This window comes from Salvia splendens, chromosome 22 (assembly GCF_004379255.2).
Source record: "Salvia splendens isolate huo1 chromosome 22, SspV2, whole genome shotgun sequence".
NCBI lineage: Eukaryota > Viridiplantae > Streptophyta > Magnoliopsida > Lamiales > Lamiaceae > Salvia > Salvia splendens.
Window position 1 is genome coordinate 14,102,962 of NC_056053.1, and position 60,948 is coordinate 14,163,909.

The 60,948-nt window shown below is 42.3% G+C and overlaps 3 protein-coding genes across 5 annotated transcripts; 2 read left to right on the forward strand and 1 right to left on the reverse strand.

The window, feature by feature from the left end:
• The first annotated feature begins 31,592 nt into the window (after positions 1-31,592).
• On the forward strand, positions 31,593-34,824 carry LOC121787295 (G-type lectin S-receptor-like serine/threonine-protein kinase At4g27290). Of its 2 annotated transcripts, none has more exons than XM_042185980.1 (7): positions 31,593-32,998; positions 33,068-33,205; positions 33,324-33,445; positions 33,527-33,737; positions 33,852-34,089; positions 34,156-34,266; positions 34,383-34,574. In XM_042185980.1, the coding sequence occupies exons 1-7, from the start codon at positions 31,705-31,707 to the stop codon at positions 34,420-34,422; spliced, it is 2,154 nt and encodes a 717-aa protein (XP_042041914.1). In that variant the 5' UTR covers positions 31,593-31,704; the 3' UTR covers positions 34,423-34,574. The 2 variants fall into 2 exon arrangements, with proteins under 2 accessions (XP_042041914.1, XP_042041913.1); XM_042185979.1 differs by having other exon boundaries at positions 31,595-32,998; positions 34,156-34,306; positions 34,383-34,824.
• A 231-nt stretch (positions 34,825-35,055) lies between these two features.
• LOC121787298 lies at positions 35,056-36,074 on the forward strand. 2 transcript variants are annotated; one of them, XM_042185981.1, is made up of 2 exons: positions 35,056-35,477; positions 35,562-36,074. In XM_042185981.1, the coding sequence occupies exons 1-2, from the start codon at positions 35,158-35,160 to the stop codon at positions 35,929-35,931; spliced, it is 690 nt and encodes a 229-aa protein (XP_042041915.1). In that variant the 5' UTR covers positions 35,056-35,157; the 3' UTR covers positions 35,932-36,074. The 2 variants fall into 2 exon arrangements, with proteins under 2 accessions (XP_042041915.1, XP_042041916.1); XM_042185982.1 differs by having other exon boundaries at positions 35,056-35,335.
• A 6,066-nt stretch (positions 36,075-42,140) lies between these two features.
• On the reverse strand, positions 42,141-43,397 carry LOC121786759 (uncharacterized mitochondrial protein AtMg00810-like). The gene has a single exon (XM_042185384.1). The coding sequence runs from the start codon at positions 43,395-43,397 to the stop codon at positions 42,141-42,143; it is 1,257 nt and encodes a 418-aa protein (XP_042041318.1).
• Between the last annotated feature and the right edge of the window lie 17,551 nt (positions 43,398-60,948).

The following is a 60,948-nucleotide window of genomic DNA, read 5'->3' on the forward strand; positions in this document are numbered from 1 at the left end:
ATTGACAAAGGCATGAGATTAATAGAAGCTCCAAGATCACACATTGCATGCTCGACTTTCACATCTCCTATAGTTATAGGCAAAGTGAACATACCTGGATCGGCCCTCTTGGGCGGTAGCTTCTCCTGCACAATTGCAGACGCGATCCCTTCTACAATGATCTTCCCATCATCCTGGACTTTCCCGGCTATGAATTCCTTAATGAATTTCCCAAGTGGGGGTAGCTTCACGGCTTGGAGGAATGGTATGGTGACATCCAATTTCCCAAAAATCGACAAGTAGTCCACTTGGTTTTCCTTCATTCTTTTTGTAACATAGCGGAAAGGGAATGGTTTCTCCCCCTTTTTCTCCTCTACCGGTCCCTCAGCAACCTTCTTGGAATCTTCCTTGAGCAAATTCTGGGTCTGAGCCTCCGTTCTGGATTCTACCTCTTGATGGGGTTCCTTCCTGACCAGTATGTTCTCGGGTTCACATCCTCCACATGGCATTTCCCCCAAGAAAAATGGGTCCTGTATCCGAGGCATGGATCTCTTAAGCTCTTCCACTGAGATGGTGTCGCCCCCTATCTTCATTCCACTCGGCTCTCAACTTGGTTGTTTCGGTCGAGGTCCATCATAAGTAGTTCCTGACCTCAATGTAACCTTACTCACATTCGCCTTTTCGGGTATTTGGACTGTAGATGGGAGTTTCCCTGCATTTCCTCTTATTTCACCCATCGAACTGGCTAGTTGGGCCAACTGCCTATTCATCATATCCATGTTCGCTTTATGTTCCTTCTGGGCATTTTGCATCCCCTGCACTACTTCGTTGTGGGATTGCAACTCGCCCTTGATACCTTGCTGTGACGCGAGCAATTCTCCCATCATGTCCTCCATGGACCTCCTTGACCTGTTAGGGATTTGTGACTGATTTGGGCCTTGGTGCTGGTTATACTGGGAACTTTGGTTGGGCTGGAAATTTAGGAAGTTTTGTTGGTTCTGGTTAGGTGGGTATTGGTTATACTGGCCAGGAGGGTTATACTGGTCTTGGTGATATTGATTCTGATTTTGGTTCTGATGGTGTTGGGGTGCTTGATTCGGCTGATTTTGGTAATTTTGGAAGTTTCTCTGGTGGGGTGGTACATAAACAGGGTTTTGGTTTTGTGGGTGTTGGTTTTGGGATTGTTGGTTCCTTCCTGACCAGTTGAACTGGTGGTCCGGGTTTACTGGTCCACGGTTGGGGTTTTAGTTCGGGTGGGGGTTATATTGGTTCTGACCTTGACCTTGGTTTTGATTTTGGTTCCAATCTCCCCATCGAAAATTTGGGTGATCCATCCATGGTGCATCCCGTTGTCTCCCTTGGATCCAGTGCCCACTAGAACTGTAGTACCCGACAGCATTGACTTGCTCCATATTGACCAAGTCGTTTGGCTGATCATAGCTCGGTCCTTGGTTTCCCTGTTCTGCACCTTTGTAGTTCCCAACTGGGGAAGTCGGCGGTGTATTCTTCTCGATTGCGCTCAGGAGTGACTTCTTCAGCTCATCCATCTTCAAATCCATCTTCTGTTTAAGCTTCTGCTCCTGGGCAGTAGACGAGGCACTTGCAACCCTTTCTCGGTTGTATCCATCCCTTGAATGGTCATACTCCTTCTTCGCACTCAGTAGCTTCCTTAGGACCCTCTTTGCTTCGCTGACCCGTAGCTGCGTGAAGCTTCCTCCCGACGATGAATTGGCCAGGTCTTTGGTTGTTATGTTCATCCCCTCATAGACGGTATGATGTATCTCAATGTCCGCCATACGATGATTGGGACATGCATCTAAAAGGCCCATATACCTCGCCCAATAATCGCTCAAGGGTTCATCGTACCCTTGCTTCACACTAGTTATTTCCGTCTTCAGCGCGCTCATCTTGGATGACGGGAAAAACTCGCCTAGGAATACTGACTTGAAATCGGCCCAACTCTCAATGGAGTCGGGGGGCAGGCGCATGAACCAGGTGTTTGCCGAGCTGCTTCTCATAAACTAAAATAAAAAGAAAGAGAAAAAGTTATCCACAATATATACACCAAAGTATCACGCACAATAGCTACTAATAACGCCATCCATCCCTCGCAACGGCGCCATTTGAAAGAGCAGGTTTGTGCAGGTGTCGTTTCAAGCAAAGGGTGTATCCTACTGATCAGTATGGAAGTCCCTGCTAAACCTGAACCTGGTATCAATAATTCCCCAAACCTCTTCTACTGGGTAGTATAGTGAAGGTAGGGGTCGAATCCCACAGAGATGAATGCGTTTTGAGAATTGTGGTGATATTCTGGAAAGGTTTGGTTAGCTACCTCGCTTTGGGTTGAGACTTATCTAGACTGAAATTTAAGGTGGTACTCTACTGACTAGGAGGGGGGAAAGGTGTTGGACAGGCGGCTGTGTACGTGGAAAGTGGGGAACATGGTTTTCAGGAAGTATATGGAAAGTACTAGTTTACTATAAAAGGTTAAACAGAATATTAGAGGAAAAGAGGTAGTTAGGTGACTAGACTGACAGATCTGTAGGGAACCAGCTGAAAAGGTAGAAAAAGTAAAGGACAAAAGCAAAAGTAACTAAAAAAGTAAAAGTGGTCCCAAACTTGGATGTGGATGTTATCTTCTTCAACATGAATAAACTCAGATCAACAATCTCAGATTTCATGAACGAGAAACACAGATTAACAAACTTCACAGCTCAGATCTACAATTAGAACTTTGAATCAAAAGATCGAACACTAAAACTGCAATTATGCTTACTGGTCAACATGCAGGGTGGCAGAAACCACGTAAACTGGGTTTTCACACTTAACTAATTCAGATCTAAAATCTAACAGCTATCTAGACTTGCAAACTCAGAGAGATTAAATAAAGTTAAAACATGCGATTCCACACTAGAAATTACCGTAACAGCTAGATCTAAGCTATCTAGGCAGAAAGAAGCTAAAACAAACATGAACCGATGCTGGAAAACAACTTCATAGCATTTAGAAAACGTTTGGATCACAACCAAGACTTCAAAATAAGCAAAATACTGGAAATGCGAAAGATCCAACGTAGAGAAAACAAACAAGATTAACTAGAAAGCAAATAAAGATTGTTTTTGCCACTCCGGGCGATGGAACTGCTAACTACGATCGTGCTGACTGGAACGAGAGAATGGAACTCCGGCGAACTGATGATCTTCAAGTGACCATGGCTGTGGCGAGGAACGAGAATTATGAAGGATAATGCTGAAGGAGGGATCTACCGAAGAGAAATTGCTAACTAAGCGTAGGAGTTAACTAACTAATTTCTCCTTTTCTGTCCAAGTGGCTTCCTTTTATAGGGAGGCCTCCCTTGATTTTTAGGGTAGACTTCAAACATGAAATGACTCTTTTGCCCCCTTGCTTGCGGCTGATCTTCCCAGCTATCCTTCTTCTCCATCTCGAGCCTTTTTGGCATGCATACTGGTCAAGATAACAACATCCTGACGCCCTTTTCGCCTGAAGTATCCGAAGCTTTGCCTACTGGCTAGAACACTTACTGGCTAGAACACTTCCCTGCACACTTTAGCAACTGTTTTTGCAGAATATATACCAATTATGCACATTATACTGACCAGTAACCAAGGCCTAGAATACGACTTATCATTCACCCAGAGGGAATCTTGGAAGACGTGATTGTTAAGATGAATAACTTTCTATACCCAGCTGATTTTTTTGTAATCAAGATGACGGAACCCGCAGCAAAGGAGTCGAGTGGAGTCCTATTAGGACGACCGTTCCTGTCCACGGCTAGCACGGTCATTGATGTCAGCCATGGAACGATGAAGCTGGGTTTTAATGGAGAACAGCTTACATTCGAAATTGATAAAGCTGTGAGGAAGCCACAGGATAGCGAGAGCATTCAATCAGTAGACGCCATCAGCCCTCAGAAATAAAAGTATCCGGAAAAGGAATCCTTCAAAGAACCACCCTCTTGTTCCACTGAAGATGAACAACTTAAGAGAGAAGCAGTTGAATGGATTGATACAACGATGACTGGGGAAACGGATGATCAAGCCATTGAAAGGGCAATTATGGAATTCTGCCAGCTGTCGCAGTCAGTCGAGTCAAGAGAGATTACCCAACTGAGAAGGGTTGAGAAACCAACTGACCAAGCCGCGCCCCATTGAGAAGAAAGCTGAGGAAGAATCCCTCACCTAAGGGGCAACTGTTACCCTTACCTGGATCGTCAGCTACCCTCAAGGACTTGTCCAACCAGACGTATCACAAGCCAGTCAAACCAAATCTGCAAGGACAGGAAGGACAACTTATAAATGAACTGAGGCCGAGTCAAGTGGAAAAAAGTAAACCTGATGGAGATTGACCCAGATCCGTGCACGCATTCCGCCATGTTAGAAAAAGAAGTGGCACCCCACCTTGATCGACAACGCAGGCTCGACCCCACTCTAAGGAAGGAAGAGTTCATAGTGGGGCGGAGAGAGTTACTCTTCCAGAGTCAACCCAAACTGATACCCAAAAAGTGAAATCCAAACTGGGTAGACCCTCAAACAATCATGGCAATGTGCACACAGGTGGCGAAACTCTCATACCCTACCAATCAGAAGAAGATCAGAGCCCTGTTGGGACGCGCCGGGGTCTATAGGAGATTCATCAAGGATTTCGCAAAGATAGCCCAACCTCTGACGAAGCTTTTTCAGAACGACGTGAAGATTGAATTCCTAAATGTCTGCAAGGCCGCGTTAACATTTCTGAAGGACTGATTTGTAAGTTCTCCGATTATACGCGCCCCCGACTGGAATCACCCCTTTGAGGTGACGTGCAATGCTAGTGACTATGCTGTGGGAGCAGTGTTATGTCAAAAAATCAAAGGAAAGAGTTACGTCATTTTCTATGCGTCAAAAACATTGAACCAAGCACAAAGGATCTACGATGTGACTGGAAAGGAGATGCTATCGGTAGTATGCGGTTTTGAGAAGTTCAGACCGCATCTGCTTAGGTCCAAGTTGTTTGACTGGGAAGCTGATCACCCGAGCCGAATTATACAAGAAGATAACGGTGAGGACATTCCGGACGAGCACCTGCACCCGATCAAAGCAACATCTAAAAAACAACGGAGAATTGATCGAGCCAAACAAGGAAGCAAGGGACAACACACGCGGAAAGAACCATGGTTTGCAGACAGGGCCGACTACTTGGTGGCAAGCGAGTTGCCCGGAATGGACGGAATGGAGGCAATTTGTAGTGGACGACAGTCCACTACTCATGCCTAACTCGTACAAGTGAACAGGTAAGAAGAGTGATCGGGTGTTCATGGGTAGTCTGCTTGGTCAAACAACAAATTCTGAATCTATTAAACTGATCAAGTGACATCCCAGGGAGAGCCGGTCAAATCCTTGTTAGTGTAAATAGTTTTTTGTATGTTGTTTCTATTTTTATTAGAAAATTAAAAGTCGAAAGTAGAGGAAGGAAATGATCAAGTAGAATTATGAGAATTTTCATCTGGACTTAATTGTCCACTTAATCAGTACAATTTATATTTAATTGGTGGTACAGTGATTGAGTTGATAAGGGCATGTGATGATAGGACGTATGCAATTAGTAGAAGAGGTGTCAGGCGGCGCAAACTGTCGCAATGAAGGGACGTCTTGGAGAGAAGGAGGAAGCGTATCAGAGAAGCTTTGCCACCTGGCATTCTGAAAAGGCGCGCCCGTATGCGCAGAGTCGCAAAGATCTCAAACAGGCAGGGATCTCAACAGTCGGAACTTCAGTATAAAAGGGGTCTCTCTGATCCCACTTTTCATCAACCGCTGCCAGAACATTTGTGCTGTCCTCATCTAATTCTATCCAAATTCAAATCATCTCCAAGGAATCATCAGAAAGAGATGCAGAACACTTAACTCAATACTTCCCCTTTTTTCTTTAGGAGTCGGTATCAACAGTGATAATCAGAGATTCTTGTCACCACCCAGCCCAGGAAACCCTAACCTTACCCCACCAACCACCAGAACCCCATTATTGCCTCCTAGATTCATCGGTCCACTCCAATGTGTAAACCTGGTTTACATAAGGCGTGTGGACTCCGTACTCAGAAGTTTTCCCACCGGCACTAACCCCGCGGAGGTTTACACCGCCCTCAAGGCTCGCCTAGGAATTTCTCGGTCTAAGGACCCCGCTTCGCCACCACCAGCAGAGGGTTCTCTGATTTCCCCCAGTGATCTCCTACTACGAAGGAGGGAAGCAGAATGGAACCTCTTTTCGACTGTGGAGGATGACTCTGCCCCGGGAAGGACGCGCCGCTGGACAATGGACCAACTGCTGAAGGAAGCTGAGGTTTTGAGGTGGCAGGTGGATATAAAAAAAGAGACAAGAGACCCAAGGGACCGGAGGATTCATAGAAGCAAGCAAGACTGTGGAGGTCAGTCAGGTGAGAGCAGAGGAAGAGAGCAAGAGGAAGGGGGAAGAAAGTATCATTCCTCCCCCCAAGAAGGGCCACCATACCAACCAAGGTATGGGGGTTTACTAAACACTGCCCAGCATGCTTCTCTGCGCAAAGGAGATAAAGGGAAAGATACCAAGGATGAGGAGCTCCGATGAACGCAATGTTAGGGTTTTGTATACTAGAAATCACCTTTCGAGTGATTGTATACTGTAAAACTCTAATGGTTATTTTTCAATAAATGCAACAGATTATTTTTGTCATAATGTTGTTATGTTTTACATTTAATGGTTGTTTATTGCATATTTAAATGTATAAGCAAACGTAACAAAGTCTAAGTCTTTCTTTTAGTAGACCGGTTGTGGGCGTCGTCCAATTTAAGGTAACACGGTCAATTCTAAACAAAGAAAAATAAGAATTTCACAACCTAGATAGGCCTAGACTACCTATCGCGAAAGGTTGCAATGTCAGTCCGATTATTTCTAAGCCTTATTGAAATAAGATGACGTTGGTGTGGTATAGCACTGAATGGATCTAACAGCAAGACGAGTCTTTATGCTATCTACTAAAAGACGAGGTCTTGATAATTAATTTCTTAATCAATGTACGTTAGCATTGAACATACGATATTGAGTATCCACTACTTTGACTTACCAAAGGTGCGGGTTTTTCGTAACCCAATGATCCAGGTATATTGGGTAGTGGTGATCATTATCTAGAGGTGCTAGGATTGCTATTATGTTGAAGCGAGGTTTTATTATTCGGAACCTAGCTAGTTGGAGTTTGATTACTCTATGAATAATAAATAAGAGTTTCTTGCTAAGTCCAGTCTTGGAATTCGAAATATGTTAATTAATTAAGTCTATAGCAGACATTAATTAATTAATGGATGTTTCCATCTTAAGCGCGGGAAATAAATCAAATACAATTAAAGGAAACCCGGAATACTTGTAATTTTGGATTTGGAAGGCAGTGCAAATTCTTCCTTAGATCCCTGACTGGACCCAATATGTGACTTATATAAATAGGAGAATAAAGGAGACAGAAAATACACCTTTTTCCACTCACAAATTTTCGTCCACTCCTTTGAGAAAGAGAAATCGAAAATTGCCTTCCTCCGTGAGCCGAGTTCTGTCTTCGTTATTCAAGTCCTAATACGTTGATGAGATTTGCCCATACAAATATCGGCGTATAGTCCGGGACACTAGTCAGAAGATCTGAGGTCTTGTATTGAAGATCTTCACGTGGAGACGGAGCGAGCCATCATCGATTCTTGATTGAATCAACGAGGTAAATTAGCTAATTCCGTAGTAAGCATGTTTTAGGGATTTTATATGCTAAAGCATGTTTTAATTCAAGTTATAAGCATGATACATGTGAAAATTGAGCGAATAGAATTTGTCTAAATAATCTGCTAAATAGATCAAATTCATGTGATCGGATCTTGAACGCACGCTTCCGCTGGCAGTGGTAGGGATGTCGAGACAGTGGAAGCCGGGAGCCGTGATCACGGGGCGATGCGCAGACGAGTGGGGGCTCGTGCGCGCCGCCAGCCGAGACAACACGTACCAGACGGAACCCGGGTCGAGGTCGACGTGGCGGTGACTGGCGCGGAGTGGTGGTTCGTCCGAGAACCACCGAGACACCGCGAGACACCAGGCCAACCCTAGGCGGAAGGCTTCTCGTGGCCGAGACGTGTGCGCCATAAGGGGCGACGTGTGCCGAGACGAGAGGAGAATCCAGGCTCGGGAGGGACGAGACGGGCGATAGCAACTGGCCGAGAGCAGCGCCGCCGTCGTGCGCGCTGCTGGCCGAGAGTCGCGGGACCCGACGAGCCACGACACCGAGACGGACTAAGCGGCTGGCCAAGAGCTGAGTCCCCTGTGCGCGTCTCGCTGGCTGAGAGCTGCCGAGACACCGACGCGCCGGTGGTCTAGCCAGGCGGCCGAGAGCATGTGCGCACTCGTGCGCTGCTGGCCGAGACGCTTCATGCGTCGTGATCCGACGACGAACTCGTCGGATTTTCGTCGTTCATCGTTCGTGCGAACCTCGTGCGATGAGATAACGATGAAGGATTATTTTAATGATTATTTAATTATTTTATTAAAAGATATCATTAAAATATTATTATTTAATGGAAATAAAATCTTTTTGGAAGTTTTGTCTAGATTTTAGGAATATTTTTATTTTTATCTATATCTATGGAAATAAATAATATTATTTTATTCCTAGATGATGTAGATGAGAATAATTTAATAGTTTCCTAATATTTATCTAGATTTAAGGAATATTTTTATTATTATCTATATCTATGGAAATAAATAATGATTATTTTATTCCTAGATGATATGGATGAGAATAATTTAATAGTTTCCTAAAATTTATATATCTAAGATCCTAATAAGGATAGATATGTATGAATACATTAAATAATAAAATATCTCTTCCTAATCTTGAACAAGGAAATAATTTGAATTTATTTTTCATGTCTTATTAAGGATAAAATAATTTTTTTTATTTTAGATATACCTTATAGTATACATGAATAAGAATAAAATTCTAGATCAACAATTTCCTACAGGAAGATAACAACATTAATCTAAAGATTTAATTATCCAGTAGATTAAATACCGACAGAATTTAATTAAGCCTTAAACTGCCTCAAGGCTAAGAATAATTAAACTAAAATCATAACCCAAAATATCTAAGCTATAATTACGAACTCAATGTTTGTATATGGTCTCCATCAATTGGTCTGCAATTTATGAAGCATTTTTCTAATATTATCGCCACCTGCTCTGTGGGGACAATAATCCTAAGAAAATAGCAAGTTCATGAGGGCGGACTTCTCAAATATAAATCGTATGAACTAGAATGTAGTTTCCAATATTATCGTCACCTGCTCTGTGGGGACAATAATCCTAAGAAACTGCGAGATTCAGAAGTTCACACATGATTTATGAGATAGCTTGATCTTGTTAGCAGCACATGAGCATTGTTATGGGAGTGTGTTGTAGAAATGAGACTCTGTAATGCTAAAGAGATGGGCTTGCTTAGGCAACATTAGGCGGCCATGCCACTCTGTGGTCTCTGGACTATTCGTCGGTGTTGTGACCAGTAAAATTGTAAGATTTTAATGCGTATTGACTTCCTCTGGAGGGTACAAAATTTTAATTTTACAGTTGTAAGATTTTGAAAAGTTTTATGGTCAATCTAATCAAACTTCTTACATAAGTTTATGACAATAGTAAAATACTCTGTTTTGCAGTGCAAATCAAATCGTCAATATGTCGTTTAATCCTCTTTCCGCAATTCTCAAAGAAAATAAACTCGAGGGCCAAAATTACATAGAATGGAAACAAAATTTGGACATCGTTCTCACAGCAGATGAGTACATCTTTGTGCTCACCACCCCGCGACCTCCAGTGCCGCCGGCTAACGCTGCGGCAGGAGTCAGAGATGCACACAGACGGTGGCATAAGGCGAATGAGATGGCTAAGTGCTACATGTTGGCTTCTATGTCTTCGGTACTCAAGCATCAGCATTCAGCCATGGAAACAGCCGCCGAGATTATGCAGAATCTCAAAAATCTTTTTGGTACTCAGAATCGAACGGCTAAATCGCAAGCCTTTCGGAGTATCATGTCGAAGACAATGAAGGAAGGCTCATCTGTGAGGGATCACGTCCTCGAGATGATGGGCCACCTCAACCAAATTGAGGTCTTGGGAGGGACCATCGATCCCAAGTCCCAGGTGACTATCATCCTTCAAAGTCTTCCCCCTAGCTTCCAACAGTTCAAGCTCAACTTCGAGATGAACAAAAGGAATTATACATTGGCAGAGCTGTTGACTGAACTTCAGTCGGCGGAGGACCTTATGGTCCAGGCTAAGGCGGCCATGATGATTTCGGCGCCTCGTTTCTCTGGCTTAAAGCCTAGCAAAGGAAAAAGGCAGGCACCGAACTCAGGACCGGCCAAGATAGCTAAGGGAAGAAAGAAGAAGAAGAGGGCTAACAAGAAGCCCACGGGGAAGTGTTTCAAGTGTGGAGAGAAGGGGCATTGGAAGCCAGACTGTCCTAACCGGGGCAAGGCTACAGGTCTGCACCAAGCTCTAGTAGTGGAGTCTTGTTTGACTTCGACATCAATCTGCACTTGGGTTATTGACACATGAGCCGCTGATCATATTTGTTTTGATCTTGACTTAATGCAAGTGACAAGACGGCTACATGATCGCGAGATCGAAGTCCAGCTGGGCGACGCTACCAAAGTGGCAGACGTTGGAGTGGGAGACATTTATTTGCGTTTTAGTAGTGATAGATTTTTTATTTTGAAGAATGTTTTGTTGATACCTTCTTTTAGAAGAAATTTAATTTCGGTTTCTAAATTGGTTTATGATGGATATTCTATTTCTTTTAATGACAATTGCGTTATTAAGAAAGATGGTTCTTATATCTGTCGTGGTATCATGGAAAACAATCTGTACACAATCACTTCTACACAGTTTAATAATCGCAAATCAGAACTCAATACAACATCAAAAATTTCAAAGAAACGAAAGGAACCTTCAAGTTCAATGAACGAAACGTACTTGTGGCACCTTAGACTTGGTCATGCCAATGAAAGGAGGATCCATTCTCTTGTTCAACAAGATCTTATCAAAGGTCTAGAGGAGGAACCTTTTCATAAGTGTGAGTCATGCTTAGAAGGCAAGATGACCAAGAGGCCTTTTAAGGCTAAGGGCAATAGGGCCAATGAAGTACTTGAGCTCGTTCATTCCAATGTATGTGGACCAATGTCTACTGAGGCAAGAGGTGGTTTCCGATACTTCATCACATTTATTGATGACTTCTCGAAAATTGGATATCTCTATTTGATGCGTCACAAGTCAGAGTCTTTTGACAAGTTTAAAGACTTTAAGACTCTTGTGGAGAAGTATCATGGAAAGAATATCAAATGCCTACGATCTGATCGTGGAGGCGAATACCTCAGTGCCGAATTTTTGGACTACTTATCGGAGTCGGGAATTGAATCCCAACTGACTGCGCCGGGCATGCCCCAGCAGAACGGCGTGGCTGAAAGAAGGAATAGGACCTTGTTAAACATGGTCCGTTCGATGATGAGTTTTGCACGGTTACCTATTTCGTTTTGGGGACATGCCTTGCTTTCTGCAAGTCACATTTTAGACAATTTACCATCAAAATCCGTACCTAAAACTCCATATGAGTTGTGGACTGGGCGTAAGCCCAATCTAGCACATCTCAAGGTTTGGGGTTGCCCGGCTCATGTATTGGAAAATGATCCAACTAAGCTAGGATCAAGGACGGAGGTGTGTTTGTTTATAGGGTACACCCTAGAGGGACGAAAGGCTATGAATTCTTTAGCCTCCGAGACAAGAAAGTCATTGTGAGTACTCACGCGACATTCTTAGAGGAAGACTATGTAATGAATCATAAACCCAACAGTGAAGTGGCTCTTGATGAGCTAACTTCTGTCACAAGTTCCATTAACCAAGAACAAGTACCAAGTGTACAAACAATTCTCGAAACTTCAACTTCTACTCAAAATATTGTAGTTCCGCGCCGCAGTGGGATGGTCTCGCTAGAGCCCGACAGATACATTGGTTTGGGAGAATCTATGGATCACTCCTCGGACAGCAATGTATTAGATCCCTGGAACTTTGCGGAGGCACAGGCAGATGTCGATCATTGCGAATGGGTGAAAGCAATGGATTCGGAACTACAATCTATGATAGACAAAGACGTCTACGATTTGTCCGTCCAACCCGAAGGTTGTACTGCCATTGGGAGCAAGTGGATATATAAATGTAAACGTGGAACCGATGGACGAGTTAAAGTCTTCAAAGCAAGACTAGTGGCCAAGGGGTATACCCAAAAGGAAGGCATCGATTATGATGAGACCTTCTCCCCAGTGGCCATGCTCAAATCGATCCGGATACTGTTGTCTATTGCAGCTTATATGGATTGGGATGTATGGCAGATGGATGTTAAGACTGCGTTTCTAAATGGCAGTCTTGAGGAGACCATCTACATGGAACAACCCGAAGGATATGCCATAAAAGGCAAAGAACACATGGTTTGGAAGCTTAAGAAGGCCATTTATGGCTTCAAGCAAGCATCTAGATCGTGGAACCAATGTTTCGATCAAACTATTTGCAAGTTTGGATTCGAAAAGTGCCCAAGTGAAAACTGCGTGTATAAGAAAGTTGATAAGGGAAATGTAGTGTTCTTAGTTTTATATGTAGATGACATTCTTCTAATTGGAAACAATAAAATGATGTTGTCATCAGTTCGAACATGGTTATCAAACCAGTTCGAGATGAAGGATATGGGAGACGCGGGACACATCCTCGGGATCAAGGTTCTTCGGAATCGAGAGAAGAAGATGTTGTGCTTATCCCAAGAATCTTACATCGAAACAGTACTTAGTCGTTTTAGCATGCAGGATGCCAAGAAAGGTTTCTTACCTTTTAGACATGGCATCCATTTATCTCAAGAGATGTGCCCTAAAACGCCGTCTGAGATACAGGAAATGGGAAGGATTCCATATGCTTCGGCAGTTGGAAGTCTCATGTATACTATGTTTTGTACTAGACCTGATATTTGCTTTGCTGTTGGCATGGTGGCAAGATATCAGTCGAATCCGGGCCAAGGACATTGGACTGCAGTAAAGAACATACTCAAGTACCTTAAACGGACTAAGGACTATGCTCTAGTTTACAATGCAGCCGAGCTCTGTCCTTTGGGATATACTAACTCAGTCTTTCAAGCTGATCAGGACACGAGAAAATCTACTTCAGGATATGTGTTCACCTTAGGAGGTGGAGCCGTAATTTGGAAGAGTGTGAAGCAGAAATGCATCGCGGACTCGACCATGGAAGCCGAGTATGTGGCCGCTTTGGAGGCTGTAAAAGAGGTTGTATGGTTCAAGAACTTCCTTATGGATTTTGGTGTGGTTTCGAATCTGCCCAAGATCATCACCATTTATTGTGACAATTCTGGTGCTGTGACAAACTCGAAAGAACCAAGAGCTCACAAAGCGAGCAAACACATAGAGCGGAAGTATCATATCATTAGAGATATAGTGCAGAGAGGAGACATAAAATTGGTCAAGATTGCGTCAGAGAACAACCTGGCAGATCCTTTTACAAAGGCTTTGACGGTGAAACAGTTCGACTGCCACGTTGAAGGGATGTGAGTTCAACTCATTCAAGATCTCAACTCGCTTTCAGTATAAGTGGGAGAAATTTAGATGTGTGCACTACCATTTTGTATACTCGAAAGCTGTTTTGAGTATAAGTGAGAGATTGTTAGGGTTTTGTATACTAGAAATCACCTTTCGAGTGATTGCATACTGTAAAACTCTAATGGTTATTTTCCAATAAATGCAACAGATTATTTTTGTCATAATGTTGTTATGTTTTACATTTAATGGTTGTTTATTGCATATTTAAATGTATAAGCAAACGTAACAAAGTCTAAGTCTTTGTTTTAGTAGACCGTTTGTAGGCGTCGTCTAATTTAAGGTAACACGGTCAGTTCTAAACAAAGAAAAATAAGAATTTCACAACCTAGATATGCCTAGACTACCTATCGCGAAAGGTTGCAATGTCAGTCCGATTATTTCTAAGCCTTATTGAAATAAGATGATGTTGGTGTGGTATAGCACTGAATGGATCTAACAGCAAGACGAGTCTTTATGCTATCTACTGAAAGACGAGGTCTTGATAATTAATTTCTTAATCAATGTACGTTAGCATTGAGCATACGATATTGAGTATCCACTACTTTGACTTACCAAAGGTGCGGATTTTTCGTAACCCAACGATCCAGGTATATTGGGTAGTGGTGATCATTATCTAGAGGTATTAGGATTGCTATTATGTTGAAACGTGCGCGAGGAGAGTCTCGTTTGATAACATCCACAAGAGGAGCTCGAAACAAGGTTTTATTATTCGGAACCTAGCTAGTTGGAGTTTAATTACTCTATGAATAATAAATAAGAGTTTCTTGCTAAGTCTACTCTTGGAGAATAAAATATGTTAATTAATTAAGTCCATAGCAGACAATAATTAATTAATGGATGTTTCTATCTTAAGCACGGGAAATAAATTCAACGCGAACAAAGGAAACCCGGAATACTTGTAATTTCGGATTTGGAAAGGCAGTGCAATATTACTTCTGTAGTGACTGCTTGTAATATTCCAATATAAGCTTATATTAAATTGTGGGTTCAATTTAATTAGTAAAAAGCTAATTGGGTGAGGCCTGATCCAAATTCTTCCTTAGATCCCTGACTGGGCCCAATATGTGACTTATATAAATAGGAGAGTAAATGAGACAGAAAATACACCTTTTTCCACTCACAAATTTTCGTCCACTCCTTTGAGAGAGAGAAATCGAAAATTGCCTTCCTCCGTGTGCTGAGTTCTGTCTTCGTTATTCAAGTCCTAATACGTTGGTGAGATTTTCCCACACAAATATCGACGTATAGTCCGGGACACCAGTCAGAAGATCTGAGGTCTTGTATTGAAGATCTTCACGTGGAGACGGAGCGAGCCATCATCGATTCTTGATTGAATCAACGAGGTAAATTGGCTAATTCCGTAGTAAGCATGTTTTAGGGATTTTATATGCTAAAGCATGTTTTAATTCTAGTTATGAGCATGATACATGTGAAAATTGCGCGAATAGAATTTGTCTAAATAATCTGCTAAATAGATCAAATTCATGTGATCGGATATTGAATGCACGCTTCCGCTGCCAACCCCTTCACGCAACCACCTTAGAGGCAATAAGGAAGTCATTGCCGGAGCCTAAGGAATCGGCACTTGTGGTTGCGGTTGTGGGTTTGGCGGCCGCTCTTCAGTCTGCGGTTGTATTTCTGAGGTTTCATCTCTGAGATTTGAAGAGGGTTTCACCGAGGCTTGTTTTCTGGCCATTTTCTTCTTTCCCATGGTTTGAGTTGGTGGTTTTTGGTGGTGGTGTGTGTGTTGTTTGGGAATAATGGTGGGTACTTTGGGTGAGAGAATACAGGTAAGGGTTTGTGAAGTGAAAGGGGAATGGGCGGTTGGGCTTTTAGAGTGGAATTGAGCAGTTGAGGGTTTTAACAGGCAATAGGCGGTTTCCAGGTCGTGCCGCTTCGGGTGGAAGACGGTTGAGAGCACTGCCTTCTGATTGGACGTCGCCTGTCCTGTCTTTGCACTCCGCGCCTTCCCAGTCGCTGCCCCTTCCTGCAAAGCTGCACCACACGCTAAATTCAAATTTCACCCTATCCTTTTCAAATCTCTCCCTTAACATTTTACCCCCATATTTTCTAAGTATGGAAATAAAGTGAAAAGGACACTTAAATATAATTTGGAATTTCACCGAATTGGTATTCTTCTGGTCAGTACGTACTCCAAATTAATATTTAAGGTCCGAAAATATTTTTTTGATTTTAATTTTCAATTGCATGCAGAAATTTAACTATTAACAACCAAGTATTTACAATATTTACATTTTACTCTAGGTAATTTGGAATTCTACTTGGCCAGCATATGCAAACTTTGCCAAAAAGAAAGCTAGCCCAGTGGAACTCCAAATTCCCATCCTACTGGTCATTACGCGACCTTAGTATGTGATTGTAGTGGAATCTCTTCCACTACACACATATCATTATTATCCCTAAACACCTTTAGCCTATGTCCATTTACGATAAAAGGTTCAGAGTTAGGAGTACTCCCTGAAATCTCCACCGCTCCATTAGAACGGAGTGCGGTTATGACATATGGTCCTGTCCACTTTGACTTGAGCTTCCCAGGCATTAGCTTCAATCTTGACTAGAAGAGTAGTACTTTCTGGCCAACATGGAGGTCTTTGGTCCTTAAATTTCTGTCGTGCCACAATCTAGTTCTCTCTTTATACCACATGGCATAATCCAACGACTCCAATCTAAGTTCCTCTAACTCCTGTAGCTGCAGCTTCTTTTCCTCCTCACATGCCTTAGCATCCATATTAACTTGTTGTACTGCCCAGTATGCTCGATGTTCGATCCCCACTGGTAAATGACACATCTTCCCAAAAACGATTATGTATGGGGACATTCCTACGGGGTATTTTGTAGGCTGTCCGGTACGCCCACAGAGCATCTTCTAACCTCACACTCCAGTCCTTCCTGGAAGGGTTGACTGTTTTTTTTCCAGAATGCTCTTTATCTCTCGGTTATAGATCTCCGCTTGATCGTTCGCTTGTGGGTGGTAGGGGCTAGATAATTTGTGGTGAACATCGTACTTTTTAATCAAGGCTTCGATAGTGCGGTTACAGAAGTGGGTTCCCTGATCGGATATGATGGCCCTTGGTAATTCGAAACAGCTGAAAATGTTACTCTTGAGAAACTTGGCCACCTCTTTCGCCTCACACGTGCTCGTGGCCTTGGCTTCTACCCACTTAGAGACGTAGTCAACTGCGACTAAAATATACAGGTTTCCATAGGGCGAGGGAAAAGGACCCATGAAGTCCATCCCCCATATGTCGAACAGCTCACAAACATAACTGGTACTTGTGGCATTTCGTCTCGTGCAGAGATACCACCGGTCAGTTGGCAACGTTCACAACTTCTACAGAATTCATAAGCATCTTTGTTGAGAGTTGGCCAGTAGAATCCACTGTCCAGAATCTTTCTTGCCGTTTTCTTGGGACCGAAGTATCCTCCACATGCCAAGGAGTGGCAATGTGTCAGTACGTCCCTCTGCTCCCTGTTAGGAACGCATCTTCTTATCACTTGTCCCAAAAGTAGTATTTTGACTCACTTCTGATCTTCATTCTTTAAGCCTTGGTGACGTTTAGCACTTCTGGAAGTTCTCCTGTCACTAGGTAGTTGGCTAGGTCCGCAAACCATGGCTCCTGCCCTACTTTTTCTTTCCCTTTTGCTGTTGTAACCTAGCCAGTGAGCTTCATTACCTCTTCCCAATCAATTTCTCTGACGGTAAAAATCACTTCATATAAGTGTTCCTTCGGGAATCGGTCGTGCACCTCCTCGTTGCTCCCATCTTGCACTATTCTGCTCAAGTGATCCACTACTTTATTCTCGACTCCTTTTTTGTCTTCCACCTCCCAATCGAATTCTTGTAGCAGGAGTACCCATCGGATCAGTCGGGGTTTTGATTCCTTCTTGGCAATCAGGTATTTAATGGCCGCATGGTCAGTATAGACAATGACCTTGGATCCTAACAAGTACTACCGGAACTTCTCGAATGAATACACCACGGCTAGCATCTCCTTCTCAGTGGTATCATAATTCCGTTGAGCTTGATTCAAGGTCTTGGATGCATAGAAAATCACGTACCTTTTTCCTTCGATTTTCTGACCCAGAACAGCTCCCACTGCATAGTTGCTGGCATCACACTTCACTTCGAAAAGATGATCCCAGTCAGGAGCCCGGATGATTGGTGCGGATATCAGCTTTTCTTTGAGAAGGTTGAAAGTGGCCTTGCACTGTTCATCAAAAATGAACTCTACCTCCTTAATAAATCGTCGATAAAACCCTGCATGCCCCAGAAATGGTCAGTAGGGAATGGCAGCTTGGATATGACGTCCACTCTGGCTTGATCTACCTGGATACCTCTCTCCGACACCACGTGTCCTAGGACGATCCCTTCCGTGACCATAAAATGACACTTTTCGAAATTCAAGACTAGGCTCTTTGCTTGACACTTCTCCAGGACTACGTCCAAGTGATGTAGGCATGAGTCGAAAGAGTCTCCATAGACCGTAAAGTCATTCATGAATATTTCTATACAATCCTCGATAAGATCGGAAAAATGCTCATCTGGCTTCATTGAAATGTACCCGGGGCGTTGCACAAACCGAAGAGCATGCGTCTATATGCGTAGATTCCGAATGGGCAGGTGAAGGTCGTTTTTTCCTGGTCTTCAGGGTCCACGTAGATTTGGAAATTTCCACTGTACCCATCTAAAAAACCAAAAGTACTTCTTCCCGACCAGTCGCTCCAACATCTGATCGATGAATGGCAGGGGAAAGTGGTCCTTCCTGGTTGCGGCGTTCAGTTTGCGGTAGTTTATGCACATCCACCAACCAGTGACTAGCCTTGTTGGTATCAGCTCATTCCTCTCATTTTGAACCACTTACCCCCTGACTTCTTGGGGACCATGTGAATGGGGCTGACCTACTCACTGTCAGGCACCGAATAGATAATTCCTAATGATAGCAATTTCAAAATTTCCTTCAATATCTCCTCCCGCATGTTAGGGTTCACCTTTCGCTGCGAGTCTCGATGTGCTTTCGCACCTTCTTCCAGCCTGATGTGGTGCATACAGACATCGAGGCTTATTCCCACCAAATCTGTAAGGCTCCATCCAATTGCTCTTTTTTTCTTGCTCAGCACAGTCAGTAGCCTTGCCTCTTGCCTCTTACTTCAGGTTTGCTGGCAGTTTCTTTAAATCAACCTGTGGGGGAAGTGTGTCTGCGGGTAGAAGGCTTTTTGCAGCATCCCCCTCTTTCTCTAATTCATCATCTGAGAATTCCTCTGTACTGGCTGGCAGTTGAGCCCCTCCGGCTCCAATAAATTCTGATTTCTGACAAAAGTCCTTAATTGCTCCCTCTATCTCTTCATCAGTCAACCCTTAGCTGCTGATCAGATTGCACCATGCAGCTGCTTCTACATCAGCCTGTCCATACACATCCAACGCTTGGAGTTTTTCCTGCAATAGCTCGGTCTCAAGAAAATCTTGGACTAGGGGGTCAATTACATCAACATAGCATAGATTTTCAGAATCGATAGGCTTCTTCATGGCCTCATTGATATCAAAAGTGAATTTCTCTCCATGAAAATCAATGCAAATTGTCCCCTCAGCCATGTCCACGATTGTCTTAGTTGTTCTAAAAAACGGTCTCCCTAACAATATACCGCTAGACTCTCTAGCTTCAGACTCACTCATCTTGATCACATAAAAGTCAGCAGGGTGAGTAAAATTATGCACTCTCACCAATACATTTTCCAACACGCCCTCAGGATTTATGCATGACCTATCATCCAGTTGGATTAACACTCTAGTGTTTGACAACTTTACTCCCTTCAACCGATTATAGATAGATAATGGCATAACATTTATAGATGCTCCCAGATCACACATCGCATGCTCGATATTTACATTTCCAATAGTTATGTGTAAGGTAAACATACCTGGGCGGTAGCTTCTCCTGCACAATTGCTGACGATATCCCTTCCACCATGATTTTTCCATCTTCCTGGGCCTTCTCGGCTATGAACTCCTTGATGAATTTCCCAAGCGGGGGTAGCTTCACGGCTTGGAGGAATGGTATGGTGACATCCAACTTCCCAAAAATGGACATGTAGTCCACTGGGTTCTCCTTCTTCCTCCTTGTCACGAAACGGTAAGGAAATGGTTTTTCCCTTTCGCCTCTTCTACCGGTTCTTCAACAGCCTTCCTGGAGTCTTTCTTTGGCACATTATGGGTTGGAGTCTCTGTGGTGAGTTCCGTTTCTTTAGGAGGGTCTTTACTAGGCTGTATGCCTTTGGTTTCATCTTTTTCCAATGGCGCTTCTTCCAAGAAAATGGATCCTGCATCTGAGGCAGAGGTCTGTTGAGCTCTCCCACCGAGACGATGTCGCTCAGTACCTTCGTTTTACTGGGCTCTCCACTGGGCTTCTTCGGTTGGGGTCCATCATAGGCAGTACCAGACCGCAATGTGACCGTGCTCACATTTGCCATTTCAGGTACATGGACTGTAGACGGGAGTTTCCCTGAATTCCACTTCAATTCACCCATTGAACTTGCCAGCTGGGCTAATTGTCTATTCATCATATCCATGTTCGCCTTATGCTCCTTCTGGGCATTCTGCATCCCCTGCACTACTTCATTATTGGACTGCAACTCACCCTTGATACTCTGCTGTGAAGCGAGCATTTCTCTCATCATGTCCTCCATAGATCTCTTTGATCTGTTAGGATATTGGAACTGATTTGGTCCTTGGTGCTGGTTATACTGGGGGTTTTGGTTGTGCTGGTAATTCTGGAAGTTTTGCTGGTTCTGGTTAGGTGGATATTGGTTATACTGGGCAGGAGGGTTGTATGGGTCTTGGTGATATTGATTCTGGTTTTGGAACTGGTTCTGGTTCTGCTGGTGTTGTGGACCTTGACTATGCTGATTCTGGTAATTTTGGTAGCTCCTCTAGTGGGGTGGTATATAAACAGAGTTTGAGTTTTGGCTCTGTGGGTTTTGGTTGTGGGGTTGTTGGTTCCTCCCTGACTAGTTGGATTGGTGGTCGGGGTTTGCTGGGCCACGGTTGGGATTTTGGTTCGGGTGGGGGTTGTACTGGTTCTGACCTTGACCTTGGTGTTGATTTTGGTTCCCATCTCCCCATCGAAAATTTGGATGGTCCCTCCATGGTGTGTCCCGTTGTCTCCCCGGAATCCAATTCCCACTGGAGTTATAATATCCTGCAGCATTTACTTGCTCCATATTGACCAAGTCATTCGGGTGATCTTAGGTTGGCCCTTGATTTCCCTACCAAGGCGGTGGCGTGTTCTTCTCGATCGCACTCAGGAGCGTCTTTTTCAGCTCTTCCATCTTCAAGTCCATCTTCTGCTCTATCTTCTGCTCCTGGTCAGTGGACGAAGCACTCGCAATCCTTTCTCTGCTGTATCCATCCCTCGAATTGTCTTACTCCTTCTTCGCGCTCAAAAGCTTCCCTAGGACCTTTTTCGCTTCACTGACCCTTAGTTGCGTGAAGCTCCCTCCTGACGATGAGATTGCCAGATCCTTTGTTGCCTTATTCATCCCCTCATAAAAGGTGTGATGTATCTCTATATCTGCCATGCGATGGTTCGGACACGCATCCAAAAGGCTCATATATTTTGCCCAATAATCGCTCAGGGGTTCATCGTACTCTTGCTTCACACTGGTTATCTCTCTCTTCAGCGCACTCGTCTTCGATGACGGAAAAAATTCGCCTAGGAAGGCTGACTTGAAATCGGCTCAACTCTCAATGGAGTTGGGTGGCAGGCGCATGAACCATGTGTTGGCCTCTCCCTTTAGGACGAACGACAAGGCCTTTAATCTGTAGTCATCCTCGGTTGCCCCCGTTGGCCTTCTCTGTGCCTTACAAATCTTACAGAACTCATGAAGGAACTCGTAGGGCCCTTCATAACTCTTCCCACAATACGTGGGTAGAATTGCGATAACATGGGGCTTCACATCACAGGCTGTCTGTCCCGGGGTGACAACTATGGCTTGCGGCGGTTCTCCGTCGGCATGCGCATTCATCGATCTGATCTCTGGGTCATCGTCTGCGTGGGCAGCCATCCTCCTTGGGTTACCTTCCAATTGAAGCACCGGTTCTGGTATTCTTCTTTCTATGGTGTCTTTCTCTTCGTCACTACTCGTGCCTAGGTCAGACATGGCTGTCGACAGGCCAGAACGAGTGGTCACGAGTATAGTCCCTCATTGGAGTATCTTCGGCTTCCAATGATCAGGAGCCGAACTGCTTCTCATAAACTGAAATAAAAAGAAAAGAGAAAAATTATGCACAATATATACACCAAAATATCACACACAATCACAGTTAATAACACCATCCATCCCCGGCAACGGCGCCGTTTGATATGCGTGCAGGTTCATGGTGTCGTGTCAAACAAGGGTGTATCCACCTGATCAGGATAGAATTCCCAGCCAACCTGAACCTGGTATCAATTAATTCCTCAACCCACTTCTACTGGCTAGTATAGTGGAGGTAAGGGTCGAATCCCACAGAGATGGATGCACTTTGGGTAATTGTGGTGATAATCTGGAGGGGTTTGGTTAGCTACCACGCTTGGGTTAAGATTCTACCTAGACAGGAATTAAAGGTGGTACTCTACTGACTGGGTGGTGTGAAAGTGATTGATATGTGGCTGTGTACGTGAGAGTGGGGGACACTGTGTTTCAGAGACATGTGGAAAGTAGATAGTTACTATAAAAGGCTAAACGGAATATCAGAGAATAAGTGGTGGGTTGGTGGCTGCACTATCAGGTCTGTAAGGTACCAGCAGAAAAGTAAAGGACAAAAGCAAAAGTAACTAAAAAGCAAAGTGGTCCTAAACTTGGATGTGGATGTTGTCTTCTCCAACAAATATGCACAAAATCAAACAAACTCAGATTCCATGGATAACAAATACAGATTAACAACTTCACAATTCAGATCCACAATGTAACACTCTAAAATTTGAAGATTAATCCAGTGAAAACAAGAATTACACTTACTGGGCGACATGCAAGGTGACAGAATTCACGTAAACTCAGATTTCATACTTAATCCCTTCGAAAACTAAATCTAAGCAACAAGTTTAAGTAACAATCTCAGATCGAGCAACTCCAAATGAAATCATGCTTTCAACACTTAGAAATTACTGTAACAACTAGATCTAAGCTACCTAGGCAGAATGAAACAGATTCACACGGAAAGAGAAGCATAAAAACAACTTCATTGCATAAAACGTTTGGATCCCAACAAAACACTTCAAAAGCTAACGAATGTCGAATATGCAACAGATCCAACGTAAGAAAACAGGTAACGATTAACTAGGAAAGTGAAATAAGATTGTTTTGCCACTCCGGGCGATGAAACTGCTACAACTACGAAATGAACTGGCTGGAAGGATGAAGGTGATTCTCCAGTGGACTGAGGTAGTTCAGGTGACCATGGCTGTGGCGAGGAATGAGAAGATTTGGATGATGCTGAAGGAACTTTACTACCGAGAGAGAAGATTCTAACTACGTGTAAATGTCGATCTTCATTCTCTCTCCAAGTGGCTTCCTTTTATAGGGAGGCCTGCCCTTGCTTTTTAGGGTAGACTCTCTGCGTGAAATGACTCTTTTGCCCTCGTTTGTGGTTGATCCTTCCCAGCAATCCTTCTTCTCCATCTCGAGCCTTTTTGGCATGTATCCGGGTCAGTATTGCTCCCTTCTGGCGCTCTTTTCACCTGAGTTATCCGAGCCCTCTCGTACTGACTTGGACCTTTTTCCTGCACACTTTAGCAACTGTTTTGCAGATATAATCCAATTACGCACGTTATACTGACCAGTAACCAAGGCCTAGAATGCGACTTATCAGTGGTGAAATGAGACATGAACTTGGAGTACCTAAAATATAAGTATAGTTGACCGCGCGAACCGTAGTTGTAAGTTGACAATTTATCTATCGCTTTCCCGAGCGAAGAAAACGAACGAGAAAAGGAAAGTGGGGCGAAATTCCTAGATTATCGAGATATGGGATGAGAGGATTGAGATAGAGGATGGAGGCCAATGGACAACGAAACTTTTCTATTCTTGGAATGACGCGAAACGTTGGAGCAAGCTTGATGTGTGAACTATTTTACTATTTCCTACGTTTTCCCTGAACGACAAGAACAAAAAGAATACGAGGAAGATTTCAAGAAGTGGAAGATAGCGAAGACAAAATGAAGTTTAAATGCAAAAGAGCGTGCAAGACATGGAGGGATGATGCGAAGTGCGCGATTTAATTTAATATAGTATAATCTCGCGTAATTTATTAAATGTGGCAGCGATGTGACTTTCAACTACAATGTTAATTAAATAATATGAGGAAGGTGCTTGGAAATTGGAAGACAAGATGATGGAGAAATTCTATATCCGAAGGACGTAAGCAAATTTCGAGACAAAATTTTTGTTAAGCTAGGTAGATTGTAACGCCCGCCCTTTTCCTTTCTTTTGGGGTATATTTTTTTTTCTTCATCAATATCTCCATCTTCCCTAAATTCTCTCTAACCACCAAATCTATCAATATCTATCAGTTTTGCCTATATATCCAATCAATCCCATAATCTTTCTACACATAAATTCAATACCAAGAAAAATCGGGAACTAAAATTTAGAGAAAGAACCGAGTTGGAGAAGAGATTTTTCTGCCGCCTAAGAAGGTAATCAACGATCAATTCCCAGCCTTGAATTCCTTGCATTCATTTAGGATAATTCTGAATCATCGTGATGTGTACAAAGTTTCAATCTTTAAGTTTAGCCTTTGTCTCAACTGAAAAATTTAATCATCCGAGAAACAAATCAAAATCGATTAGGAGAAATAGAATTAGAATGAAAAGAGGAAGGAAAACTTACCGTTGGAGTAGCGGCGTTGCCGACGGAAGAGCTGACCGCCCGAAGCAGCGGCGACGGAGAGACCGTGACAGCGGCAGTGGGCTGCTCGGCGACGGAGGGGTGTGAGGCGGCGCTGCGACGGAGGGGTGTGAGGAACAAGAGAGAATGTGCTTGCTGAAAATAGAGAGAGAGGGTAGTACAGTAGGGTCCAGATCCTGCAATTTACGGAGGAGACTATGATGGGAGCCGAGATTTGTGTTTTTGTGAAGTGAGAATTTGTAAAGTGAGAATTTGAGAGAGAGACTTTTGCTGGTTCAATTGGTGAAGAAGAAGGTTACGGCTGGGAGTATATTTTAGTTCATTTGTTTAATGGCTTGGGCCATTTAATTTACTTACAAATTTTAGGCCTCTAATTAAATCTTTTTTTTGTTTAATAGGCCTACGGGGCTTTTGTTTAGAAGTGACCCAGCTTAATTGTTTGAGTGGGTTGGCAGTATGGTGTATGGAGTTGAGTAGGGAGTGTGTACGTGTGTTTTGGTTGGGAGCATATGTACACTAATCTCTATTTCTTTATTTGGTTTATTTTATGCGATAGGTTGGAATATGTTAACCTCGGACAGTAGACAAAGAAGTAATTGAACCCACTATGTGCGAGAACTTAGAATTAGTTTTATGAAAACCATGGATAAAATAAACACGCGCACGTAGGATGCATGCATCGTCTTTAAATTAAGTGATTTTGCAAAGTCAAATTTTTAGCATATCATATTATTTCAAAAGGGTGAACTTTTGCACGTCGTTGTGGTTGAAGCAGAAAGTGATTGAGGAGTTAAGCGTTTGAGGTGGGCTTTCTAACAAAGTATTTTGTGGGCTTTCGAACTAAAGTTTTATTGTGGGATTTCTAACTAAGTATTTTGTGGGCTTTAGAACTAAAGTTTTACTGTAGGCTTTCGAACTAAAGTGTTTTCAAGAGCTTTCGTTTTAATATATCGGTTTGAGCATCATGTTATGTGTGATTGATTTATTATATTTATTCCAATGATGAGGTGAGATATGTGATCAAAGTGAATGTGTTGCTGCACATGTTAAATGTGTTGATTTATTGAGTGATATTATAAATTGCTTGGCATTGTTGATGTGATGTGAATTGATGCTCGACCTTGACAGAAAAGTGATTTATGTTTCAAATACGTTTTCGAGGAAAATAAGGTTTGCAAAGGGAATGTCATGCCATGTTTTTATTTTGAGAAATGCATATCTGTTTGTTTAGCAAGGGAGTTGTCCCTACTAGACCCATTGAAATCGAATTCGGGTCTGACTAGGGAGTGAGTCCCTACTCAGGCTAGTGTACAACAATGGGGATCGTGAGACGTCTTTTGGGTCGGCCGGTCTAGTGATTGAGTTTACGGCCACATTCTCATTTCACATTATGTTGTTGATGTTGATGAGATTGATGTTGATGTTGATGATTGCTTAGTGGGGAAAGAGTCCCTACTATGAGTTTAATTGAATACGGGTTTGTCTAGGGAGTGAGTCCATATTCAAGCTAGTGTACACAGAGGGGATCGTGCGCTATCTTTCGAGTTGGCCGGTCCAGTGATCGAGAATGTGGCCACGTTCTCATTTCACATATGAGGTTCAGATATGGTACGAGGAGAGAGTTAAATGGGCTGCGCGGCCTTACTTTTGAGCGAGAAAAATGTTTTGGTGACTTGGTCTTTTATAAAACCCCGAGTTCACTCTTAAATGCTGCCACAATATTTTATGAAAATTATTTTACCGTATGTTCACTGGGTACATCTGAAGGGGTTGGCAGCGGAAGCGTGCGTTCTAACGGATCACATAATTCTGATCTATTTTGCAGATTATTTAGATAAATTCTATTCGCGCAATTATCACATGTAACATGCTCATAACTTGAATTCTAAACACGTTTTAGTACAAATAATCCCTAAAACATGTGTACTACGGAGTTAGCCAATTTACCTCGTTGATTCACTTAAGAATCGAAGATGGCTTGCTTCTTCTCCACGTGAAGATCTTGAGAACTCGACCTCGGATCTTCTAACTGGTTTCCCGGACTGTAGACTAGTATTTGTGTGGGCAAATCTCACAAGTGTACTAGGACTTAAATAATGAAGACAGAAATCTGCTCACGGAAGGAGAGCAATTTTCGATCCTTTCTCAAAGATGAGGGGGACGAAAATTATGATGTGGAAAAAGTGTTATTTCTGTCTCCTTTATTTTCCTATTTATATTAAGTCACATATTGGGCCCAGTCAGGGATCTAAGGAAGAATTTAGACATGGCCTCACCCAATTAGCTTTTCACTAATTAAATTGAACTCATAATTTAATACAAGCTTATATTGGAATATTACAAGCAGCCACTACAGAAGTAATATTGCACTGCCTTTTAGTGTGTTACATTCATTTCCCGCGCTTACGATAGAAACATCCATTAATTAATCAATATCTGCTATAGACTTAATTAATTAACATATTTTAATCTCCAAGAGTGGACTTAGCAAGAAACTCTTATTTATTATTCATGGAGTAATCAAACTCCAACTAGCTAGGTTCCGAATAATAAAACCCTGTTTCGAGCTCCTCTTGTGGATGTTATCAAACGAGACTCTCATCGCGCACGATTCAACATAATAGCAATCCTAGCACTGCTAGATAATGATCACCACTACCCAATATACCTGGATCATTGGGTGACGAAAAACCCGCACCTTTGGTAAGTCAAAGTAGTAGATACTCAATATCGTATGCTCAAGGCTAACGTACATTGATTAAGAAATTAATTATCAAGACCTCGTCTTTCAGTAGATAGCATAAAGACTCGTCTTGCCGTTTAGATCCAATTCAGTTGTATACCATACCAACGTCATCTTATTTCAATAAGGCTTAGAAATAATCGGACTGACATTGCAACCTTTCACGATAGGTAGTCTAGGCCTATCTAGGTTGTGAAATTCTTATTTTTCTTTGTTCAGAACTGACTGTGTTACCTTAAATTGGACGCGGTCCACAACCGGTCTACTAAAACAAAGACTTAGACTTTGTTACGTTCGCTTATACATTTAAATATGCAATAAACATCCATTACATGTAAAACATAACAACATTATGACAAAAATACTTCCGCTGAGTAGTTGTCCTTCTTTCGAGTTCTTGTATCGCTAAGATAATATTCATTTTTGAGTTGTTGATTATTGAGATACTCTGATTTTATTCGAGCTATTCCCATTTGTTTCGAGGTATGGTCGAGTTGTGTTGTTTTCCCCCTTTCTTCTCCACTTCTTTAATCCTCCCCTGTCGCGATCAACTTTGTTTTTTATCCTTAGAAAATGCGGGCGTGACAGCAGATATTATATGAGCAGACTATTCACGGAGAATATGGCTGTTTATCTTGAAAGAAAAATCTAAAGCTTTCAAGAAATTCACATAGTGGTGTGTAGAAGTGGAGGCAGAAAAGGGAGTGTTTGAAGTGTTTTAGGACTGATAATGGTCTTGAATACTTGTCAAGGGAGTTTGATGAATATTGCAAATCCAAGGGCATTAAGAGGCATCAAACTGTGCCTATGAACCCTAAAAAAATGGGGTAGCAGAAAGAGCTAATAGGACCATTTTGGAGAGGATGAGATGTATGCTTTTAGTAGCTGGAATGGAGAAGAGATTCTGGGCAGAAGCACTGCAGTCAAACTTATTAATAATGACCTTCACCTAGCATTAATGGTGACACTCCTGACTTCAGGTGGTTTGGGAGTTATGGTGGATATTCTGAGCTAAGATCTTTGGGTGCGAAGCTTGTGCTCATGTAAGGCAAGGGAAATTGGAGGCTCGGGCATTGAAATGTATTATGTTGGGGTATCAGCCAGGAGTCAAGGGCTATAGGCTTTGGTGTATAGAGCCTGGAAATGCAAAAATTATTATCAGCAAAGATGTGATTTTCTGGGAGAAAGAGTTGCCATTCAAGAGAAAGGTAGACTATGAAGATGGAGTAAAATCCTCTTCTAAAATTGAGGTGGAGCCTGAGAATCTTGACCAACAACATTTTGATGAAGTATCTGTTCCGTCAGTGATAGGCCAAGCTTCTTAAAAGCCTGTTCCGGATGATCTAAAGGATTTTAAACTTGCTAGAGACAAGACAAGGAAAACAATAAAGCCACCAGTCAAGTATTCAGATGCAAAGTTTTTGAAATTGAGGTGGAGCCTGATAATCTTGACCAACAACATTTTGATGAAGTATCTGTTCCGTCAGTGATAGGCCAAGCTTCTTAAGAGCTTGTTCTAGATGATCTAAAGGATTATAAACTTGCTAGAGACAAGACAAGGAGAACAATAAAGCCACCAGTCAAGTATTCAGATGCAAAGTTTTTGTTCTATGCTTTACTTTGGCTATAGAGATTGAGTATTCAGAACCTTGTTCATATAATGAAGCTATGCAGAGTAAAGAATATGAGAAATGGATGCAAACTATGATTGAGGATATTGGTTCCTTACTAAAGAATGGAACTTGGGTTTTGGTGGAGAGGCTGGATGGAAGAAGAATTGTAAGTTGCAAGTGGATTTTGAAAAAGAAAATTGAAGCTGCTGAAAATGATAGAGTAAGATTCAAAGCCAGACTTGTGGCAAGGGGATTCACACAGGAGTAGGGTGTAGCTTTTGATGAAGTTTTTAGCCCTATGGTTAAGCATACATCAATATTGATGGCTATTGTAGCAAGAAGAGACTGGGAACTTGAGCAGACAGACGTTAAAATAGCCTTCTTACATGGTAATATCAAGGAGAATATTTACATGGTACAACCCAAGTGGTTTGTCAAACCAAAAGATAAGGGAAAAGTGTGTCTCTTGAAAAAGAGCATATATGGTTTGAAGCAAGCTAGTAGGCAATGGCATAGAAAGTTTGATGACCACATGATTAGAAGTGGCTTTGTAAGCTCAAAATATGATGAATGTGTGTATATCGGCTTACCTATTATTGTGACATGCTGCTAGCTAGGGCTTGTAAGTTGGATGTCCAGAAAGTGAAGGATGACCTTAGGGCTGTGTTTGAAATGAAAGATCTTGGGCCAGCAAAACGTATTCTGGGAATGACTATCATTAGAGATAGAAATGAAGGAGATTCAGCTAACTCAATCTGACTATGTGTCAAGAAAGCTCAAGAAGTTTGGGATGGACAATGTCAAGGAAGTTTCAGCTCCCATGGGCCAACACTACAGATTGTCAGTGGAACAAAGGCCAAAATGCAAGGTAGAGGAGGATGAGATGCAACAAATTCCTTTTGCTAGCATGATTGGGAACATTATGTGTGCTAAGATTAGCATCAGGCCAGGATATGGCTTTGTAACCAGTAGATTCATGTCAAACCATGGGAAGGAGCACTGGTCAGCTCTAAAATGGTTGATGAAATATACGAAGGGAGTCAGTGATATTGGAATTCTATTCAATGGTGGAAAGGAATTTACATATGATGCGTTGATGGGGGTCTGACTTTGATTTTGCAGTGAAGTAGACACAAGAAAGTCTCAATCCGGATATATCTTCACCCTTTATGGCTCTGTTGTAAGCTGGAAGAGTATCCTTCAAGCAGTAGTCGAGCTATATACAACAGAAGCCGAGTTTATGTCTCTAACTGCAGCGGTAAAGAGAGTTATGGCTAAGAGGAATTTTGGGAGATTTTGGTAGTTCAAGATACTGTTGCTATTGGCTGCGACAATAACAACGCCCTATGTCTAGCCAAGCACCAAGTATATCACAAGAGAAGTAAGCACATTGACGCACGCTTGCACTTCATTCGAGAAAAGATAGAAGAGGGCGTGGTGAAAGTATTCAAGGTGGACACAGCCGAGAATCCGGATGATATGTTGACACAGCCATTGCCAAGAAGCACGCTTGAGTTGTGTATGAAGCTTGTAGGTTTGTGCAAGATGGTGTGATTGGCGGCTGAGCAATGAAGGTGGAGATTTGAGAGGTGATAGCTCAGCTGGATCATGAGCTGAATCAAAGGAAGAAGAAAAAGAAAGCTCACTTCAGCTTCGTGCTTAAGTGGCCGTTAGATGAAGGATTAGTTTGGGCCTTTTAATCTGGGCCGTTGGGTTAAAACTAGCAGTTTGATCAGTTTAGGTTTAAATAGTTTGTTTGATCTGTTTTGAGTCAAATTTTCCCTTCTTCGGTTCATCGTAAAATTTCAGCTCAAATTCGATTCAATAATATTCCCCTCGTTCTCGCACTCGCAATTGTCTTTTCAATTCTAGCTCGCGCACACAGATCACATCCACTTCTAACAATTAACACTAACAACACAACACTTCCCAGCTTACCAGGTAATCGATTTATGAATTTAAACATTAGAAAAATACCTACAAACATCAGCAAATTTGTTCTTAATTGCGATTTATTATTAAAGCTTTTCATGCAAAATGTTACTCCCTTCGTCCCTTAAATTTTGTCACATTTTCCCATTTCCGTCCATTCCACAAAAATGGTCACATTTCATTTTTTACCATTTTTTTGTAGTGGACCACATATTCCATTAACCTATTACAACTCACATTTTATTATAAAATTAATATATAAAAGTAACTTACTCTCCACTAACTTTTTCAACTCAATTTCTTCCATTACGTGACAAAATTTAAAGGAAGAAGAAAGTATGGAATTTTGAAAACAAATTAAACTAGTTTTCCAATGTGTTTACCTATAATCTCAAGTCTCAACTCCTCCATATCTTAAATAATTATCGGAAAATAACTTCTGAAGCAGATCAATAATATATATTGGCTAGTTAGAAAATAGAAATAATCATATTGCTGAAAAGAAAGTACAGAGACTTAATGAAAGTAAAATAAGACATTCATATTCATTTCAACAAGAAAAAAAAAAGACATTAGATTCATTTCATCTTCTAGAGTTTGACTGATTGAATAATTTATTGCTGATCAGCAGAGGTCATTTACCGCCGTTGAAAAGGCCAAGTCGGTCACACTTATGTCACTATGAACATTGGAATCAAAGAAAACAAGCATGAAAAGTAAGAAATGGGAAAAGTAAATTGTTAACCAAATAGACTTTTCATTTCATTTCAATAAAATTTTCCATGATTTATGTACAATCATCCTTGGCCAGCTGCACATGTAATCCGATTCCAAGATGGCTCTCTGTTTTTTCAGTAGAATCCTCTGCTTCCTGCTTCACTCTGCCCCCTTTCTTAGTTTAACTGTTGGGGCAGTTTATGATCACATACTTTTCCCAAATCAAACACTTGTTATTGGGCAGACTCTGGTTTCTCAAAACCATGTTTTTGAAATGGGATTTTTCTCACCTGGGAAGTCCTCAAATAGATTCTTGGGAATATGGTACAAGAGCACACCAGATGTTGTAGCCTGGGTTGCAAATAGAAACCATCCCATCACTGCCCACCAAGCAGCATCTTTTATGATATCTGGAAATAGAAGTCTTGTTATAAGCAGTGCCAAAAGCATTATCTGGTCAGTGAATTCATCAAGGACATCAACAAACATAAATCCAGTTTTACAGCTGCTGGATTCTGGAAACTTGGTTCTTGTAGATAACATGGTGGAAGAAGGCTACCTATGGCAAAGTTTTGATTATCCAACTGATACCTGCTTGCAGGGGATGCAATTTACCGATGGTGCAGATTCGGGTGTGGAGAAATATTTGAGATCGTGGAGGAATGCCGACGACCCTTCTCCTGGAGATTACATATTGAGGATCGAAAACAAGGGCTTGCCTGACTTGGTAACGCTGAGAGGGACAACTAAGAGATATCGGCTGGGTAAATGGAACGGTTTATTTTTTGGCGGTGGTCCACGCTTTCCTAATGCCATGTACAATGTTCTTGTGGTTTTCAAACAAGATAGGATGATATCTGCAAAAGAGCTCGATGACAGCCCGGCTGTCACAAGAATAACTCTGGATCCATCTGGTACAATGACACGCCATACGCTCAATGCTCAGAGACACAAATGGAATCGTGCCTTTACAGTTCCTCAAGATACATGCGACGAATATGGTATATGTGGTCCTAATGGAATCTGCAAATCCAGAACTAACAGCCCAATTAGATGTCAGTGTTTCAAGGGATTTGCTCCTAAGTTTCAAAGTTACTGGGACCTTCAGGATTGGTCGGGTGGTTGCACTAGAATTAAGCCGTTGAATTGCTACGGTGGAGATGGATTTGTAAAGGTTGGAGGGGTGAAATATCCTGACATGTTGAGTTTTTGGTTGAACAGAAATATGAGCCTTAGTGAGTGTAAAGCTGAGTGCTTGAAAAACTGCAGTTGCACTGCGTATGCGAATCCATTCATTACTAATGGAGGAAGCGGCTGTTTGATGTGGTTCAATGAACTCATTGACACCAAGGAACTTTCTGCAGCAGATAGCAAGCAGAACATCTATATCCGCATGCCAGTTTCTGAACTAGGTATCATCACCATTTCTAACTCTTATTCCTATAGATGGAAATAATATTGGCTGCTGAATTTCTCTGTAGATTTGAGCACAGGTTTAGAGGATGAGAAGGAGAATAAAAGGCCTATGAAGTTAATACTGATATCAATGGCTTCTGGTGTTTTCATCTCGGCCTTTATCAATGGAGGCATACTTTTTATGGCAAGACTAAAGAGGCAAGGTAACAATTCATATTCTGCAGTGAACTTCTCTGAAAATATGATATAATCTGTTCATAATGCAAACCAATATTGGAGCTAAAAGTGAAGCACATTTATCTTTCCCACACTTTGTTGCAGTAAAAAGTAAAAATGAGGACCTAGAATTAACTGTCATCAAAATGGAGACTATTGTGCAAGCAACAAATAATTTCTCAACGGAAAACATGATTGGGGTTGGAGGATTTGGTCCTGTTTACAAGGTAATATACTAAATGAGAGTTTTGAAGTTAAACAAAAACACATGAATACTTTATTTGCCAACAAACAACTTGCATAAGCAGGGGAACATGCCATCTGGAGAAGAAATCGCTGTCAAAAGATTGTCAAGATCCTCACACCAAGGTCTTGAAGAGTTCAGAAATGAAGTTATGGTGATTGCAAAACTCCAACACAAAAACCTCGTCAAACTTTTAGGATGTTGCATTGAAGAAGACGAGAGGATGCTAATATACGAATACCTAGAGAATAAAAGCCTTGATCTTCTTGTTTTTGGTACTCAGATTTATCCTTTACTTGTTTATTTAAATGCCATAGCTGCATCCGACATGCATTATGACAAAGAGACTAACATATCCACTGTGGACATTGGTGTTCAATCATTCACAGATGATGGTCGGAAAACAGTTTTGACATGGCCTATGCGTTATGACATTATTATGGGGATTGCAAGGGGACTGCTATATCTCCATCATGATTCCAGATTAAAGATTATTCATAGGGATCTAAAAACGAGCAATATTTTACTGGACAGACATTTAACTCCGAAAATTTCAGATTTTGGGCTAGCCAGAATTTTCGAAGAGGATCAGGCTCTAGCTCGAACAAAAAGGGTTATAGGGACATTGTAAGTTTAGTTTATATAACTAAATATACTCCAATATTTCCTATGTTGATAAATAATATTATGCAGTGGATACATGGCTCCTGAGTATGCAATTGATGGGAAATACTCAGTGAAATCTGACATCTTTGGTCTTGGAGTGGTTTTGCTGGAGATTATTAGTGGAAAAAAGAACAGAGGGTATGAAGACACCAATCACAATGTTAACCTGTTGGGCCATGTATGCAAATACTACTTTGATTCCATTTTTATTCATATGTCAAAAAACTGAGGTTGTTATTATTGTGGTGTGGTAGGCATGGTTGCTTTGGAAAGAAAACAAGTGTTTGGAGTTGATGGATGGATGTTTGAGGAAGACATTTAGGGAGTGTGAAGTGAAGAGATGCATTCAAGTGGGGTTATTATGCGTTCAAAAATATGCGGATGATAGGCCTATCATGTCATTAGTAGTGTCAATGTTAGGATCTAATGCCGCAGTTTTGCCTGAACCAAAAGAGCCTGGATTTTTTATTCAAAGAAGTTCAAGCCCACCCGGAAGTTCTACATCACCAAGTTTTAAGTCAGAGAATACAATCACTATTACAGACTTGGAGGCCAGATGAGATCCCCAGTGTCTTCTGCTCTCTATCTATCTTTTTCTTTATCTATTTGAGTGGGGGAGAGATTTCTGGTGACTCAGAAATTTGCAATCTTTATTTTATGTATACATTTGTATATAAATGGGTAATGGATTCGTTATAATTAAGGGCGGACAACAAGAGGAGGCCTCAAGGGCTTAAGATCCACAATGGGCGGACGCCCGCCCTACTGACTGTCATATCAGCATTTCTTAGTCCTGTCTTTCCTTTTGTAGTCTAGTATCCACCCTATCTTTAAAACCTATTTTTATTTAATATTTAATGTTATTATTTTTGTATCTTTATTTTCAATTACTAAAATACCAAAATATATTATATGAAACACCACAAATTTAAATAAACACCTACATTACTTAATTTTTTTTTAAAAAAACTACATCTGATATTTTTGTGAAACATTACAGAAAGGTCCCAGTGGTAATTCCAAATCCTAATGATCCTCTCTCTCAAGAAGCGACATTGGCGTTGTACGAAAATCTACAAATTTGGGAGTGGGGGATATAGAACCCTCCGTCGTCATTTGACGACAAAGCATCTGGTAGAATGTGGCACTGCCACTATCCAAACCCAACTAAACTTCCCTTCCGGTGGCTCAGGTTCGTCTCACTCAGGTGCGCCTCTTTTTAAAATTGATACTAAAAATGTTTCTAATTCTTTTTTTAAATTTGATACTAAAAATGTTTCTAATTTTTTGAGTAGATGGGCTGCAATGAGCATTTTCCTTTTAATGTTTATGATGACAAAGGATATGAGGTTATTATGCAAAGTGCTTTTAACGTAGCGGTAAAAAAAAGTCTGAGTTCTGTTTCTGAATTTTTTTGTTTCTGCAACTTTAAGGGGAAATCAAAGGTTAGAGATGGCTGCGTATGCTTCGGTGGCTTCGCTTATAAATACCACGGAGCAGATCATGGATCATCCTCAACTTGCGACCTCATTCGACCCCAAGCAGATGGAATCGCTTCGTGAAATAGTTGATTTCCTGCTTGATTTCATGGAGAGTTGCACTTCCCACGGAAGCAGCGAAGCAGCACGAGATTTGGAGAGCCAAATTGCATCCGCAGCTCATGCTGCTGAAGATGTGATTGAATCTCATGTTGTTGATCAGATTCACGTCGGATCCAACCAAACTAGTTCGGATTCGCTACTGAATCTGCATAAAGTGATAGATGAGATGGATTATGTGAAGTTAAAGGTTCAAAAGGAGTGAAGAATTTTGAGGAATGTGCAACCAACATACCCTAAATGATACGGGTATATCTTCAGAAATATCTCTCATATCTCTATTATTATATTATCATATCTTTTCCATATCGTTATTATCTTGTTCACCAAGTTAGGTTATTCATATGAGTATTATAAATAGGACTATTGTTATTCTCATTATTCAATCAATGAAATCGTAATTCCTGTCTTTTATGTTTATTTAGTTTTTCCATTAAGAATTTCCGATTATCGACATAGCACGGTTTCTCTGCGACTTTCTTTATCTTTTTCACTTTATAAGGGTCACATATCTTCCATATCTCCCATATATTAGTAATTAATATCTTTACAGTATATATTTTGCTTAGTTGGTTAAGATTATATTAGATCTATTTATTTGAGGATTCCACATTATAAATATGTGGGAATATTTCATAATTGACAATCAAGAAATAAGATAATTTACGCAATTTACTTTCATTTTCTCAAAAAACCATATTTCTTACCTTGTGCGATCGACGGGCAAACGATTCCCGCGACCTCACGGAGGAGTTTATCAACAGTTAGGGAGATTATCCTTAACAAGTGGTGCTTTCATTGTGACCTCAATCTTGCATGACCAATCGGGCTGGAATTTGCGCAGAGCCGCTCGTCGGTTCGGCCGGTGGTGCCACCCACGGGCTGGATGCGTCATCGTCGTCGACCGGTGCATTGGATACGACGGCCTTGACCTTTGAGCACGTACTAGAGTCGCTGGCCCAAGTAGAAGCGCGGCTGGATGCATCTGAAAGGAGGAACTCCGTCGCGCCGCCACCGCCAAGGCCCGATCCAGAGCCTCCTTATTTTTATGCGGTGAGGGAGCGACCAGATCCGGCGCGACTTACGTCGCTGATGTCGGCGTCAACAGCAGTTGCAACTCAACAACAATTAGGGTTTACCGACCATGCATATCGCGGTCAACGCCGCTCAACCCTAACGGCGACTCAGCCGTGGGAGCGTGGCGGCCACAACGGTGACTGCAATCGCGGCAGACATCCTACCGCGTGGGATAATCCCGACCACAGACAGGAATTCAGCGCCGGGAGACACTCGACGGCATGGGGCAGCCCTTGGGGGCGACACGACGGTGGGGGTTACGCCGCGAATCGTGGAGGGAGCCGCACTGAGCCGATCATAACAACTTCCGCCAATGTCAGCGTGGGGGTGGAGTCGCATTCTTCAGCAACTTTGGTGTTGGATACTCCGGCGCTGGCGTTTGAGCATGTCCTAGCATCGTTGGCGAGGCAAGAGGCGAGGATTGATGCGTCGGAACGTCGTGCGGCCATCGCACAACCATCGCCGCGACCTGACCCCGATCCACCATACACGGATTGGCAGAGGGGAAGAGAGGCATAAGGGCGGCAGAGAGCAGTTTTGACGACAGCGTCGGCGATAGCGTCAATACCGTGATTAGGGTTTGGCGGCGATTCTTCAATTCATGGGCCGCAGCATGACTCTGAGGGATATGATGAAGAAACATTGTTAGATGACGACGAGGAAGTTGAGTCCATTGAGGAAGTGAAGAAGGTCGTCGCATCTCTCGAGGTTGCTCGAATAACATCTCACGATGTTGTGGAGAATTACTTGAGTGAAAATTGTGGTGCTTATCTATGTGCATTAGTTGGAAATAAAGTTGCACCGTCCTTTCCAATACATTTGAAGGAGATTACCTTTATCTGTGGGGATTTGCATGTTAGGGATCCTACACGTTTGAATCCTCGATCAACATCTCTCGACACCGTTGAGAGGTTGATCCCTCCGCGCAATGACACGTCATGTTTAAGCATTCTCTGAAGCGTGGACAAGCTTTTCGTTTTGGGATAGAATTTTGCCGACTACATTGGGTATCCTTTGTTGATTGTTGATGGAGTTGATGAAGGGAGACGTTCAGCTGTTCGTTGTGCGTTTCATCCAGGAGGAGACGTCTCTCAACAATTTTTGGCTTTCAACTCTAGTCGTTGCTTCGTCGTTTCCACCTTGAGGACAAGATGGATTTCAACCGTGGGGGAGTTCATACGGGACATATCTTCCATATCTCCCATATATTAGTAATTAATATCTTTACAGTATATTTTTCTTAGTTGGTTAAGATTAGATTAGATCTATTTATTTGAGGATTTCGCATTATAAATATGTGGGAATATTTCATAATTGACAATCAAGAAATAAGATAATTTACGCAATTTACTTTCCTCTTCTCAAAACACCCTAATTCTTATCGTGTGTGATCGACAGGCAAATGATTCCCGCGACCTCACGGAGGAGTTTATCAACAGTTAGGGAGATTATCCTTAACAATAAATCACTTGCTCCTACTTGGACAACAAACCCTCTCACCGATCCAAAGACAGATATGGTGGGAAATGACGAGGAGTTGCTTAAGCTCTTGGATGTGCTCACTATGCAAGATTCCAGCCGTCAGATCATCTCCATCGTAGGGATGGGGGGTCTGGCTAGAAATGCTTTTGAAAATCCTCTTATTGTTCAGCATTTTGACATTCGTGGTTGGGTTACAATCTCTCATAGCTATAGGGTTAGAGAACTTCTATTAGAACTTCTTTCATCCCTAGTGAATACATCAACCTTTGATGCATCTGATAAAGCAGCGCTGCTGTCCTATAGCCTGCCAATTGTACCCAGCAGAACACACTCAAGCACGAGGCAAAACACGATCAAGTATACTTATTTTCATTTCATTAGACAAGCAAATGGAATGAGGTCTAGTTTCATTAATAACGATTTCATTTATAAGAATTAGCATAGTGCACTCTACTCCTGATGAGTATAACCTTTTGCAGCGCTATTGCATGACCTCCAAGCAATCATCTGAGAGGGTTTGAACTCATCCCAAATAATCCTTAGGTTTATGATGTAGGTGCAAACATCCGATTGACCTTGAGTAAGAGACATAATCTGGTGCCGAAGATGATAAGATCTAGCCGAATCACATTGAGGAAACTGATCAAGAAGATCATTCCATGTATCATGCGTATCATCCAAATACATAGTGCTGGAACAGATCTGAGATGTAGAGTTTCTAGGCCATCAAACCACCATACTATTGCACCGGGCCAAGCCAAAAACAGAAGATCGGCTTCATCAGGCCGTGATAGAACACCATTGACAAAAGGAAACTTGTTTTTAGCTAAAACAACAGTGACAATAGATCTACTTCAGTTTATGCAGTTAGATCTGATCAAAAATTGAGAAACTTGAGAGACCAGATAAAGACCACGGTTACCAATAGGATGAATGCCCTCCAATGGATCAGGAACATTGCCATGACGATTGGTGAGGCGAGTCATTTAGAAAGAGAATAGAATAAAAGTCACAAAGAACGCGAACAGGAAGAAAGAGAATTAAATGCTAATATCATGTAAAAACTATTGAATATAAGATTTCTCTCTACAAAAATGGGAAATAAAGAGGACAAATAGAGGAGATTTGTGTACAAAAAAAATGTAAACTGCTTATTTGTACTAAGAGCAGGTGCATTTATGATATGATCCTATGTTGTAGGATCTTCCAATTATTTAGTTATCTTTAAATTCACTAAATCTTTCCATAGTTATCTTGTTCAATACAGCAACCTCTGATGCATCTGATATCGCTATTGAAATTGGTCATGAATCCAAAGATTGAGTAGGGCACAAATTATACCAATTTTTGTATGGTAGAAGATATCTAATTGTGTTTGATGATATATGGAGTGTCGAGTCTTGGGACAAATTGAAGTTTTTCTTTCCTGATAATGGTAATGGAAGCCGAATTGTTGTGACTACTAGGTTATGGAATGTAGCCACTCAGTTTAGTTCATCAAGTCTTAAGATGAATTTTCTAGATCAGGATAAGAGTTGGGATCTATTATGTAAAACTGCATTTCCTCAGGAAGACTGCCCCCTTGAACCAGAATATGTCGGGATGAAGATTGGGGAGAAATGCAAAGGACTTCCTCTGGCAATCTTTGTGATCAGGTAGGGCAAAAGAGAACTGGGAGAATGTCTTAAGAGACAAACTCAATTTTGAAGTCAGATGATGATAATGATCTTTGCTTGGATTTACTATCTTTGAGCTATACTCACTTTCCGGTCCATCTAAAACCATGTTTTCTTTATATGGGAATTTTAAAAGAGGATGAACGTATTGATGTATCCCAAGTCATTAAACTTTTTTGTAGCTGAGGGCTTTTTGAGACCAAACAAAACCCAAAACTCAGAGGAGATTGCACAGGATTACATAAAAGATCTCTTTGATAGAAATCTCATCTTAGTTTCAGAATGGAGATGGAATAAAACAGCTAAAGTATGATTAAGGGAAGTTGAGAAAGAAAAGTTACTACATGTTATGAGTTTGCACTATATTCTAGGAGGTATCGATGTGGAATGTGGTCGCCGTATTGTATTTCAAAGAAAAAACTTAAAGGACCCTCGAGTGTTTAACGCTTTACCATCAGCGCGTTCGTTAATAATCAACGGCGGCCCATTGCCTTCCAAATTTCATTTGGTGAAGGTGTTGACGAGAGTTGAAGGGTATCACCCGGAAACTATTTTTCAGCAAGTTACCTTACGGTACCTTGTTTACAAATCTTCTGGAGACTCAAGAGGGCTGCTTCTTTCCTCAGCATCCGTACTGTGGAATGTGCAAATACTGACCATCAATGTTGGCAATGGGGGAATGTCGGCACCACCTGAAATTTGGAACATAAGACAACTTGGGCATCTTGAGTTCAACAAACTTTTTCTTCCTGATCCTCCAACATTAGATCAGCAAGAAGACTCTGTTCTGCAAAACCTGCAGACACTCATGAATGTCGTGAACTTCTGCTTCAGTGAGGACGTCTGTAAAAGAATCCCCAACATCACAAAACTGCATATAAGCTATTATGATTTCTCAGAAGAGTGTCTCAGAATTGATCTTGGAACCCTCACTATGCTCCAATCACTGAAATGCTCTTTTGACAAAAAGATGGGAGATCTGGCGCTGGAACTCACATTTCCAAGCCGACTCCAGGAGTTGTCTTTAAGTGGTGGTTGTCTTCATTTCGACAATGTGACAGCGGTTGGGATGATGTTGCCTCATCTTCAAGTTGTGAATCTAGACTTGGTCACAGGGATAGAGTGGAACCTTGTCGAAGGAGCATTCCCTCGTCTCAAATCCTTGAGTATTTCCAATAGTGATTTGATCAACTGGACTGCTGACGACTCCCATTTCCCACTCTTGGAGAAGCTTGTCCTTACCAATTTGAGTGTATTGAATGAGATTACTTTGGGTTTTGGAGAGATCCCAACACTTGGAGCTCTTAATTTGAAGTTGTGTAATATTTGTGCTGCAATTTCATCAACCAAAATATTGGAGGAGCAGCTGAATTTGGGCAATGAGGAGATTGAAGTTCAAGTACACTTCCGGGATATGGAGACATTGTGTAGCTTCAGGGAAAAGGTGGACACAACACACTTCCCAAAACATAATTTTGATTGTGGTCAAGATCCTATTTATCAGCTTCATGACCAGATTGTCATTTCAATGCGGGGTCTGACTGCTGCTTTACGTTTTCTGAAAGCTTCTACGAACACGCGCCCTTCTTCTGGACCTTCGTACAGATGTTGAAAGCACTCTTGCTCTTTCTGTTGGAGCTGCACAAAGTGCCACTATGACACAAGGTTTCCATCGTTGAAGGTTTCAAGGCATTCAACTAGAAAATTAATGGTTTCACCACGTCTAGGAACAACTGATGTAATAATCCAAGAAATTCTTATTCAATTACTGTTGCACCAACATATTTAATTCTGTCTGTTTATCTTGTTTTGTACATGATCATGAGATATGACATTTCTTGTTATGTACACCTATTATGGAAGTAGAAAGTGTTGTTGAAAAGAAACTGCGGAAGCTATGAAAAAGAGGAGAGTAGACATGCTAGAAATGTATTTGGAGAAAGTTTTCAATTCTGCATTTTTCATTGATAGTAAACTTACAGCAAGACCCTATTACATATACTCCATATTGGAATGATCTAGAATCTCTCCTTAATCTCCATAGTACAAGACTAATCATACTTTATCAACATTAATCAAAACTAACTCCGCAAACTCTCTCTCTTCTTCATTCCATTGAGCAACACGTCTCTCCCAGTACGTTCGTGGTCCCGCATCTTAGTTGTTAGCATGGGTACAGTCACGAGCTGAGCTCGTGAGGTGTTGGCTCGTGTGAGATATCTTGTTGGGAGTTTTCGCTTGCTTTTCCTCGTGTATGAACATCTCCACTTTTTTCAAACAACAAGACTTGGTTGATCAAGACATCTCCTTCAACACGCTTGATCAAGTCATCGCGCTTGATTACCGGCTTGATCAAGTCATCGCGCTTGATCACCCATGACTTGATCAAGTCATCGCGCTTGATCACCCATGACTTGATCAAGTCATCGGCTTGGTTGATCAAGCTAATCTTAACTTGATCATTTCTGCAGCCACTTCTAACACGCCCCCTCAATCCGAGGGAGGCTAGAGAAACGAGTCCCAAACGTTCCCTCAGCTTCACAAAGGATTGATGACTCAGTGGCTTAGTGAAGATATCGGCTATTTGATCTTTAGTGGGTACATGCCTCAACTCCAGTTCATTGTTCAGCACCTTGTCTCGGACAAAGTGCATATCCAACTCTATATGCTTGGTTCTTGCATGGAGCACCGGGTTTGATGCCAAAGCAATGGCACTCAAGTTATCTACCCATATTACTGGAGCATCTCTTTTCTTGATCCTCAATTCATTGAGCAATGAAGTCAACCATGCTACTTCTGATGCAGCTTGAGCCAAACTTCTATACTCAGCTTCAGTGCTGGATCTTTCCACAACCGTTTGTTTCTTTACGCACCAAGATATCAAGTTCCTTCCATGATAAGCATGCACTCCAGTTGTTGATCTCCTGTCATCAACATCAGCTGCCCAGTCTGAGTCAGAGAAGGCTGAAATGTCTCCATTTGATATGTGAAGTTGAATCTCATAATCAAGAGTTCCAGATAGATATCTCAAGATTCTCTTCACAGCTCTCCAATGTGTATCTAATGGACTCTCCATATACTGAATGACTTTGTTAACAGCAAAATTAATATCTGGCCGAGTGATTGTTGTATATTGTAGTGCTCCAACTACACTTCTATAAAGCTTTGGATCAGAAATGGGATCACTAGTATACTTGCTCAACTCACAGTTGGTAACCATGGGAGTTGGACACCCTTTAGCTTCTGTTATGCTAGCTCTCTTTAAAAGATCTTTGATGTAGTTGGACTGAGATAGACGAAGGCCATTATCAGTAGTTTTAACAACTTCAACTCCCAAGAATAAGCTCACCTCCCCAAGATCTTTTAAAGAGAAATGGGAGTTCAACTGAGAGATGACTTGCTGAATAGAGGCAGGAACATTACCGGTAATTAACATGTCATCAACATAAATCAATAGGTAAATCACCTCTTCACCTTGCTGTCTGAAAAATATTGAAGCATCAGCTATGGACTAAGAGAAGCCAAGAGTAGAAGAGTAGAGTGAACAGTGAAGAACCATGCTCTGGAGGCCTGCTTCATACCATAAATAGCCTTATTTAGTTTGCAAACTAGATGAGGACCACCCTGCTCAAAACCCAGAGGCCGCTTCATGTAAATGTCCTCCTTCAAGTCACCATTTAAGAAAGCATTATTCACATCAAGGTGAGTGATATCCCACCCCAAAGAAACTGCTAAGCTCAGAATGATTCTTATAGTAGTGGGCTTTACAACCGGGCTAAAAGTTTCAGTGAAGTCAAAACCAGGCTGTTGAGAGAAGCCTTGAGCAACAAGCCTAGCTTTATGTCTAGCAATGGCTCCAGACAAGTGCAATTTGATCTTAAAAACCCAAGTACAACCAATAAGATTCTTGCCTGGTGGAAGAGCTGTTAAAATCCAAGTTTTGTTTTTAAGAAGAGCAACAAATTCATTCATCATAGGAGACTTCTAGACAGGGATAAGCAAGGCTTCTGTAGCAGACTTAGGTAAAAGAGAGGTAGAGGTGGTGACAGTGAAAACTCTAGGCTTGAATATACCAGATTTTGATCTGGTAGTCATTGAGTGAGTAGGCTGATCAGGAACTAAAGGAGGGAAGGAAGCAGAGTCAGGAAAAGGATGGTCAGGTACTAGAACATTTGGACTGTTAGAATCAGAATTTGCCTGGGAATTGGAAGAAGCTGAATTAGAAGCAGATGGTGCATTGGGAGGTAATGAAGAATGAGGGGAACTGGCGGCAGGGGAAGGGATCTGGTGAGGAATAGGAACATGCAGAGGATGAAATCATGGAGATTGATGAGATGAGGTAGTGAGATCAGTAACCTTAGGCTGAGCAATGGAAGAATGGTGAAAAGGAAAGACAAACTCATCAAAGATAATGTCTCTAGTTATGATGACTTTCCCATTTGGAAGGAGAGCTTTATAACCCTTGTAAGAAGGGTTATACCCTAGGAAGGTGCACTTGATGGACCTAAACTCTAGCTTATCTTTGTTATAAGGTCTAGTGAAAGGAAAACATAGACAGCCAAAGACTCTCAAAACAGAATAATCAGGTTTCTTGAGAAAAAGCTTTTCATAAGGAGATGAGTTCTTGATGGTTTTTGATGGCATAAGGTTAATCAAATGAACAGTCGTGGTGAAAGCATCATCCCAGAAATGTTGGGGCAATGAAGATTGAGCAGGTAAGGTCAGACCAGTTTCAACTATGTGCCTATGCTTTCTTTCAGCCAAGCCATTTTGTTATGGTATGTATGGACAAGAAACCCTGTGAATAATCCCACACTCCTTAAGAAAGGGTACTAAATCCTGAAACTCACCTCCCCAATCAGACTGTAGGACTTTAATTTTGGAGCTCAAAATATTTTCAACCATTGCTTTGAACTGCTTAAAGACTGCAGTAACATCACTTTTGTTTTTTAGTAGAAAAATCCAAGTGAACCTAGAGAAGTGATCAACAAATGAGACATAATAGGAGTACCCATTTCTAGACTTGATGGGAGATGGGCCCTAAAGGTCACTGTGAACAAGTTCAAGGGGAAAAAGAGTTTCTGAAATAGAATGAGAATATGGTAATCTGTGAGCCTCTGACACAGAACATGGAAAACAAAGTGAGGAATTTTTCATTTCATCATAGGGAATACTACAACTATTAAGAGTAAGCTTTACTACATCAAGAGTAGGATGTCCTAATATACTATGCCACAAGGACAAAATCTGGCTAGGAACATGGGAAGAGCTACTGCTAGATACAGAGTTAGCCAGGCTCAGTGAATGGACTGCTGGAAATCCTTGATTGGAAGGGAAGGTGGAGCTAGTGCTTATCTTGATTGGAGAATGATCAACTAGGAAATGATAAAGGCCTCTCTCAAGGGTTCCTTTGAGCACAATTTCCTTGGTGCTTAGATCCTTAACAAAACAGAAGTTTGGGTGAAATTCAAAAAACACAGAATTGTTTTGAGCAAACTTGGACACACTAAGCAGGTTTTTAGTAATGTTAGGAACATGCAGAAGGTTTTTGATATGAAGTTTCCTTGAAAAGCCAGATGAATGAAGTTCAAAAACAGATTCTCTAATATTTGCAATTTTAACAGCATTTCCATTACTAAGCAAGAGATTCTTACCACCGATGTATTCTGAGCTTATGTTCAGGTTGTTGAGATCATTTGACACATGGTGAGTGGCTCCTGAATCTGGATACCAGCTTGAGGAAGAGTTCGAGATATAACTGAACTCAGATGGAGCAGCAACTGAGAATGAGCTTGATGGAGATCTTGGCACTGATTGAACAAGATGAGCTGAGGGACTGGAGAATCCTTGTTGTTGTTGATGTGAAACATTCCCTCTGAAATGAGGCAGAGGTGGTATGTAGTTTTGTTCGAATCTATGCCAGCATTTTGTTGCAGTGTGCCCAGGTTTCTCACAAAGTTGGCATACTATTTTGTTGGCTCCTCTTCCAAAGCATCCACCACCACGGCCACCTCTTTGGTTTCTTCCTCCAAAACCTCTTCCAAAACCAGATTCAGGCCTGCTATTGTTAGAGTTTTGCAGATCTCTTCTCTGCCCTGACTGGTTGTGAACAAGATTGAGAGCAGGTTGTGATCCCTCTGAGCTTATTGAATGAGCTCTGGTTGTTTCCATTCTAGACTCAAAGCTGAGCAGAAAAGCACTCACATCACCAATATTCCATGGATCTGATCTAGAAGTAACTGCACAGACAGCTGGATCATAATCTTAGCCAAGACCTCCCATAATATGCAACACTTGTTCTGCTTCAGATATTCTGCATCCAACAGAACCAAGCAAATCAAAATAGCTTCTCATTTTAGCTAGATACTCAGTCATGGTTAGGCTATCCTTCTTCAGATTCTGCATTTGTTGCCTATATTGCATCACTTTTGCAGTTGATCTGCTTGCAAATTTCTTTTCTAGAGCACTCCAGATATCTCTCGCAGATCTAAGCCCAACCACCAAGCTCAAAGCATTTTCACATAGAGAGGACAAGAGCCATCCGGCTAACCTTCTATCTTGCCTCTGCCATGTCACAAAGGTGCTGGATTCTCCACCATTTCTTCTCTACTTTCATCTGGGATTTGCCTTTCAGGATGGTCAGATTCTCCAGTGAGAAAGGCTTCAAAGCCATAGTCATAAACCGCAACATCAACTTGTTGTTGCCACATGAGAAAATTTCCATCATTTAATTTAACTGAGATTGGAGGCAATTGAGAGAAAAGAGGTGACAGTGTTGCCAAGGGAATTCTTTCATTGACTTCTGCCATTTTCGGTAGTGAAGATTAAAAACAAAAAAACATGAGTAAGAGAGCCAGGATAAAAAGAATCCCGGTCTGATACCATGAAAAGAAGCTGTGGAAGCTACGAAGAAGAGGAAAGTAGACATGCTAGAAATGTATTTGGAGAAAGTTTTCAATTCCGCATTTTTCATTGATAGTAAACTTACAGCAAGACCCTATTACATATACTCCATATTAAAATGATCTAGAATCTCTCCTTAATCTCCATACTACAAGACTAATCATACTTTATCAACATTCATTAAAACTAACTCTACAAACTCTCTCTCTTCTTCATTCCATTGAGCAACACGTCTCTCCAAGTACGTTCGTGGTCCCGCATCTTAGCTGTGAGCATGTGTACAGTCACGAGCTGAGCTCGTGAGGTGTTGGCTCGTGCAATGACAGCTTGTTGGGAGTTGTAGCTTGCTTTTCCTCGTGTACGAACATCTCTAATTTTTTCAAGCAACAAGACTTGGTTGATCAGGCCATCTCCTTCAACAAGCTTGATCAAGTCATCGCGCTTGATTACCGGCTCGATCAAGTCATCACGCTTGATCACCGATGACTTGATCAAGTCATCGCGCTTGATCAACTCATCGGCTTGGTTGATCAAGCCAATCTTAACTTGATCATTTCTGCAGCCACTTCTAACAGTTGTAGCTAGACAAGAAGGTAAAGGAGTCATGGACAAGATGCTAGACTGAACTTGAAAATAAGAGGAGTTGAGGCCAGTAAGAATTTGCATAGTGCTATTGCATGAACACCAATGATAGAACCTGGTTCTATCGGGATTGAACACACACGTTTGTTATGAGAACAAAAGGAAGATAACCCTTAGTTGAGGTGCTAGGGGTGGCGTTCACGCCGAGAACGGAAATGGGAAGAACATTTAGTTTACTTTAGTTTATTTCTCAATGATAATTATGCTAAACAAATGACTAATTTATAGAATCTAAATTACTCAATAACTTAACTATAAAAAGATATGGGCTAAGGATTTGTGATTGATACACAAAATCCATAAACTTAGATAAGAGATATCTTGTGATATCGTTCGGATTTGGAAGGGTGTGAATCTAGGGTTGTTGCATCCTTGTTGGGCTGGGCTGCCCGAGATTGTTGTCGACAGGCTGATAGGGTATGCATGGTTGGAAGGACTCGAGTCCGAGTCCCTATCAACCAAGCAATGGGCTGAGAATATTTGAACTCATCCCAAACAATCCTTAGGTTTGTGAAATAGATGCTACCATCATCCAATCTACCTTGAGTAAGAGACATAATCTGATGCCAAAGATGATAAAGATCTAGCCTAATCACATTGAGGAAACTGCTGGGGTTTGGTGCCCCTTGCACAGCGGAAGTCATGCATTCACAAATAAATCATACATATGGATTTATTTGACCGATTATGGGATTAATTGATTTACATGTTAAACATTGAAATGCATACAAGAACGCACAAAAATCATGCTTAAGGAATTAAAATCCTAATTCATGATATTCTACGGTTTAGGATTACCGATCTGATTCTCCAAAGAATCGACGATTACTTGCGCCTTCTCCACGTGAAGATCTTTGTACTCAACCACGAATCTTCTAATCTGTATCCCAACTCAGATAATGACCTTTGGGTGGGCAAAGCTTGTCAGAATTGAAAAGGACTTCATTAGAAAGGAGACAGAATATCAGTTTTGTCAAAAACCGATTTTTTCGTCCACTCCCAGAGGGGAGAACGAAAATTAACTCTTAATTATCATTGAATCTCCTTTCTAATCTCCTTTTATATAGAGTTATGATGGGCCAGATTAGGGATCCATGGAGGTTGGACTTGGGCCAAACCTGTTGGACTTCTACTAATTAAATTGAGCCCCAATTTAATACAAGTCCAATAGAATATTATTATCATCCACTATAGTATAATAATATTGACTGCCAGTCCAATCCCAAATTACGAGTACTCCGGGCTTTACCTCTTTAATTTATTATTTCCCGTGTTTAAGATATAAATATCCATTAATTAATTTAAGTCTGCTATTTGACTTTAATTAATTACTATCTTTTTCCAAGAGTTGTCTAGTTCAAAATCTTTATTTATTATTCTGGAATAAATTCCAACCGGCCGGGTTTCTGAATAATAAAACCTTTTTCGATCACCTCTTGAGGATATTATCAAACTGGACTCACCCAGCACACGATTCATTGCAATAACAATACTAGCACCTCTAGACATTGATCACCACTACCCAAGATACCAGGATTCTTGGATTGCGAAAAATCCGCACCATTTGATAAATCAAAGTAGTGCATAATCAATATCGTATGCTCAATGTTATGTCAACAATGATTAAGAAATAACAATCACCGAGACCTCGTCTTTCAGTAAATAGCAAGAAAGACTTATCTCAACTGTTAGATCCTTCAGTGCTATACCACACCAGTGTCGTTTATTTCCTAAGGTAAGGAAACATGCGGACTGACACTGCAACCTTTCACGATAGGTAGCCAAAGCCTATCTAGGTTGTGAAATTCTATTTCTCATCTACAAAGAACTGACTACATCACCTTCTGTGAACGTCGTTCACGACCAGTCTACTATGTAGAAGAATTAGACTTGTTTGCTTCTTATACATTTAAATATTTGAGAAACATCTTATAAATGCACAAGCAAACACCAATGCGATAAAATTACTTCTTCTCTCCTTGGGTTAAAAGTGGATTGTAGAGTTTATTGTATACAAGCAATTCTATCCGTGCAACATGCTCGAAATATGCTTTTCAGTATACCAATCCTAACAGAAACTGGCCATGAAGATCATTCCATGTATCATGCACATCATCCAAATACATAACGCTAGAATAGATCAGAGGAGATGTAGAGTTACTTGGCCATGAAAGTGAAACCACCATACTATTGCATCGAGCCAAGCCAAAAACAGAAGATCGGCTTCATCAGGCCGTGACAAAACTCCATTCACAAAAGGCAACTTGTTTTTAGCTAAAAGAGCAGTGACAATAGATCTACTAGAGAAACCCGATCAAAACTTGAGAAACCAGCTAAAGACCAGGGTATCCAGTAAGATGAAGATAATAAGGACTTCTACTGTTCTCTAATGGAACAGGAACATTGCCATCATGATTGGTGCGACAAGAGAATAGAATAAAAGTAAACTGCTTATTTGGCTGATCAAGTGAACAAAGTGAATTTTTCATATTGTGACTAGCCGTTGAGTTTAAAAAAAAGGAACAGCTCAAGATAGAGCTGTAGTGAACTAACCGTTGCAAAGCGGTTGCAACTGATTTTTTACACAAGTAACAGCAAGGCTCCTTGAAGAGCTGATTCACACGTATATGGTGAATGAAGGGGTAGGAATCGGTTATAAAGGAGAGTGTGAGTGATGTTCAGAAACAAAAACTCATATAGTGAAAGAAGATAGGCTTCAATCGAGTTTTTGAGTGTGCTATTATTCTTGTGAGTTGAGTGATTATTGATTCTGATTACCAAGCTTGTGTGGTAACATTGTAGTTCATCTTGTGTTACGCATCAAATCAACAAAGAGTGTCATTGCTTCGCCCGTGGACGCAGGCTTCAATGAACAACAAAAATCTCATTGTTCTTGTGCTCCGTTTACTTACAATGTGGCGCCGTCTGTGGGAAATTGATCAAGCAAAAGTACAACGGCGATTTCAAGATTTGAGACTGAAAATTCTCAGGCAAGAACGACTTCGGGCTATGACGATTGAAAATGAAGGCATGTTAGAGCACAAGGGTTTGGCCGATGCATTGAAGGCAGACCAGAAATGGAAAGAGGAACTAACTGGTGCTAAAGAGAAGGCTAAGAAGGATGAATTCCTTGAAAGAGCTCATAGTGCAATTATTTTTAATCTTGGATATAAAGTGTTAGAGGAGGTCGCCTGAGAAACAACCGGCGCCGACATTTGGTCAAAATTTGAGTCATTATACATGACAAAGTCACTAGCAAATCATCTGTATATGAAGCAGAGATTGTACTCATTCAAAATTGTTGAAGAAAAAGGCATTGAAGAGCAGCTCGAAAAGTTCAACTGGCAATCAGTGATACACAAAACATGTGTGTCAAATTGGATAATGAAGATAAAACAATCATCTTGATGAATGCATTGCCAAGATCATTTGACCGATTAAAGGATGCAATGCTATACGAAAGAGAAACACCCATTTCAATGGAAGAAGTACAATCTACTCTCAAGTGCAAGGAGCTCCAGAACCAGGGCACCAAAGCCACATGTTCAATGGCACAAAGCCTGAATATCAAACCACACCAGTCTCGAAAGCAGATTCAAGCTGGGGAGAAGGAGACTAGGTCATGCCATTATCACAAAACTCCTGGCCACTTTAACAAAAATTGCTATTCCTGGAAGAGAAAGCAGTCTGAGGAAGACAGTGCGAAAAACACCACTGATTGTGTTGAGGAAATATAAATCCCGTAGGTGCTAAATGTCATGGGAATCACCAAGCACTATCCTACCATAATCTTGACTTCTAGTGTAATTTTAGCACCACTATTTGATCTCCTTTCGACCTTCAACGAAACCATTAATTCAAACATGAAAAAGATGAAAGAATAAAACTGGAAACTTGCAATAATACGTCGTCCATCAACACTATATCAGCAAGTACACAACTTTAACGAGGAATAATAAATGGAACAACACTTCACTCTTCATCTACAAACATGCGACAAGCCATAAATGCACACAACCAATGGAAATCACCAAACATTAGAACCATTAATTGCACAGTTCTACGGAAAATAGATTGGTTTTGCATAAAACAAATACTACCTTCGTGCCACAATAGGATTCACATTCGGTGTGGGCACGAATTTTAAAAATGTAAAGAATAGTGGGTTGGAAAAGTTATTGAAATATGTGGTCCATTTTTATCTTGGTTTTATAATAGAATGTGAGTGAAATAAGTTAGTCGAATGTGGGACCTACTTACCATTTATGGTAAAAGTAAAATGTGAATCCTATTGTGGGATGAACCTAGATGACAAAATGCGACTCTTATTATGGTGGGGGGCAGAGGGAGTAATACTACTTAATAAGAACTAGAGTTGGAATCAACTACAAAAGATAACGTTGTAAATTAAAGGAAGAGTTTAAGTCTAGAAAGCAAAATATAAAGAGCTAAGGGAAAGGTAAATTCTAAGTCTAAGCAATGCTCTCTTCTTTCTTGCATACAATTTCCCTTAAACACTTCCATGAGCAACCACATTCACACATACACACGTGGTGCACATGAGTATTAAGCGCCTTATTACCGTTGAGTCTGTAGCACAAACATGTTTGTTATGTCAGGCGTATGTTCTTAGATTGGCCAACTTCGTGGCATGGGCATATGGAACTAATTGATCATCTTCTTCAGCTTGCAGAATCCTTCAGTCAATCTTCTCTACTCCAACCGCTTCCCAATTATGTGCATCGTGAATTCTCCTCCAAACTCTACCAATTTATGCATCTACACATGCAAATTTTTCCCATTACAGTACAAAAATAATAAAAAAATCGATGACACAAATCAACCAATTACACACCGACATCGTTCATCTCCTTATGTAATGGCACTTTCGGATTGACGTCACAATCTTTCACGACATGTAGTCAAAGCCTATATAGGTTGTGAACTTCCTTTCTATTATGCAAGAGCCGACTTATTTTACATACTGTGAACGCCGTTCACAACTAATCTACTATGCAGAAGACTAGACTTATTTGCTTCTTATGTATTTAAATGCAAATTAAAACATCTTACAAATGCATAAGCAAAGCAAATTGCAATAATTATTCCATTTCATAAATATAATAAAAAATCAAAGTTATTATACTTATACAAGCATTCATGTTGGGACTGAGCTTAGTTGTTGTATTACTTTGCCATACTTTATATCTCAATATCCCTTATATCTCTATTATTTAGTCTATTATTATATTTCATATCTTTTCCATATATTGTATTCTTGTTCATTAAGTTAGGGCTAGTATTATAAATATGAGACATTGTTATTCTTTTCAATGAATTGAGAACTACAATTATCATTATTTTATTTTCATGCTTATATTTAAATTCTGTATTGTTCTACGGGTAAAGCTCTCGCGACTACCTTTTACATTCTTGGTCGAATAATGGTTGTCATCAACAGACTAGACAAGAAGTTTGACGAGTTTAACAAGAGGTTGGACGAGATTCACGAACGCATACCACGAATAGCCCTCTCATTGGCCGATTGCAGTTGCTATCCCACAGTCACCATACGGCCACCCACCATTAGTCGACGTGGGGTTTCATCCACCGCACGCTCAATCGCCTGACCCCCAAATTGGCAGCAGTCGTACTGGCCTTACAACTGGGGCGCGCACACAGACCTCACCCTCCGTACCTCTTTTCACTTTGCCTCAACCTCCACAAACAGACCCCCAATACCCCATCTACACCAAACTGGATCATCCCTTGGCTGCTGTTACGGAACTGGAATCCACGCCCACCGCAGCAACCCAATCCTGGACCACTGTCCGCACAACCGTTGTGGCAGCACTCAGAAGGCCCCTTGTATGAGCATCACATCGCCTCGTACAACGAGCAGCAACTCGTGCAGGCAAGCCAGCCAACCTGCTTGAAACTTGGCCCTCCCGACAGGCTCATGTATGCCACCGCGCAATACCACCACCAGGACAAAAACCAGTTGCCTTACGGCTATGGATCAGCCCCGGCTTATGAGCGAGAACCCTACCGACAACCATGTCAACCTACATGCTAGGATTCGCCTGGAGAACCCATTCAACACGGAATTTTGGCATAAGATTGGAAGCCCCCCGACCAGCTGGCCACTGCCACCACCGCCCACATAAGAGCCTGATCCTTACCGCCAGCCGCATTCGTCGCCGCCCGAACACCTGGTTTATTTTGGCCAGAGTTCTTAAGAGCAGCAGCAAGGTTCGGCCCCAGAATACCACTCATGGGTCCACCAGCAGCTACCACCACAGCCCGTGCTCGACAAACCGCCGCCACAGCAGCAATCGTTCTCCAGCTGGAGTCCGACGAACCACTGCTATCCGGCAGCGCCGCTGCCTGCTGATGTTGTCCCACATTTGAATCTGCAACATGTTTCTTTGGCATGTGAAACAATGACCAATCTTTTGTCAAACCAAGCTCCAGTTTTAACCATTACCATATCAATGCTAAGCTCTTGTTTTTTATCATTTGCTCCGGTTTCAGTTGAGACGAGGCAGAATGTTAAGGGTGAAGTTCCCTTAACACGATAAACGGTAGTCGCGGGAGCTTTGCCCGTCGATCAAACCAAGATTTAGGATTGCAAAAGAAAGTAAAACATGATAAAAGGAAAATAAGATAATTTGATATTTCTTGAATGATCGAAAGGAATAACAAAGTCCCTATTTATAAAGCTAAATACCCTAACTTAGGGAATAAGAATCTAATTATATGGGAAAGATATGCAAATCAATAAATAATAGGGTAGAGGGAATATTCATAGAGATATGTTCGTATCACCTACCCCACGGTTGAAATCCACCTTGTCCTCAAGGTGGAAATCACGAATCAGCAACAACGAACATAGTCGGTGATAACAAAAGCTTTGAAGCTTCCCCCTGGATCAAATGTGATCACATACAATAACTTGTTCAAACCAGAAGACTTTGAGAACAAACGGCTCCCCTTTCGCTTGAAGAATCCTTCTACATATCTCCTAGGCAGGTTCCTCTTTGCCATAGAGATGTCGAGATTTTCCCAAGGAACTTGCCCAACGCCATCATTGTCCAGCAAACCTTTTCCTTTAATCATTCAGTTCTGAAGAAGCACTTCGATCACGACTAATTCTGTCAAGGTATTGGCCGCTGCTGTTCAGTGAGGATCTAATTATATCAAGCCATGATCCCGAAGGCCGTATGGGGGATCAGGCTCAGACTGCACCAGTGGTTGGAGATTGTCGAGGCGGCAGTCCTTGGTGTCCAACCGTGTCTCAAATATGGCGAGGGTTGCTAACAGGCGGTCGAGTATCATCTCCGTAGGGAGCGATTGCACCTCCTCGAGCATTGGTATACTTGGATTGCGCTCTGTATCCTTCGTTCGAGCAGGCTCGAGGTCAGACGGTTCCAAAGCGGGGGGCTACCACGGATTTGCCGCTACGTACGGCGGCAGACAGTGCTGTAGATATCCCATCTGAGCATTCTGGTATCGTGTCATGGTGGTCATGCCCCACGGCATGGGCAGTTCGTTCGACGCCGGAGGCGGCCTCCCCTCGGTCACATGGCAATCGGTATAGTCCCATCGCGATTCCAAACTTGCAATACCGACTAAGATCTGCTCTTGTGAAGCTGACTGCTGCGGCTGTGGGTTGTGTTGCCAATCCGGCGGATCGGGTGGTTGCTTACAGGGTTGGGTGTTCGGGCGTGGGGGCTGGCTGTGCAGTGCCGGTTCCTCCCATAAGGGCACACCCAATTGGTACGTCTGCTGCCATGGCTGGACGGCGCTGTGGAAGCTGTGTGGCTTCGCTAGCCAGTAGGGAAACTCCGCATCGGGCGGTGGTTGTGTACGGTGGTGGGCGGCGTAGTTGTAGGACATGACGATAGGAACTGGGGGGTGAGATCACAATGAAAGCACTAATTGTTAAGGGTGAAGTTCTCTTAACACGATAAACGGTAGTCGCGGGAACTTTGCCCGTCGATCAAACCAAGATTTAGGATTGCAAAAGAAAGTAAAACATGATAAAAGGAAAATAAGATAATTTGATATTTCTTGAATGATCGTAAGGAATAACAAAGTCCCTATTTATAAAGCTAAATACCCTAACTTAGGGAATAAGAATCTAATTATATGGGAAAGATATGCAAATCAATAAATAATAGGGTAGAGGGAATATTCATAGAGATATGCTCGTATCAACTACCCCACGGTTGAAATCCACCTTGTCCTCAAGGTGGAAATCACGAATCAGCAACAACGAACATAGTCGGTGATAACAAAAGCTTTGAAGCTTCCCCCTGGATCAAATGCGATCACATACAATAACTTGTTCAAACCAGAAGACTTTGAGAACAAACGGCTCCCCTTTCGCTTGAAGAATCCTTCTACATATCTCCTAGGCAGGTTCCTCTTTGCCATAGAGATGTCGAGATCTTCCCAAGGAACTTGCCCAACGCCATTATTGTCCAGCAAACCTTTTCCTTTAATCATTCAGTTCTGAAGAAGCACTTCGATCACGACTAATTCTGTCAAGGTATTGGCCGCTGCTGTTCAGTGAGGATCTAATTATGTCAAGCCATGATCCCGAAGGCCGTATGGGGGATCAGGCTCAGACTGCATCAGTGGTTGGAGATTGTCGAGGCGGCGGTCCTTGGTGTCCAACCGTGTCTCAAATATGGCGAGGGTTGCTAACAGGCGGTCGAGTATCATCTCCGTAGGGAGCGATTGCACCTCCTCGAGCATTGGTATACTTGGATTGCGCTCTGTATCCTTCGTTCGAGCAGGCTCGAGGTCAGACGGTTCCAAAGCGGGGGGCTACCACGGATTTGCCGCTACGTACGGCAGCAGACAGTGCTGTAGATATCCCATCTGAGCATTCTGGTATCGTGTCATGGTGGTCATGCCCCACGGCATGGGCAGTTTGTTCGACGCCGGAGACGACCTCCCCTCGGTCACATGGCAATCGGTATAGTCCCATCGCGATTCCAAACTTGCAATACCGACTAAGATCTGCTCTTGTGAAGCTGACTGCTGCGGCTGTGGGTTGTGTTGCCAATCCAGCGGATCGGGTGGTTGCTTCCAGGGCGTGGGGGCTGGCTGTGCAGTGCCGGTTCCTCACATAAGGGCACACCCAATTGGTACGTCTGCTGCCATGGCTGGACGGCGCTGTGGAAGCTGTGTGGCTTCGCTAGCCAGTAGGGAAACTCCGCATCGGGCGGTGGTTGTGTACGGTGGTGGGCGGCGAAGTTGTAGGACATGACGACAGGAACTGGGGGGTGAGATCACAATGAAAACACTAATTGTTAAGGGTGAAGTTCTCTTAACATGATAAACGGTAGTCGCGGGAGCTTTGCCCGTCGATCAAACCAAGATTTAGGATTGCAAAAGAAAGTAAAACATGATAAAAGGAAAATAAGATAATTTGATATTTCTTGAATGATCGAAAGGAATAACAAAGTCCCTATTTATAAAGCTAAATACCCTAACTTAGGGAATAAGAATCTAATTATATGGGAAAGATATGCAAATCAATAAATAATAGGGTAGAGGGAATATTCATAGAGATATGCTCGTATCAACTACCCCACGGTTGAAATCCACCTTGTCCTCAAGGTGGAAATCACGAATCAGCAACAACGAACATAGTCGGTGATAACAAAAGCTTTGAAGCTTCCCCCTGGATCAAATGCGATCACATACAATAACTTGTTCAAACCAGAAGACTTTGAGAACAAACGGCTCCCCTTTCGCTTGAAGAATCCTTCTACATATCTCCTAGGCAGGTTCCTCTTTGCCATAGAGATGTCGAGATCTTCCCAAGGAACTTGCCCAACGCCATTATTGTCCAGCAAACCTTTTCCTTTAATCATTCAGTTCTGAAGAAGCACTTCGATCACGACTAATTCTGTCAAGGTATTGGCCGCTGCAGTTCAGTGAGGATCTAATTATGTCAAGCCATGATCCCGAAGGCCGTATGGGGGATCAGGCTCAGACTGCACCAGTGGTTGGAGATTGTCGAGGCGGCGGTCCTTGGTGTCCAACCGTGTCTCAAATATGGCGAGGGTTGCTAACAGGCGGTCGAGTATCATCTCCGTAGGGAGCGATTGCACCTCCTCGAGCATTGGTATACTTGGATTGCGCTCTGTATCCTTCGTTCGAGCAGGCTCGAGGTCAGACGGTTCCAAAGCGGGGGGCTACCACGGATTTGCCGCTACGTACGGCAGCAGACAGTGCTGTAGATATCCCATCTGAGCATTCTGGTATCGTGTCATGGTGGTCATGCCCCACGGCATGGGCAGTTTGTTCGACGCCGGAGGCGACCTCCCCTCGGTCACATGGCAATCGGTATAGTCCCATCGCGATTCCAAACTTGCAATACCGACTAAGATCTGCTCTTGTGAAGCTGACTGCTGCGGCTGTGGGTTGTGTTGCCAATCCAGCGGATCGGGTGGTTGCTTCCAGGGCGTGGGGGCTGGCTGTGCAGTGCCGGTTCCTCCCATAAGGGCACACCCAATTGGTACGTCTGCGTCCATGGCTGGACGGCGTTGTGGAAGTTGTGTGGCTTCGCTAGCCAGTAGGGAAACTCCGCATCGGGCGGTGGTTGTGTACGGTGGTGGGCGGCGTAGTTGTAGGACATGACGACAGGAACTGGGGGGTGAGATCACAATGAAAGCACTAATTGTTAAGGGTGAAGTTCTCTTAACACGATAAACGGTAGTCGCGGGAGCTTTGCCCGTCGATCAAACCAAGATTTAGGATTGCAAAAGAAAGTAAAACATGATAAAAGGAAAATAAGATAATTTGATATTTCTTGAATGATCGAAAGGAATAACAAAGTCCATATTTATAAAGCTAAATACCCTAACTTAGGGAATAAGAATCTAATTATATGGGAAAGATATGCAAATCAATAAATAATAGGGTAGAGGGAATATTCATAGAGATATGCTCATATCAACTACCCCACGATTGAAATCCACCTTGTCCTTAAGGTGGAAATCACGAATCAGCAACAACGAACATAGTCGGTGATAACAAAAGCTTTGAAGCTTCCCCCTGGATCAAATGCGATCACATACAATAACTTGTTCAAACCAGAAGACTTTGAGAACAAACGGCTCCCCTTTCGCTTGAAGAATCCTTCTACATATCTCCTAGGCAGGTTCCTCTTTGCCATAGAGATGTCGAGATCTTCCCAAGGAACTTGCCCAACGCCATTATTGTCCAGCAAACCTTTTCCTTTAATCATTCAGTTCTGAAGAAGCACTTCGATCACGACTAATTCTGTCAAGGTATTGGCCGCTGCTGTTCAGTGAGGATCTAATTATGTCAAGCCATGATCCCGAAGGCCGTGTGGGGGATCAGGCTCAGACTGCACCAGTGGTTGGAGATTGTCGAGGCGGCGGTCCTTGGTGTCCAACCGTGTCTCAAATATGGCGAGGGTTGCTAACAGGCGGTCGAGTATCATCTCCGTAGGGAGCGATTGCACCTCCTCGAGCATTGGTATACTTGGATTGCGCTCTGTATCCTTCGTTCGAGCAGGCTCGAGGTCAGACGGTTCCAAAGCGGGGGGCTACCACGGATTTGCCGCTACGTACGGCAGCAGACAGTGCTGTAGATATCCCATCTGAGCATTCTGGTATCGTGTCATGGTGGTCATGCCCCACGGCATGGGCAGTTTGTTCGACGCCGGAGGCGACCTCCCCTCGGTCACATGGCAATTGGTATAGTCCCATCGCGATTCCAAACTTGCAATACCGACTAAGATCTGCTCTTGTGAAGCTGACTGCTGCGGCTGTGGGTTGTGTTGCCAATCCAGCGGATCGGGTGGTTGCTTCCAGGGCGTGGGGGCTGGCTGTGCAGTGCCGGTTCCTCCCATAAGGGCACACCCAATTGGTACGTCTGCGTCCATGGCTGGACGGCGCTGTGGAAGTTGTGTGGCTTCGCTAGCCAGTAGGGAAACTCCGCATCGGGCGGTGGTTGTGTACGGTGGTGGGCGGCGTAGTTGTAGGACATGACGACAGGAACTGGGGGGTGAGATCACAATGAAAACACTAATTGTTAAGGGTGAAGTTCTCTTAACACGATAAACGGTAGTCGCGGGAGCTTTGCCCGTCGATCAAACCAAGATTTAGGATTGCAAAAGAAAGTAAAACATGATAAAAGGAAAATAAGATAATTTGATATTTCTTGAATGATCGAAAGGAATAACAAAGTCCATATTTATAAAGCTAAATACCCTAACTTAGGGAATAAGAATCTAATTATATGGGAAAGATATGCAAATCAATAAATAATAGGGTAGAGGGAATATTCATAGAAATATGCTCGTATCAACTACCCCACGATTGAAATCCACCTTGTCCTTAAGGTGGAAATCACGAATCAGCAACAACGAACATAGTCGGTGATAACAAAAGCTTTGAAGCTTCCCCCTGGATCAAATGCGATCACATACAATAACTTGTTCAAACCAGAAGACTTTGAGAACAAACGGCTCCCCTTTCGCTTGAAGAATCCTTCTACATATCTCCTAGGCAGGTTCCTCTTTGCCATAGAGATGTCGAGATCTTCCCAAGGAACTTGCCCAACGCCATTATTGTCCAGCAAACCTTTTCCTTTAATCATTCAGTTCTGAAGAAGCACTTCGATCACGACTAATTCTGTCAAGGTATTGGCCGCTGCTGTTCAGTGAGGATCTAATTATGTCAAGCCATGATCCCGAAGGCCGTATGGGGGATCAGGCTCAGACTGCACCAGTGGTTGGAGATTGTCGAGGCGGCGGTCCTTGGTGTCCAACCGTGTCTCAAATATGGCGAGGGTTGCTAACAGGTGGTCGAGTATCATCTCCGTAGGGAGCGATTGCACCTCCTCGAGCATTGGTATACTTGGATTGCGCTCTGTATCCTTCGTTCGAGCAGGCTCGAGGTCAGACGGTTCCAAAGCGGGGGGCTACCACGGATTTGCCGCTACGTACGGCAGCAGACAGTGCTGTAGATATCCCATCTGAGCATTCTGGTATCGTGTCATGGTGGTCATGCCCCACGGCATGGGCAGTTTGTTCGACGCCGGAGGCGGTCTCCCCTCGGTCACATGGCAATCGGTATAGTCCCATCGCGATTCCAAACTTGCAATACCGACTAAGATCTGCTCTTGTGAAGCTGACTGCTGCGGCTATGGGTTGTGTTGCCAATCCGGCGGATCGGGTGGTTGCTTCCAGGGTTGGGTGTTCGGGCGTGGGGGCTGGCTGTGCAGTGCCGGTTCCTCCCATAAGGGCACACCCAATTGGTACGTCTGCTGCCATGGCTGGACGGCGCTGTGGAAGCTGTGTGGCTTCGCTAGCCAGTAGGGAAACTCCGCATCGGGCGGTGGTTGTGTACGGTGGTGGGCGGCGTAGTTGTAGGACATGACGACAGGAACTG

Bases quoted from the DNA above. Each gene is read 5' to 3' on its own strand.
- LOC121787295 (XM_042185979.1), top strand. From the start codon at position 31,705: ATGGCTCTCTGTTTTTTCAGTAGAATCCTCTGCTTCCTGCTTCACTCT. The intron at 32,999-33,067 runs GTATCATCACCA...ATTTCTCTGTAG, and splicing joins CATGCCAGTTTCTGAACTAG to ATTTGAGCACAGGTTTAGAG. The intron at 34,307-34,382 runs GTATGCAAATAC...GTGGTGTGGTAG, and splicing joins ATGTTAACCTGTTGGGCCAT to GCATGGTTGCTTTGGAAAGA.
- LOC121787298 (XM_042185981.1), top strand. From the start codon at position 35,158: ATGATCCTCTCTCTCAAGAAGCGACATTGGCGTTGTACGAAAATCTAC. The intron at 35,478-35,561 runs GTTATTATGCAA...TGCAACTTTAAG, and splicing joins ATGATGACAAAGGATATGAG to GGGAAATCAAAGGTTAGAGA.
- LOC121786759 (XM_042185384.1), bottom strand. From the start codon at position 43,397: ATGTTAATTACCGGTAATGTTCCTGCCTCTATTCAGCAAGTCATCTCT.